Source organism: Nesoenas mayeri (genome assembly GCF_963082525.1).
Source record: "Nesoenas mayeri genome assembly, chromosome: 2".
Classification (NCBI taxonomy): domain Eukaryota; kingdom Metazoa; phylum Chordata; class Aves; order Columbiformes; family Columbidae; genus Nesoenas; species Nesoenas mayeri.
The window spans coordinates 63028222-63100310 of NC_137543.1; the positions used below are offsets into that span (position 1 = coordinate 63028222).

General features: G+C 41.5%; 1 protein-coding gene across 1 annotated transcript; it reads right to left on the reverse strand.

Moving 5' to 3' along the window:
• Nucleotides 1-2072: 2072 nt before the first annotated feature.
• Nucleotides 2073-59800, reverse strand: ZNF516 (zinc finger protein 516; the record flags this gene model as incomplete). Its single annotated transcript, XM_080340554.1, has 5 exons — nt 2073-2132; nt 8788-8855; nt 9763-9867; nt 14347-15825; nt 57898-59800. The coding sequence occupies 5 exons, from the start codon at nt 59798-59800 to the stop codon at nt 2073-2075; spliced, it is 3615 nt and encodes a 1204-aa protein (XP_080196680.1).
• Nucleotides 59801-72089: the final 12289 nt, after the last annotated feature.

Below are 72089 nucleotides of genomic sequence, written 5' to 3' on the forward strand. Positions count from 1 at the left end.
TTTTTTCCTCTTTTTTTTTGGTGTACAATGGAATGTGTCTATGCGACCTCCCTCAAAATAACTTCACAGAACAGTTAATTACAGTCACGTATAAGTATTTGCACAGACATTCCTAACTACACCGAGACTTACAGAGAATTCTGGTATACATCTGGTGTAATAGCATAGAGAAAAACTAGTTTAAAAAAAATACATAAGAAAGTTAATTTGCATTGTTGCAAGTGTTGCGAAGTAGACAAAAACTGTCAAGTAATTTAAAACAAGTAACAAGTAGTATCCAGAACCAATTACTGACTAGATTGTTTTAAAAAAGCAACCCCCACCCACCAAAACTGTTAGAACAGAAAGATCACACTTTAAGGTTTTTTCTGCTTTTTTTTTTTAAACAAATCTTTGTATCAGAAGCCCATTTCTACAAAAACAGCACTATTCCATTATTGTATTAAGTAAACTGTTGCTCTCACCTGTATTAAAGGTTAGCATCATTTCTGTACATGTAAAATTATTGCTTTTTTTTGAAAAATATATTTAGCATGCTAGGTTTTTTTTTAATCCATTTTCTGCCTTTACAAAATGTTACAATTTAAAAAAAAAACTAGTAAAGCTTTTGCAAAAATTTTCACAGAACATTTTCTTTCAAGGCAGCAGTAACTTTTGATAATGCATAAAATTATATGTGCAAAATCTGAAACTCTCAGAAATATTACCATCACACATAGTGTCACAGCAATAAGAAAAGAACATATTTATATCTGTGGAATACATTTTTAATTGCTTACACTGCATGGTTTAACAACCTGTTATGTGCCACAACCCCACCTTGAAAACTTGCAGTTAAAGAGTTACTGTAGAAGAGGTATATAAAGCTTTTTTTTTCTTTTTTTCTTCTTTTTTTTTTCCTAACACCACCAGTGATCACCAAGTACAAGACAGGACACATTTATATGAGCATTAACCTGCCACCACAAAAGAAGTTCCTCGTCTTTCCAAAACATCACCGGGCCCAGGGAGGAGTGGTAGCTGGTCTGCTGAACCCAGTGCTGGAGCAGAGAGGACCTTACGGACCCAGGGCTGCCTCAAGTTGTTCACGGACACCTTTTCTCTTCCAAACATAGAGATCAGCGGTGTTAGACAGCTGAGCATTTTAATTTGCTTATTTCTTTTTTTTTTTTTTTTAAAAAACATGAAGACTTCCTTTGTGATCAGGTCGAAGAAAGTAGCCCTGTTACAAAAAAAAAAAGGTCCTGAGAGTAAAACACAGAAGCCTGTTTTGTCTTTTTTTTCTTTTTCTTAGTGTTCGACTAGCTTTTCTTTTCCAAAGCCAAATAGAAGCTTTTCTCTGGAAGTGTTTCAATTTCCATATTCACATACTATTAATGGTGCGCAGTCAAGAGTGAGAGCACTAGAAATGCAAGTGGTCCCCAAACTGTAATGAAACAAACCATTGCAGAATGACGGTCTTTCTCTTTAGTCCCTTTAATCCTTCATCAAGCATTGCTTTCTCAGCACCGAATGCCACCTTTTCCCTGCACCGCCCCCCCCTTCTTCCTCTCTTTTTTTTTTTTTAATTTGCTTTTCAGCATGACAGGCAGTGGCAGTTTCATTAATTAATACTTCTCCAGCCCTCGAATCCACTGCTGTTTTTCACATGTATCAAATAGTCATTGTGAGCATCAGGGAGGTTTTTGTTACAGTGCTTAACTTCTTCATGCTGTCCAAATCACATAAAGTTTAATTTTTCCAGTGTCTCAAACTTCTCTTGATTAATATAGATGCCTTGTGCTGCCACAGCGCTTGCCAACTCCACTGTTTATTATAAAGGAAATAAGGAACCGTGGGACTGATTAGTACGTCAATTTATATATATCTCGTGTAGCATCTTCATTTATTTTAAAATGATTAACAGCGCGGAGGCACCCCCCTCCTCGCCGAGCACTGGTTTCCGTCTGGTGCAGGGGCTCCGGGTGAGGCGATGGCTGGCGGGGGGCTGCGGGGCGGCTGCGCGGGGGGCTGCCCCCGCTGCCCCTCAGGCTGGGGGCTGCCGGCATGGGGGGGGCTCCTCCGCTGGGGCTCTAGGTGCCCTTCCGGAGAGGCAGCGTGTGGGCAACCTCCGCACCGCCGTGGTCTCTCCCCTGCAACAAGGATGACATAGGGAAAAGAAAGAAAAAATAACCTCATTCTTGCCTCTGCTCCCACACATAACCCTCCAGCAAACCCTGCTGGTGCTCCTTACCCTTTATTAGCATCACGTACGTCCATTTTGGCCCACCACATCACAAGTTTTTTGGCTTTCTTTTTTTTTTTAACCACCTCCAGCAAGACAAAGTGTGTCAGGCCCATACAAAGTCCCTGACGGCTCAGAAGAGCAAGTAATAGCATTTCATGGAGCACTTCAGAAAAGGCTGAGAACAAGGAGGGGAGGAAGAGACCTCCAAAAAGAGGAATTTTGAGCAAGCCAAAAGGGATTCGTAGCTACATGAGCATTTTAAAAAGGCTGAAGTTTGAGGTCACAGAGGCAGCTAAAGGAAGAGAAACTGAATACTGGCGCAGGTCTGTCAAATATTAAGGCAGCCTTCTCTTCCCCCCGCCCCGTCATGTCATCTTTCCTTTATTTTTTTGGCCAGTTTTCATGAATAATTACCATGTTGAAAAAAATAGCAGGGATATTCTGAAATCAAGTGAAATTAAAGATAACATCATGAATAAGTGGGAGCCTGCAGCTCCCAAGAAAAGCTTTAAAATGACATTTAGAACATCACTGTCGGAACAATGCGGTTTACAATCCTGATCCTAAAACAACATGGCAAGATTAATCTTACATAAATGCATTATCCTTAAGCTAAAGTCTTGATGAAGTGAAACAGACCATTTTAAATTAATGCAACATAAAATACGGCACCCATGTAAAATCCAAGCAAGTTTCAAGCTGTGCCTATGGCAGCCCTCAAAATAGCTAACGAAAGCCCAGCTCTGGTTGACATAATGTATTAAGTGCATCTCTTTTGTTAATAGATTTAGAAAATTCCTAATTAAACCTGGCCTGAGATTCATGACATTTACCAGTCAAAGTTTGGTTTAAGTCTGAAAGATTTGCAACAAAATTAAAGAAAAAAAAAGCTGCTGTACAGACTGCAGTATATTTGAAATGTAGGAAACAGTAACTGAGTGAGAGATGTGATAAAACTTCCTTAGTTGGATGCTGAATTTCCTGCAGTAAACCAAGAAAGATGCTTTACATTTTTGCGTGGCTGCATCATGCCTGAGAGACAGAGCCACAATTCCAAGAGGAGGCATTCATCATTAAAACGTCTCGTATCAAACCAGCTCTCCGTACATGGGGGAGCATGGCAGGGTTTTGCTGAGCCGGGGGAGGAGAGAGGGAGGAAGAGAGGGGAAGGGATGGCAGGCGCCTTGCCTCAGTTTCCCTGGGTGAGAACTGAAAAAAGGGGTGTGATTAGGGGTGCTTTTTGGGGATGGATAGCCTGTGGGGTGCCAGGTGGCGGAGGAGTGCCCTGCAGGTCTGGGCACCACACACCGTTCATGGGACCATGAACGGGATCATCCATCCTCCTTCCAGCTTCCAAACCCCACCTAGCTATGAGGTGCAGGGTGGCTGGGAGCAGGCAGCCAGACCTCTCTGATGACGACCAACGGGAAACAGAATCTGAGCTTCCCGTGTGCCAAAACCCACCCAGCAGCTCACCCCCTCATTCCTTGTACCAACCCCAGTGGTCAGTCAGATTTTAACCAACTGACGCAGCTGCACTGTATTCTTCCTAAAGGGTGAAGAAGTTTACTATTTTAAAAAGTAGGTTTTCTGCACTTGCAGCGTTTTAGAGGGGGAAAAATAGCAGGGCTTTTGCATAAAAGAAACCTGCAGTTTCTATGCCAAAAGCTGCTTTCATACCAACTTCTAGGGCTTTCCACCAGTTAACAGGAAAAATCAGTTTGTGTGCATGTCAATATATTGGAGACAGATTATTGTATGACATTGAAATAAATCACAATAATCAGTTCAGAGCACAGATACCTTTCCAGTTTGCTGGCAAGGGGAAAATGTTGGGACAAGAACTACAGCTGCTAATCCTGCCTATAATAGTCATAAACTAACAGCCATACAGTACCTGCATATTACTCAGATGCTGGTACAGCAGCTTCCATGATTCCTTGATTGTTTGCATTATAATCTCCATATGTATGAACGAGACAAATTAGGTTGCCATTTATTTGTTCATTATCTATTATTTTGATTAATGGAATTCTTGTTCTCAGAATAACTATTTAAAAATAACATTTGCAATAATGAGGACTGAACTATTAATCATGATCTTTAGCAGAAACTCTGCAAGGAACTGGGGCAAGACATTTCATATGAACAAATGTCATAAATAGGATTTCTAAACAGACAGTGCTAAAACTTGAAATGCAAAAAAGAAAAAAAAAACACAATAAAACCAATCAAACTCAGAAACAAATGGTTTAATAACTTTTTCATCTGTGGGAGTTTTTTCTTCTCCTCCTCTTCTCTCCAAAGTTGTTCTAGGACAAGAAGTGCTGCTGGACTTTTTAAAAACACTAGAGGTAACAGATGCCCCCAGCCTTTTCCCTAAGCTCCTTTACAATATACATGTATATATATAGTGTTTCCAAACTGCCTACCCCCCAAATTCTGATTACTCACATTTATGGTCTCTCAAGTATTGAACATTGCAAGAAATGTTTTAAAACACTTAGAGTGGAGAAAATTAAGGCTCAATAACTCCTTAATGAAGGTGGTTCATCCCTGCCATGCCAGACCTACTGTGCCCCTCTCTCTTCAGCCAATGAGGCCCAAGAACTGTGGTGTCCAGAGCTCTCTCACAGAAAAGGACCATCACTGACTGCTGGCTTGGGGAGAGCTTCAGACAGAGATATCCATGATACTTACTGTCCAGTTTTGTTTGGGGTTTTTTGGGGGGAGTTTTTTTGTTTGGTTGTTGTTTTTTGTTGGTTTTGTTTTTTTCTGGGTCACAGCTTTCAATTAATTTTCTGCATGTAAAAGTGTGTTTTTCTAGAGAATGCCAAGGTTGGAGGTCTGGGGGTTTTGCTTGTGTCACTCACACAAAAGGCTAAGAACTTGGTGTCTCTGGCTCCAGCACTGCAAGTATGTTCCACATATATATACATATATCTACATATATATATATACTCTCAATTAGACAGAACTCTTCCTCACTGCTAACCAGTAAATCATGCCTTTTGAACAGCCAATTACTTGTTCCTCAAAATTTTTAGAGCATGTTGTTTGACACAGCACTGATAAACTGCATTCCTAAAGCGGGCCAAGTTTTTATATGTTTTTTTTTTAAAAAAAAAGCAACAGAAGAAGATAAACACAAAACATATGTATTAGAAATTGCTACCACTGCTGTCACCATTTTGTGAAAGCAAGCTAGAGACTGGCTCCTGTGCCTGTGAATGCACCTGGGAATTGGGCTTCTGGCTGCAACTCTGCAGCATCAGGCAATGTCTCTGAAATGACCCCAAGCTTTAGGAGAGCTTTGCTTCCAGAGCTGCAGCAGCTTCAAGATTCACATGGTCGCAGAGACCCTTTCAAAGGGGAGCCAGCTTTTGTCTTGCCATATATAAAAGCAACTGGAGTGCGCTCCCCGAATTCATGCCTACCAAATCAGGTCTTTAGATGCTGCTTAGTGTATTCCAAACTAAGATACATATTCATTGTGGATAAGCAAGCTTAATTATGGATATATTGGGATACTTAGCATTTATAAAAATATTCAGAATATTCAGTATGTTTAATATGGCAGCATTTCAAGAGAATATACATGACTTTTCACAGATTGTATTGACTTGGGATAAGTAATGAGCATTTTTTGCCCTTTAGACGAAGAAGAGTATAAAATATTCCAGAGTTGCTGGGAAATTCATTTTATATGAATATGTCCTTATTTATTTTTTTAAAGCATTCAGGTAGCAGAAAGCAGAAATTAATGTTATGAAGGAAATGAACACCTTATTTCCCACCTTTTTTTAATATATTTTATTGGCGCTGATAACAAAGAATGAAGCACAGCCTAACGCTAATATTCTCAAAACTGGGTGTGTATAGTCCTCTTTACACAGCCCTGTAGGCCACCTGCTTTCCAGTAATGCTGAACACCTGCATCTCCTGTAGGTAGTTCACTACACTGAAGTAGGTTTCCTATTTAGACACCTAAATATAGATTTAACTGGCTCATTTTTGAAAAAGCCTTCCTTTAGATCCTATTTTTAACATGCAGAATTAGAATTATTCGACAAGAAAACTGCTATATAATGTAGCACTGTCATAAGCTACTATGCTGGGGGACTTTAAAAGCCCTACCTAACATTCTTTTCTAAAGGAAACCTTTTGAGATGATCTGGTTGACTACTGAAGGGAACGGGGGAACTGTGAAACACTAATGTTAATATTTCTACTCTTTAGCAGACTAGTCAGGGGAAAATATTTTACCTGTGAGGAGAAAACATTATGTAAAGTGAATCATTTCCACTTAACATTAAAAAAAAAAGCCCTTTCATTCTCAAGCTACCATATGTGGTAACTAACATTTCTTGCTCGGAGCATGTGTATGGCACTTCTGTAACTTGAACTGACTTTACACCTTAAACTCTCATGAACAGATCTGTCCCCAATTAAGAAACGAAATGAAGACACGGAGTGACAATGTTTAATGTAGGAAAACGTAATGTTATCAGAATGCTGCAGGCATCGTTCTCAACACAAGCTTGTTTCTGTGCTTCTAAAGGCCTCTACAGCTGCAGGTAGAAATGAGTGCATTTTCCCTCCCTAGCGCCCAGGGACTGCGCAGTTGGAGTCTTCTGGGGGAGCACAAAGCCTGCTCACGATGGGAACGAGTAAAACAGCAGACAAGTGAATAATCCTAAGCGACACAGATGCTGACAAACCGAGACAAAGGCTGATACTGAGGAGGAAACAAGGCAAAAGAAAGGGAACTATCTCCTGGAGAAGTGATCATACCGCAGCTTCTGTGGAAGACAAACTGACTGGCAAGAGATGAAGCGATTCATGAAACTAACCCCAACCCAGCATTCTGCTATATTGAGAGATGCTGTAATTTAATCAAATACTTCGAAGACAGATTGACACAGACTGAGACTGCAAGAGCAAACTACATTTGCTGTGGAAGAAGCTAGTCAATAAATTCTGGCATGGCAGTAGTTTACAAAGACAAGATTATGAGTAAATTTATTGTGCAGTAATACAATCCAAATTACAAAAAGAGTCCAGATGCAGGCTGGGCTGTCAAATCTCTTTTTTGGATAGATACACCCATTTCAGAATTTTTGGGAAATATATTTTCAGCTTTGACCTTATATTGTCTTTTAGAGGAAAAAAGCCCAGATGCCTTATCTCAACTACATGAGACAACATCACGAGCATGAAAAGATGAAAGAGCATTTTAAGGATGCTTATGTTTACTAAATCTATATTACTAAACCTATGAGAACCAAAGACTAGTTGAGCTAGTTTGCAGAGCTGCAGTGTTTCACTCTGCCACATACTTCTACTGAGAGGTATGTCCTTGCACAATTTTATTAGATAAACACCAGAAGTAGAGCACTTTCATCTAATTCTCCAACTAGAGCATAACTTTGCTGCTACTATCCCACAAAAGCCAAGCAAACAATGCTCACAACACCTACCTAAGTGCTAAGCCATCCTGAAAGCTTTATGAGAAGAGTTGTTGGCCACTTCTATGACCTGACAGCAACTCAGATACTCCTGTGGCAGTGGCTGGGCTTCCCACGTAGCCTTTGGGATGGAAAGATGAGCAAAAGAGGAGCTCAGAGTCTCCATGAAGGATGCAGCATATGAACTATGTGATATGGTGCCCAGCGAGGATGTTAACTGAGTGAGCAGAAACCAACTCCTGAACTTCATGAAGGAGGGACTAGCATGGAGATGCGTTCTCTAAGCGTGGCTGAAACCACCTGCAATTGTTTAATGAGAGACAGGAGGACAGGAAAAGTGCTGTAGTCAAAACTACACTAAAAATGCGGATGAAAGGAAAAGTGAGTGATGTTTCACAAGGTGATAAAACTGCCCATGAGAAGGTGTGCCCTGAAATCCACGTGCCAAGCTGGAAGATGGAATGGGAAGATCCAGATCATTACACTGGTCTCCAAAGACATAAGATACACAAAACAAATTCAGTTTAATGGTTTTCTATGTAACAGCTTCGTCATACATAATTCAGAGCGCTGAGAAGCGTTTGTTAAGACAGGAAACTCTGTATACTAGAAACAGGAAAGCAAACCACCACACAGAGTCCACAGAAACTGTAGGATGAGAGCCTTTCAAAGGCCAGATATGAGGACACCAGGCTACAAGTACTCTTGAGAAAAATACAGACTAAATATTAGTTGTAATGTTGCCATAGAAAACATGTTAGTTGCAAAAGTAAATAATTTTTAGGAATTCTTTACATTCTAACTCACTATTACACATCACTGTGCATTACAGAGTTACCTATCCCATCCAGGCCCCAGAAAGCCAGTAACATGTTTTTTTAAACACTAGCTCCCTGCTCTACAATTAACTGACTCTCTATATAACAGACTTTGATAAAACACTTAAAAAATTTAAGAGCTAAAACTCAAGCAACACTGTTATTATTTATACATGTTATAAAACAGTCAGTGTTTTAGCGATGAGTATCACTGCACAACTTTTTCCCAGCTACCACATTAAAAACCAAACATCCAATTAATTGTAAAACATACTTGTTTTGGGGCATCTGCGGAGGTGGTGTGAACTTCAGTACCTCGGAGTCCATTAGACTCAAATACCACTGTGGGAACAAGAGGGCTTGTTAACAGATGAACATTCAAGCTTCGTTAGTGTGTATACATTATTTGAGACCATTACAGATTAACCACGTTCAAAAAAAGACACCAGCTACTAGCCTGTGGCCGGAAAATACCAATTTACCGTAACACTTACTGTAAGAGAGTGTGCTAATGGCAGCCTAGGGCCACTGCCCTTTTTAATTCAGACTTCGGCGCGGAAGAAAGCAATCACTGACAACATTAATTATCAGTGCATGTGTAAAGGGACCCTCTTCTTGCATTACTTACCATTTGGCCTCTGTCATTTTGCATCAGACTGGCTTATGTATGCATCATTCACACTTTTCAGGAGGAACCCGCTAGTCTCACTGTCTCGTGCGATGCTCAGGAGGTCTCTCGACACCGGTGGCTTTAGCCTCCTACAGCCTCAACCACAGACCGTGCCAGGTTAAAAATGGCTGGTGGGGATTTCCCGTTTTAGGGCTGACCGGTCTGCGGAAAAATCTCGTTTCTCGCAAAAATGTTCCTGTCAACAACAACGATGAGGCAAAACAAAGCCTTATGTTGTGCTGAAAGGGGTACTTTGATTTCAATTTGTGCTGGTGGCAACAGAATTCATTAGCATATTCATTTCTGAGTACCCTACTCTCTAATTAAAATAAAACATTTGCAAACAGACTTATCTTAAATGCATTGCAATTTTATGGGGTTTGGGCAGGGATCAGATAAGCAATATCTGGAGAACAGGAGCAATATTCATAAAAATAAAAAACCTGTCCATTAGATTTAGGTACTGGAATTACTTAGGTTAGCGTGGTAAGTGAAACATAATTCTTGGCATTTCGTTAGCTGGATCCAAAAGCAGGCAAGTGGGAAAGGGAGAAAGCAAGAGCAAGTGTGAAAAGGTACCTGCATGGGACCTCTGATGAGTTCTGAGGTGACCGGGTTGGGTAAAGCATTTTCCACATTCTCTGCAGACGCAGTCTCCTTGGCGTGTTTGTGTCCTGAGCATCCCTGTAGTTGGGAGGGAGGGAGAGAGGGAGGAGAGGGTAGCGGGGGGAGAGGAGAGAGGAAAGTTGAGAAGAAAACATTATGCCAGAAGAAAACATCATTAGTATGTCTAATGTGTCATTATGTGAGGCTACCTTCAGGCCCTGGATGACAACTGTCAGCCTTCATGTAGGCACTGGCTGACAGGCCAGGCACACAGAGGACTGCAAGAATGCATAAATTACATTGAATTAAAAAATGCTCCCCGTGATGTGCCCGCACCAGGACTGGCATGTCAGGTGTGCGCTTTTCAGAGCAGCTGGATCCACTTCTCAGCCATCACCCAGCTTTGTCAAGCAGTACATCAGGCAAATCAAAGTGACTCCAGCGTGGCGGAGACAAGTCACATGGATAATAGGAAGTGAGTAGGACCAGAGCCCGACTGTCCCCCCCGGGCAGCAATACCTCAGAGACAAATGCAGAGCGAGCGGAGCCATCACAGACTGATCAAACCTTTCCCCCCTGCCTACCTGCCTGCCGGTGCTGCTTTGACCCCAGACCTCTGAGGCACAGACGAAAGACATCTGTGAATGAAAGTGTCATTCCGGACATTTTGAGCTGGTAGCAGCACAGCAGCCTTCCCCCAGCCCTGGGTAAACATGTTTTCTAGGCCATTAGCATTTGTGGAAAACTGCTCAAACCTCTCCTTTTTCTCCAAAGGTCAGTTTACAGCATCTGACTTAAAGGGCTGGTCTTTGTCTTTTTGCTGCTGATCAAAAAAGACACATTTGACTTTTATTGGGCTTTTTTATTATTAAAAAAAAAATTATGTTTGAACATCATCTTTTCTATTTTGGTAAAACTCCCTCCTTGGAAGGAAAGAGTTGATGTTTCTACTTGCCACTGGAATACTTTGGCTTTTAGAGATATTCTTAGGGGATTGTCAGCACAAGTGAAGTTTCAGTTTTTCTTTCATTCACAGCACCCCAACCCATTACAGCATTTAAAACCAATAAAACTGTGAATAAAGAAGCGGCAACAAAAGCCCCTGCCACAATTGAAAAATCAACTGATATATGCCAAAGGGCTCATCTGAAAATGAATGGAAAAGAAGATGGGCTGCCATTTACTCCGCTGGTTGGTATTGCACCAAGTGTCCTCCAGTGTTTTTTACCACAGCACATATTTAAAAGAAATGTCTGGCTGAAAAAACCAAAACCAAAACCAAACACAACAAGAACAATAAAAACACCACCAAAAAAATCTAACAACAACAACAAACAAACAAAAAAAACCAAACAAATCAAAAAAAAAACCAACCACCAAAAAATACCACCACCTCACTAATAATTTTCTCTCTTTACAACAGCACCTCCTGCAGATGGCAGCACAGTCTGTATAATGTAGCTGAACACACTCCCAGCAATTAAGTTTCTTGCAGTCAAACACAAGATGATGAATTAGAGGCAAATCCAGACCACATATACACCCACACACACACAAAAAAAAAGAATCACTTACACTTCAATAAGAGTTTCACTGTACTATAAGAATACAATTTCCCTTGTAAGGCAGCGATGATTAAAAAAGGTTTCCTTGTCTGTTACTAGCATTTTCCCCTCACTGGCCAGAACAACAGCTGCAGGCTCGACAGCAAAGCTGAGCCAAGTGTGTTGAGGGACCAGACATGGCCTTTGCTGGACCACTGTGCTGTCCACCAGACAGGAAGGGACAGGCAGGTATGGGCAAGGCAGCTGAGCAGCTCCCATGGAGCCTGGGAGGCCCAGGGAAAGAGTGCATCTGCTGCCATAACCCATCCTTTCCTCATGTGGTGATTCATGTAAGTATCGTTAATAAAATAAACGACCATTACTAAATATAATAATAAGATTATCTCTACAAGCATTTGGGAAGACTGGGCAGTGTGAAACAACCCTATCGTACACAGAGCAAGCTTTGTGTTTGCAGCTGCATCACAAAAGTACATACAACATCACTCTTTTCCAAGGACACACTGGACTAAACACAAACGTAAAAGAAAGGATCCTAGAAATAAATCTAGTGACTCCAAGGGAAGTTGAACACTGCCATATCACACACTGAAACATTCTACTACAATCCAAGATGAGGTAGTGTACCAAACACCCAAGCAAAGCCTACTGGGAACATTCAATTGGGAAAAAAAAACTCATGTGACAAATAGCATATCTAAGTGGGATTTTTGGTTGCTTATGTCACGATTGCCATATTAAGACTTAATTGTATGATGCATATTGACTTAGAGGGCTCAGTCTAGGGCTGTGTGTTATTTCAGACAGGGTTCATTTACCCTCCTCTATTCATAGTTGGTAGGATCTTGTTCCTTTTGCCTACGGCAGCTTTTTTAGTGCTATGAGTAACAGTTATCAACCAGCCAATTGGTCTGGAGAACCATCAACAATATGGAAGTTGTATATAAAATAAAGACACACTACATAAGAAACAAAGTTTCAAATTCTGAAAACTTGATTGATATAAAGCACTTGGAATGAAAGAAGAGATTTCAAGGCAGAGATGGGAACTACATAACTTTCAGTTAAAGTGTCTCTGGAAATCACTGCCCAGCAACAACATTTTGGCAGTAAAATCCCTCTTTTAAAAATCAGGTAAATAGAAAGACCTCCTTAGAAAACCTGCCCCTACTTTACTTTGCCCCAGCAGTACTCATGGTTTTCAGATGCCTGCGTTCACCAAGTCACCTTCTAGTTCCTGGCTTTTACTGTTTCTCTCCAGCCTCTTAGCACGGCTGGGAGCTCACTGGACCAGTAAGATTTCTCTGAGCAGGCTGACTATTAAATAACACCAAGGAGGGCACCCACATGAAGGTATCCCAAGTGGATGGTGGAACAATTAACTGGTATTTAGAGCAGGCAGGGAGAAACTTTAGACAACATTTCCAGGCACTGGGATGGCAAAATCAAAGTTGGCTGGACAAAAACAGGAACGCTGACCCTGCACTTTCAGAAACCGAGCATTTCCTCCTCTGCTTCCTTAACAAAAACTAGGAGCTTGATGTTAGTTGCATTCATCACACAGCCTCTAAACACCTGCAAAATGGTCTACTTGATAGTAATAAATAACAGTCGCTTCTTACATAGCATTACTTTTTCAATTACTCAGTAAAACTGACAAGTGGAGTGGCTGAAAGGTGCACCTCATGGACTATTTCAGACAGATTTTGCCTTCCTGTTTTCTCCAAAAGGCCTTCCACCAAGACCTGAGCAAATTCTCTGGCTCCTTCCTCGCCTCACAGCTGACAGAGCAGTCAACTCACACAAACCTTCAAGGCACAAGACCAGAGCTGTCCTTAGACTACCAGCTTCCAAATGTCCTGGGTTTCATCCCACTTGAAAAATGGGGTCACAAGCTCCATTTCACACATACTTTTGACAAAACAGAGAGCATTATGTCAGGAGAGGACACTACAACACTGGTCTGGAACACACACTTTCTCCATGGGGAGCTCGGCTCTTGCACAACTGCTACCAAGAGAAGAAGAGTATATAAAAAAAATGGGCTGGTTTACAAATGGTGAGAACTGGGACTATGGATCCCGTTCTCCCCACTGCCCTAGACCCACACCCACTCCCTCCAGCCCACGAGTAATAAATCGGTATGATTTTCAGTTTCCACTGAGACAAACTAATTCTGGCAGATAATGAGAAAAGTATGGTTTCAAATGAAAATACAAAGGTCTTGGTGTTTTTTGTTTTTTTGGTTTTTTTTCTTTTTTTAGTTCTTCTTTTACATGGCAGTTGACTGGCAGGAGACAGGAGAGCTATGATACCTTTTTAGTCCCTGAACTTTTAAACTGGCTAATTGCACAACTGCTTTTTCTGCTTATGTGAATTAGTAAGCGCATATTCAGCCCTACCTCTTTTTAACTATAAAAATACAAATGGATCAAATGAATAATTTGAAAAAAACAGCAGTCTTTGATATGAACAATGAAGATCTTAAGACTTTTGTCAAGAAAGACAAAGGACGCTAACAAGTAATCATCCTTCTCTGTTGTTGAGACTTGTTTGCAGACAAAATTGAACAAAACCTCCAAAAGAACATCACAGATAAGCCCCAGAGAATGTTTACTTTGCCCGAAGCAAAAGGACTATGATGTGTGCCAGCACACAGGGATCTTCCTGTGATGACTCCTGTGACAGCACAGCTATGTAACTTCAGCCCACATGAAGCGAGGGGACAAAGGAACAGTAATACTCCAGGTGGAACCAGATACATTTAACCTGCGACAGAAATGTCACACAGTGAACGAGAGGGGATGCTGCAATGTTAGAGATCGGTAAACAAACCTATTTAAGCCTATTCAGAAATGATAAAAACAATGAACTTGTAATCCTAACTGTTAAAGGGAGAGAAGGAAGAAACCGTGAAACAGGGTGTTGTGGCTCCAAATGAAGCGGGAGCAAGCCGCACCCTCAGCTATGGAAAGGCTTGTGAAAATCTTACCTGCATGATCCAGGACAGGGCTGTTGGCACCGCAGGTTTGGTACAACGAAGCAAGGTCCTTTGGAATGTATGTTTTAAAGATATTTAAAACGTCCAAATGTTTCTCATGCCCGTCTGATCCCAGATCCTGCTTGCTGGAGTGTAAAGCCGGAGAAGCTCCCATGGCGGTGGGCTGGGGCTGCAACAGTGGGCTCGCTCGCGCTGCCGCTGTGCAGTTTGCCAGTGTCCTCATCTCATTCCCAGCCCTCGTGTGAGACTCCCTCTGAGGCACCAGTGGCTCTTCGTGTTTAGCGTACTGCTCATTTTTACACAGAGGATGATACTGCGGCGGTGGGCTGAATTTGGCCTTCATGGAGTCAGACACGCACTGCTTACCTGGAGAGGCAAAACTAGGGCTTCCTTGGGGAACCCCATACTTTTCCACTTGCTTACTGTTGGTGGGCTGTGTGCTAGGCCTGGATATGACTGTCGGAGTAGGCGTTACGCTTCTTTTATACGCTCCCATTTGCATAAGTTTGGAATTTGCTTCATATTTACTTTTTTGTTGTGCTGCTATGCTGTATTGCTCCTGGGAATGGTTCAGCTTGGGCTGTCTGTACCCATCCAGGCCTGATAAGCATGGACCACAGTGGCCAAACGCATGACTGTCCTTTGACTGATGGGTACTCCCGGATTTTGCGGTCATCCCGATGGAGAGAGAGCTGCTTTTGGACCCCGGCGATGCACTTGGCACTTGAGTGCGCGTAAATCTGGCAAGGGGCAAAGGCTGGCACTCCTTACCGCCCAGAACGGGAGGGGGGCCGGTACGCCCACTCCTTGCCAGAAAGATCAGGTTGTTTTTAATACTCTTGAATCCATTCTGTTGAACCCAAGGGGGGGCCATCGAGTTACAGCTGATTTTGTGCAAAATTGTTTTGTGCATCCACAGGACTTCAGGGTAGTAGGTCTTGTGACTGCAGAAAGGACATGGGTAGACAATTAAAGCAGCCTGCAAGGATGTATTCAGATTTTTATTGCATGAATTATCCCTTGTTGATTTTTCACTCAAATCGAGCGGAGCTACCTCTAGAGCTTCAGCACCTTTTTCTATCAGAGGATGCTCCCTGTGTAAGTCCAGCAAATATTCTCTAGTACGACTAGCCTGCACTTCAAGTGAAGTTTTCAAATCCATGATCATGTTTGAAGATGCCTGGCTCACACCTGAGGCAAAGCTAGCAATGCGACTACAGCAAGGGAGCCCTTGGCTGTGGTGAAATGGTGGCATCTTTACGTCTGTAGAACCTTTTAGATCTTGGTATTTTGAAAAAGGCTCCTTGCTGGTGCTCTCCAGTGCTGACACAAGGGCAGGAATATCTGGCTTAGATGCCCTGGCCTCATCTTCTCTGGCATTGTGGCTTCCCAGCTTCGGGAGTTCATCCAACTGAGATGTTACCATCAGGGCTTCCTCCTCAGAAAAGTTGCAGCGGTATGGCTTTTCATCTGAATGGGACAAACCAAAAAAAAAAGAGGTCATTGTCATTTTATGCAGAAAGGAGCCCAGAAGACTGAGCAAAATTCAAGATTAGAATAAGATAGCAGGAGAAAATGCAAACTTTGGTATTAGTATTGTAATGACATGCTAGAGACTAAATGTACTGTATAAACAAGGAAATATTGAAATAAGACACAACAGTTCAATTTACTTTCAAAGATGACTGCAAAGTCTGGATAACCTCTCTAATGTTGCATGTTCCCGACATTTTGAAGAAAGAACAATTCAGGAATATACCTATATTAAAATTCCAGGATTGCAAGAAAAATAAACAAACATGCAACCATTTAAAGCTTTAACAAAAGCAAAGATAATAGAGCCAGATAAGACTGACCTAGTTAAAGGTTTGTCAGTACTTCCATTACAAGCCCCTATATTCAAAGGGTTTATAACTCAGCAATAAAAATTGGCTCCACAGAAAAAAAAAAAAGCATATAAGCAGGCACAGCACATAGAATAAATTGCTCACTTAAGAGGGACTTTTGCAGTGGCCAAGAGTACCGGATGAGTTATGCATGATGTAAATTTTGAATTTTCCATCCGTTAGTTTAAAGCAGACACATTTTTTTAACATACTTTTACATGTGAGTCAAACTTCAGGAACATTTTATGACCACTCAATCCACTGAGAGATAAGGAGTTCAATATTTTCAGCCATGCAGATTACAGAATTCAAACCATACTTTTGATTCTTCTCATCTTCTTCTTCGCTTCTCAGCCCTCCAGAGTACATTTATCTAGCTTAACACACATCCTGGAGAGGCATACTGGGCAGTAATTAAAGCCATTTAAAAGGGAAAGAGAAGAGTTGGATCTGTTTTGCTGGGAGCTCTGGCTACCTCTGCCAGCTCTTGCGATGCCGATCTCGTCACAGCCACTGATGAAGCCATTGAATCCCTCCAAATCAGATCACAAATCACTTCCACGGAGATTTCCATCACAGCACTGAGGTTTACTCCACTGAAACCACTCAACAAGTAACTGAATGAAATCATCTGACAAACTTTCAGTTTCAATTAACATGCAGTTAATGAGCCACTGCCAGGCAAGTGTAAGGAGACAATGCTCCATCTAAAATGTTACCAGTCCAAAGTGATTGCTGCATCTGTAGGAGGGGTGAGAATGGGAAAGGAGTGAACTCCTCTAGAGCTGCATATCCTCTCACATCAATTCATAAAAGCCAGCACTTCAGAAAATCAAGAGCTGTTTGTTACTGCAGTGCAGCGCGACAGGCATTATTCTGTACGGCACAATGGAAGAAGCATGTCTTCACTGGACTTCCACTGCAAATAAAGTCTATTTAGCCTTGCCTTCAATTCAAGCAAAAAAAAATTCTTAAGCTTTTCTTTAATTTGAAGTAATTAGGCTAAAAATAACCCATAGATTTGCAGCCTTGCAGGGTCGAGTGCTGACTCTGTTAAGATCATTTTCTTTTCAAACTCTCTACGTGTGTAAATTCACGGGGGAAAAAAAACACCACAACCTAGAAACTTTTTTTTCCTGTGTTGCAGGGGGCACAGCTTTGGGAAAGCATGTGCCCAGCACTTCTAGCCAAATTTACAGTTTGAAACAAAGACACTGCATGCAGTGGTGAAATCTGACACTGCACATCTGTGTTATTTTCAAAGCACATCTGCCAAAGTCCAAAGTATTTGCGCTCTTATATAAGATTTTAAGGCTTCTCCTTTGATCACTGTAGTAAATAATAAAGCAACGCGAAACCAAATCACCGGGTTGTAGCAGTACTCGGCAGAGACTGAACCAACCTACAGGTGATGCTGAGCAGGGCGGGCAGAGGAGGGAGGTGGGGGACCACAACCAGCCCCGCTTTGGGGGTCTGCGGAGCCAGGAGGCTCTGGTTGCTCCTTGGTCCACCTGTGCAGAAGTGACAAAGGGGCACATCAGCAAATGCCTGCAAGTCCCAGGTTGCTCTGCATACCTCAGACACTCCTTGATACATTCTGATTTGGTCAAAAACCTACGCGCTGCACTGCTTCTGCAAAGAGGACAAAGTCAAACAGAGTGTGACGTGGCACAGATCTGGGCACTGGGCCTGGTCTTTAGGTCTGGACTGTTCAATTTAGGTCTGTGCTAGGTGAGGGAGGGAGCAGGAGGAAGTGGAGACATAGACCACAGTCCCATGTGCCCCAAGAGCCACAGGTATAAAGTCTGGGACTGCAAACCCAGAGGTGGCTACTACAGTCCTTTCAGCCCTATTACTTTAGTGCAGCCACAAAAGAAAAAGGTATTTTCTAGGTGGAAAATGTAGCACAGAGCAGGAAAACGATGAAGGCATTTCTGAGGTGTATCTAGGGCTGCAGTTGCCCTAATGCTGAAGGTACAGCTTCTAACATCTCTTCATAATGTCTTGCTAGATTCAATTTTTCTGATGTCTCATACGAGCAGTACTGAACATACTAGGAATAATTTTGAAAGCTTAGATCCAAGTTTCAGTAGCAATATTTGTGTTAATTGTTCAAGCTGCACTTCCAGCAAGCAAACAAACAAACAAGCTCTACCCGCTTCCCCAAGATGTGGACAGACACGTTTTCCACCTGTAGGCCAACTCATACTTCTTCCCCAGCCCCATCCTGCTCTCCCCACCAGGGACCTGAAACTCCAGATATTGACAGGCTGAAACACCACTATGTGCCTCACTCCCCATACCAGGTTGTGGTCCCGTTTGGCTATGAGCAGGTAGCAAATGCCAAGGGGAAAGAGGGGATGCAGGCAAGAGCAAGAGAAGTCAGTATGTGACCCAATAATATAGGCAGAGCCTTTTTAGAAAAATAGATTAAATTTATTTCTGCCTGCTCCCAGCCGCTTGCCCCAGCTGAAAATGGGTACTAACAATCCCTTTAAATCACTGGTATAAAATATTGCTCTAACCCGCGCAGTGCAGGCATTACTGTCACCAGAAACTTTTGAGATTTTATTATGGCCATGTCAAAGCAAAAAACCATGAATGGGATTCCTTTTCCATGATCTCTAGGGACTATAATTCACATTTCTCATTGACAGAGTTCTTGGCTAAGCATGCTCTCACTTTTTATCCTCCAATCCCTATCATCTCCTCACACTTGCCTCAATTCCTTTGTTTCTTACACAAAACAGCTGTTTACCTGCTGCACTTAAAAGAACGAGAGAGGTTCTTTTACCACATCCCTGAAGTGTTACACAGGGGTGTCTGCTGAAGTGGATACATTTTACAAGGTTCTCACTCAGGAGGTGGCTGCTGATCCCACCTCATGTCTTCGACCTGTCCATAGCTTCAGATATCAACAGCACCACAGATCACAGGAGTGCAAAGCAGGACAGCATGAAGCACTTAACTGTATGGGAAACCATGGTCCAGAAACACAGGAACACTCAGGGATTCAACCAGTTCTTCAAAAATTTACCTAATTGTCATCATTTAGTTACACATCTTACACAGGCAGATAAAAGTGACTCCCCTTCTCCCCAAACACTCGTATCTCTCTTCTCTATTCCTCCTCCTCACAGGCATAAACTCTACTTGTTTCCTCCCCAGCTCTGTTTCTCCACATAACCAAATTTCAGAATGGGCTACACAGCTGTTTTAATTCATGAGGCTTCCTATAAAGTAAACCAGGCTACAAGCCTGAGGACAATGGAACTGTGATTTCTATTCAGAAGAGCAGAACTGGCTAGAAATTGGCCCCTTTTCTGGCTAGCATTACAGCACTAGGAGTTGAAGGGAAAGGAGCAGATGTAATGTGTTTGATTTTTAGTAAACATTTGATAGTGATTTGCACTTTGAGATGAATGCCGTGTCTCCATTTGAAAACTGCCTGCAAATAAATCATGATAAAAGCAAAGGATCACATTGGAAAAAGGTGCAATATTGCAAGAGCTGTATTAGGTCCTATTTCACTTGGTATTTTCTTTAATGATCCAGAAAGGATTCTAGACAGCACGCTAACTTAAATCTCCAGGAAATATCGCATTTGGAGGAGCTGCAACAATAACGGGGACAAGGAAATAACACACAGGGACTTAAGAGAGAATAGAAATGCAGTCTGAAAATAATCAAATGAGATTCATTCTGGAAAATGGCAGGCTAAGACAAGTGAAGGGAAACATTCCAAAAAAACCCAAGCAGTGGGAGGGCGGAATCTGGAAAGCAGCAATGTTGAAAATAACAGATGTTACAATAGATGGCAAGTTAAATACAAGTGTATTAGGTGAGGTTCTTCAGCTTAACTTTCACAAATAAAAGTGTGCATTACAGAATTTAAAATAAAAATAGAACTACCCCTCTGAAGAAGACATGATGGCCATGCTGGTCACACTCTTTTATACACACATACATATATATATATAACAAAATATATATACTATACTATTGGGCAATATGTAGAAGCAATATGTAAGCACAATACAAGACACAGCAGGGGAAAAAAATGCAAAAAACAGGTTTGCAGCAGAAAATCAAACTCTTTTGTCCTGTGAAAAAAGGTCCAATGAAAATACTCCATGCCTGTTGTGTATCTGTGCAGACCTGCAAACAGGGACAAGTCAGAAGGAGCTAAGAGAACTGCAACAGAAAAGTAACCAAGCAGAAAATAAAGATGAAGACTTAAGTGTCTCTCACATGGTTGAAGGAAGATGGGAGGGTGACAGCCCAATGCCTGCAGCCTCCCCAGGAGCACCAAGCTCCAAAGGAGAGAATTATGTCATTCTGAGCACTGGAGTCTATCACAACAATCAGATATAATTGTGTGCAGGAAAACTCATGATGAGTAGAAAAAAAAAAAATCTCAATTCTGTGTATTTTCAGCTGGCAGAATAAATGTCAAGGGAAGAGGTGGAACACCACTTGTGCTGTAAAATCTCTATGGACAAAACACAGATTATCAACGCATGATAAAAATCCATTCTTTTCACGGGGAGGTAGAAAGCATGACTTACTCCTTCCTTTCACTCTACCAGCACAGCAAACCAAACCCCCTTGTACACTAATACCCACACACTACAACTGCATTGCAGACATACACCAAAACCAGCCTTCCTTTCATGCTAATTCCCTATGTGGTTAGCTAAGGAAAAGACTCCTGGAGTGCTCAATGGTGAGTCCGTGATACTCCTTAGCAGTAGGTTTATCATCTGAGCACAGGCCAGGCTGACCCAGTATCTGTTTTGCAGAGGATGATTTATCTTCCAGCAGCCATGTCCCCTGTTCTAGCTGCCTGCATATCTACTTTTTACACTTCACACAGCATCGGCCAGCTCCCCTGCTTTCTGCTCTGGCTGCTTCACTGGGCACATCCCCAACGTGGTGGCAAAGCAGGCATGAGGTGGGAGACAACTCTTACAAACCCTCTTAGGTTTTCTTACAGCACAAGGCCATGTGCCTCAATGAGATACTGGGAATAAAAACTGATGCTATTTTGATACAAGGTCCAGTTTCTCATCTGAAAAGCTCATCTTGCTTTACATGTTGTTAGATGTTTTCAGATGCAGCTACCACAGCTCCCCAATAATTCAGAAAAAGAGATGATGAAGGATCAGACTGGTCAGTACTACAGGTCGGGACAGGCTGGCAGGTAAGAGGGTGATGCTAAAGGGCAGAAAGCACACGATCAACTAACATCCCTGCTTCCTCTCAGACTAATTTTAGATATAACCATGAGTGGTTTTGGCTGAGGTTTGAGGTTTTTAACAGGGCAGAAACCCAACACAGCTCTTGAGACGGAGATGCTGGCTAATACAGAGGTTGTACCAGCCAGCTCACCCTGTCCCACAGAGGTTTCCCTGTGGCTCTGTGAGGGGAGAAGGGAAGAAGGGAAAAAGATGGGGAGAAGGAAGGGGAGTAATGCTGTCCTGCACCATGGTCCAGCAGCACACAAAGAACAAGTCCCAGGTGCCCCAAGAAGTCCTGCATCTGTCTACTCATGAGCAAGATGCTTCTGGTTTATACTGCACTGCTTTTCTTTATTATTCTTCAACATTATTTATTCCTTTATTTTTTCTTTTTGTGGCTAGATGTTGGGGAGTTACCTTTTCACTTCCACACCATCAGCCGTACGTTTCTAACAATGCTATACTTTCATCCTCAGCAAATAAACCCAGATCGCAGGTTTACCAGTCAGAAATAGCAGCCCTGTGGTATAGTTTGCATTCATGGTCTTCATTCTCCTCTTCTGCATCTAGAGACCTTGTAGTTCCTAAAATGACTTCTCATTGACATTTTAATCTCATGGCTGACAGTTTCAGGCCAAGGATTCATGATGGCAACTGTCAGCTTTCAACCAAGTATTTCTTGGAAAAGGATGCAGACTATGAAAAAGCATGATCTCACAAGTAGAGAGAGAAGAAACGCAGTTTTGTATCCTTGTTTTTTTGGGAGTGGGCCCAGGAAGGGGAAATTACTATCTGACCAAAGTAATTTTAATTCTTCTAGGCACCTTAGAGTAACAAAATTTAGCTTTTTTTCACCCCACTCTTTCCTTCACAAACAATACTACCATTGTTGCCATGATGATCACATGACTAGTGCTAAAAGCCCTAAATTCAACTTTTTTTTTAAAGACCATGCAATTTTTCAGCTGGTTTTCTTGCACATTTGTTTTCAGGCTTCCCTCTATTCCTGGAACAACAACATATGGATTTATTCCAAAGTCCTGTTTGCTTCATTTCACTAACTTTACCCTCTGCAATTTCTAACTCTACCCCCAAGTTACTCCTCACCCTCGTTGCTGAACACTTAAAACATAGTACCACCATGCCCTGAGCATGCAAATAGCTGAAGGGCCTCATTATATTGTTCATCTCCTTTCCTCTGCAGAACTGGGGGACACTGCAGGGGGTGAAAGTGGGGACAGGCCAGCCCAGCCCGCAGCTCCCTGGTCCCCATTTGACTAATCTCTCTGGCATTGTTCGGGAGGACACCTGCTGCTCCTAAAAACAAAACCCACTGAGCTCTTACAATCCAAGCAGCAAAAAACATGAATAGGCAACAATCTAACTAATTCAATAAAGTTTGTTCACAGTTCTCCACAGCACATGTTGAGGTACTTGAATTATTTTAGATTTTTATTGTTATTATCATCAGAGATACTGATTGCAATAGTTTTGCATTTTGGACAAAATCTGAAAGGTCACCAAAGTGATTGGAAATAAAACACCAAAATTTTAGTTGATTGAATTTGAAACTTAACCTTTTAAGATGCGTGAAATCTGAGTCTGAGAACAGTTATGGTATAGCACACAAAAGACCCCTTTCTACAAGGTATTCCCTGGCTCAGTAAAATCATAAATTCCGTTGCACAGCAGAAATGCTTTAGAGTTATGTCACATTTCAAGGATCACTTCTTTTTTACTTATTTTTTAAAAAAAAAAAGAAAAGGGAGGGCTGAACCCATCCCCCATCTCCACAGCCACAGATGCAAAGGCCAGCAAGGTTATTGGAATTTCAAGCACTTTAAATAGAGAATAGGCACCAAAGTAGTAAAGGAGGAACTAAGTGGGAAAGGGTATCGGCTCCAAAATCTGTCAGGCATGTTATTAGGTACCAGAGGCAAGATGAAAAAAAAAGCTGAGAGTTCACCGCAAACTTTTTCTTTCCAGCTACTTGTGTATAACTTTTTCCTTAAAGAGTATTTGGCTTTATTGTTATCTAGGGTACTGATGCTACAAGCCTTCCAAAGGCCAACTGGCTGCAAGATCATGTGCACTCCACTCTCCCCTTGCATAGTATCTTTTCATCACCCTCACCTTCACACAGGTGCACATCGACTGCGACAAGCTTTGTGCCAAAGTCTAAAATCAAATTCTCCTTCTAGTACCAGGTGATTTGGGATCTCTCTCCCAGGTATCAGCCCTTCCAGAGTCAACACAGACTTTATTTGAGGGTGGGGGAAGGAAAGCATCCACAGCAGAGCACATAACGAAGTGAAAGTGCATGTGTGGGTAAAATGGTTGCTGCTGGCAGTGTGCCACAGACATGGCACTTCCAGTGTTCATCATGTCTCTCTGTACCTCCTCAGTGAAATTTGTTTGTAAGTCATTGTGTACATGGTGCATAGGAATTTTGGGCAGTGGCAGAGCTAGCAATGACTTACTAACCCTTTCACTTCTGTATTTCTCACAAAGGTACATGAGGGTAATCTCTGACCAGCAGCAGAGGAAAAGCCCCACAAAACAACATCTACTTATCTGCAGGCAAAGCTGTAGCTCCTGTATCACAGTATTTCCGAGTGCCTTTTCCACCCTTCATCTACACAAGCTTGACCCAAGGGTAGTTAAGACTTCAGCAGGGCTTTTGCCAGTTGAGAATAAAGTTTGTCCTTTAAACAAAGAGTTGCAGGGGAGGTGACACTGGTCTGTCCAGCCTCACACAACAAGGCTGCAACTAACCGATCCGGTCCCCAGCTGGTAGCTGCATCTTGCTCGCAGCCCTAGCACGGCCCCTTCTGGGACTGGATTTCCCAGTCATGTCCCACCGCCATTCTTGACCCTGTGAGCTTCAAGAGCATCTCAGGGTCTTCCCACCTCATGCAGGGCTGCCCCAGCTATAGCCAGGCAAAGCACGGCACCAAGAAAACAAACTCAATTGCCCATGTTACACACAGCTTTTGCACCTCCATCCCCACCTCACAAAACTTCAAACCTGCTTTTCTTCCTTTAGGAAACACAATGTCAAAGTGCACAAGTAGATGCTGAAAAAAAGGTCTAACACCCCCACTCACACACAGAAGGCACTAACATATAGGTACCATCACAGTCCCACATCATTGTCTGAATGCTAGAAGGTGGTGAGGGAATGGTAACTACTTATCTATAAATTATGGATATATTAGAGGTAGAGCTGAATACGTACACAGGACCAACACAAAAACACTTGCAGGGACTGCTTGTCCAAATGAAAACTGTATGATTTGGCATTGCCTTAAATGTTGCTGCTCACAATATATTTAAAGAAAGTTATGGGATATAAAACCTCTGGAATTCTCTGCAAAATTAGGAAGTGATTAGGCCAGATGATACCAATTTGACTCTAACACAGCTTTGTCGTAATGCCAGAGTTAATAGCAGTACTGTATGAACTGGTCCAAAACCTAAGCAGAGTATTTCCCGTACGCTCTGTAGCTGCCAGGCATTTCTGCGTGTGTGGCCCTGCCTGTTAAGTTTGGTGCAGGTAGAAGGAGGAAAAAGAAAGGGCATTGGACCATTAACACAGCAGGATACATAATTAAATTTGAGAGAGTAGGATTTGAGTAGGGGGTGTTGTGTTTTTTGGCTTTTGGGTTGGTGTTGTGCTTTTTCTTTTTTTTTTTTTTTTTTAATTTAAGGCACAGGAAGAGAAGTACAACTGATGCATCAAAACTACTTGCAGAGGAGATGGAAAATTATGACTCAAGTTGGCTTTTTTTTTGTTCTTTTTTTGAAAGTAAGTGGCAGTCTGCCTATACAGCCACTCCAAACATAGACCCAAACAGTTGTAAATCTTCCTGGAGATTTTCCCTTTCGTTCCAACAGTCAGACTTGCCCCAATGTCTGCTCTGAAGCATCTTCTTGACATCCACCTGTTCCTCCTCCTTCAAGTACATTAAGGAGAAAAGCTTTCCAGGCCAGGACTGTGGACTGGCAGCCACCCTGTACAGCTTAACATTCTTCATCCAATACTTCACTTCTCCTGTCATTTATTAAGCATGGATAGCATATTGCCATACATCATAATGCCCTTTACTAGAGCTACTCAGCCTAAAAACAGAGGGTACAGCTGTGCTCTAGGCTAGCATTCTGCAGAAATATCTAAGCTACAACCAGCAAACCCAGTGTGGCAACAGAGGTAGCACAGCTATGAAAACAAGGAGCTCTGCATCGCCTAATTTACCTTGTCTCTCCTACCAAAGGCCGCACTACCATGGCCTGTGGCTCTATTCAGAAACTCCAGGCAGTCATGGATCGCTACTGTGCATGTCAGTCATATAAAATACAGCAGCACATCACAGAAAGGTGAGTTTAGATTATAAGTATTATGGCTATTTAAAGATTCACTAGGTATACAGTATTGAGCAGGAAATATATTTCCTTGTATTAATTTTTTTTCCAAGTTTTCAGAGGAAAGACGTTTGGAAAGCGAATGGAAAAAATAGGGCTGGAAAAGTAAAAGAAGCAAGTCAGATCAAATCCACAACATAGGCTGGACAGACTGAACTACTGCCACTGGAAACTGGATGCCCTTGGTGAGGGGTGAGATTGCTGCATCGTAATTATCACCATTACATGGTGCCACAAAGATGCGGCAGGACAGGTGAGGGACCGAGTCCTGGTGAGTGCGGGATGCGGAGCTCCCTCAAGATACAGGAAGGCTCTAAGCTACTGAGATCACAAGTTGATTTAAACAGCCCTGCTCTGGATGGACCAAAGGCAACCAGAGCTCCCAGGGAGGATGCATTGCAGCTGCAGGCATGAGGGCAGCCTCTGGCCACTTGGCCAAGGTCACCAACTCAGTACCGAGGCTGAACCACACCGAACATGCAGCACATATGGCACAAAACCTGCAGGGCTGGGCCAAAGGCCTCAAGAAAAGAATCTGAAGGCCCTGCCTGCCAGACCCAGTTCCTCATCAGCAGCATTTGCTGCCACTGACCACATAAGGCAGGGGTATTTTCAGTCTGGCTAATTGCTAGATAAGTAGCCTTTCATTTCCCCTTCCTTTTCTTTCCAGTGTCCTCCCTTGCCCCTTTATGTAGGAACAGAGGAAACGGTAACAATAACTACAGGAGGCACTTCCAGCAAAGTAAATGGCCTTTCAGACCTGGCTTGAAACAACCCTGTGACAGCCTTACTCAGATCACTAAAGACATCAGCCATTTACTGGCAACTTCCATAATCCCCTTGAAGAGCTGACAGACAAAGCAGGCTGGAACCTATGGCCACCAGCAAGGCAGCAGAAAGGGCAGCTGCCTGCAGGCAAAATGTGCTCTAAAAGGGATTTGGAGTTTTAGATTTTTTGCTGGCACTTTTCCATTTATACCAAGAGGTAAATTTTGAGAGCTCATGAGAACACCCAAGTTCTGGTCTCGCTTAAATTCTGACTTTTTAAAGTCTTACTAATCTGGAAAATAAGTAAGAGAAAAAAAAAAAAAAAACAAAAAACAAAAAAAACAAAAAACAAAAAAAAAACCACCAAACTTTTAAGATGTAATTTTAAAGAGAAAATAAATAAATTCCAGCATATCTTCATCTCCGGTGCATAAGCTTCTCATTTCAAAAAGACAGGAAGTCGCCTGTTTGGGAAGGAAGTCAGATGAGAATCATCCCACGGTGCACGATGTAGCTCAGAAAGGTCAGGAGACAAGGGGATGTCTCTAAGATGTACTGAAAAAAGAAGAACCAGATGTGTGTTTTAATGAATCTTTCAAATAATAAAAACATTGTTATGCTAAAGGAGGGGGGTCGGGGGAGAAATCAAGTTCATTTGAAAAATGGCAATGGCAACACATTGCTTTTAAAATAAGCTTCACAGACAACAAAATGGTAATTCTGTACCTGTGAGTCATGAATATTTATATCACACACTCATTTTAATAAGAGCTGTGTTAAAACACTAAAATATTTTTAAATACTGAAACTAACTATTGCATATAGTACATAGGAAGCTTCGCAGCTTTTCCAATTAGCACCAAGGCTTAAATGCAGAAGCAAAAGAAATGCTGAAAAACACTGCCACAGGCTGGCTTAATTTGGAATTTCTCCTTTTCAAAAGGACTTGGAAAAAAAAAGGAAAACAACACACAAAACACCACACCAAAAAAAACATCACCACAAACAAAAAAAAACTACCCCAAACAACAACAAAAAGAACCATCAACAACAAAAATCCAACCAACCAAACAAAAAACCCTAACACATTCAGAAGGCTGGAAAGTATTACTGATTTTTTTTTCCTTTCCCAGCCCTCATTCTGTTACGCACTTTACCAGAAGGCAGAAAAGTATGTTTAATGGCAACATATAAACTTGATTCGATAGAAAAGAACTTCTACACATGTACCTGCAGCAGCCTGCAAACTCCACTTTGGGTGAGAGGCTCAGCTAACCTCACTGACACCTCTTGCCTCCATATTGAGAGCGAGCCCCTAAAAAGCAGCATGAAAAATCCCCATGACTGCCATGAGATTAGCAAAGGAAGAGTTTAAAATGCTGATGATAAGCTGTCTATGAGGTGTCCAGAAACAGAAAGATGCCTGCGACTTTAGAACAAAGCTTTTCTCCTCAGACATGCAAACCTGTTGGGATAGAGGAGAATCCCGCTGGGAACAAGGAACGAGCTGCATCCGTTCTTGGGAAAGAGCTGTGGCCTGGTGTATTTTTGCAAGAAGCAGTACTGACACCTCTCCGTCTGAGGAGCTTAAGTGTTAATTATTCCCCAGCGCTCAGGTCCTGAGTTTTTGGAAAAGTAGGAGGGCCATCTGCTTTCCCAGCAGCACACAACGGGTCTGGGCAGAGCAGCTCCAGCAAGTTGAACAATGCACTGAAGGGAAACAAGGGGAACTGAGGTAACTAAACCACCTCCCCATGCCACCACCAGAGATGTGTATCAGTTGCAGGGTCTGTTGTTATGCACATAAAACTCCACAGGGAAAAAAAACAAAATGAAGGATTAAGTTACCAACAAAGACAGAGCTCCTCAGATCACCTATATCATTTACTTGCCATTTATCCACTCCCTCCTGTTACAAAAGGCAGGCTATCCACCCCCTCATCCCAAACACAGTTGACTCCTAAAGACTGCTTCCAGACAGAAATAAAACTTGCCTGAGGAAGAACAGGCTTAAGAAATCAATCTGGTTAATTCACATTCTTAAATAGCAGAAAATCATGCAGAAAAAAACCCAGATGTTTGCCCAGATATTTCCAAAAAGAGAAAGGTAAACAACTGCATAGTGTGTGTGTGTGTGTATGTATGTCCACCCAGTAGCATCACACAAAGAAGTACTTTATAACCACAACTACGCTGGTAAAGATACAGATTAGACCAATGTCAGGGAAATAAAGCATTTTGAAAAACCTCCTTGGAGTCATTCTAAATCTATTCACTAAAATGCATTTAATCCATTATTTAATCCACCTGCACACCTGACTATACATAAGGTCCAGGTGATAACCACTCTTTTCAGCACAAACATTGCATGAACCTGATTTGAGATCTAGTTCTTAAATCAAAAGAAACACATAGCTTCTCAAGTGACTCAAAGCAGTTACAAGAGGTTACACAGAGTTACCTGTCTCTGCTCTTAGCACTACTAAGGTGCACTTCACCTTGGCATTTTCATCTGCATATAATCACAAAATCATAATACAGTCTGGGTTAGGAGGATATTCAAAGCTCATCTAAACCAACACCCTGCAATGAGCAGGGACATCTTCAACTAGACCAGGTTGCTCAAAGCCCCGTCCAGCCTGGCCTGGAATGTTTCCAGCAATGGGGCATCTACCACCTCTCTGGGCAACCTGTTACAGTGTTTCACCACCCTCATTGTAAACAATTTCTTCCTCATGTCTAGCCTGAATCTCCCCTACTTTAGTTTAAAACCATCACCCCTTTTCCTATTGCAACAAAAGTCTGTCCCCACCTTTCTTATAGGCCACTTCTAACTACTGAAAGGCTGCACTAAGGTCTCCCAGGAACGTTCTCCAGGATGAACAACCCCAACTCTCTCAGCCTGTCCTCACAGGAGAGGTGTTTCAGCCCTCTGATCATTTTTGTGTTCCCTATTAAAAGCTCACCCTATGAATTTATCATGATGTGCCACACATTTGACCCTTCCCTCCCATGAACACACTGCCGTAGCTCCCGTGTGCCAAAGAGCGCAGTGAAATCGGATGTCCCCTGCGCACTGCCTACAAGAAAACTCTGGTATTTTCCGTCTGTTATTTTCCCCGCATGCCGGTGTCAGTCGCTGGCTCAGCAGCGAGCAGGCACCGGGCAGCTGCGGATCGCAGAGCTGGCGAGCAGACCGGCAGCAGGAGGGGGAAGAAGGAGGGAAGGAGGGAAGGGGGGGGACACGGCGCCGGCCACTCCTTCCGCCGCCACCAGGTGGCGCCGCCGCCCAGCGTATGAGCCGCCGCCGCTGCAGGGGCTGGACCGACCCGCCCTGCACCGCCGCCCCTCGCTAAAGCGCCTTCTTGTCTGCGCCTTGGGTTAGGCGGGGTGCCGCCTGGGCCTCCTGCTCCAAACCCCTACCCACAGCGCAAAAACACCCGCTCCCCTCCGCCCCGCAAACAAAAAACAAACCAACAAGAACAAGAATAAACCAAAAATCAACAACAAAAGACAGCACAAAACAACAAAACACACCCCACAGGTGAGAGTGTTCCTACAACCACCGCTTTAGGACCACCAGCCCTAAGCATGGCTAACCCAGTGCAGGTGGAAACCTCCCACCCTGTGAATTGCCACCAGCACCTGCAGCCTCGGTTGGGTCCTCTGCACCAGGGAATGCCTCCAAGTTGAGGAAAAGATAGAAATAAAATAGTAATAATAATAATAATACTATTTAAAGGCAAACACGCACACACACAAAGCCACCAGCACCAAAAGATAACTCGCTGCAGGACTGAGAAGGGGTCACCAGCATCCCACAGATCTTCCCATTACACCATTTACCAGCTGTGAATTTGGGAAACCTGGTCCCCACCCTGGGGAAGTCTCTGATCTCCCCTGCCATCCATAACAGAAACTGTATACACTGTTACGTCTCTGTGTGACAGGGACACACAAGTCATACAGTGATCAAGAGCAGACACCTGCCAGCGCTGCGGGGCACAGGGGGGCTCCATCCTCTCGAACGCTTCCCACAGGACTGAGGTGCACCAAGGTGTCTAATGACGATGAGCAATTCACTTTAGGTTAGGCTGAAGTGTCTGCAACCACCAAGAAAATAAAGAGAACAAAATCCTTCCCACAGCTGAAGCTGTGTCTGGTTCAGTGATGTGGGGTGTAAGTAGAGAAATTGCCAGGGACATAAGAAGTACACTATTTTGATGGGCTTTTCTACATAATGTGCTATATTATAAATTTTTTCTTTAAAATCGAAACTCCCTTGAAATAATACACCCCAACAGGCTAATACAGGTTACTTCAAAGGAAGCACCACATTTACAGATGGTAGAAAAGCATCCAGTTTAGGGGAAACAAAACATCCAACATGGAGGTTTTGACTTTTGTTCAGTGCTCCCGCTATGTAGAAAGATCTCGTCAAAACAGGCCAGAGTTTGGGCAGTCAGCAGTAGGATGAGGTCGTGTCAATCTCTGTGTTTCTTTTCAGAGAGTCATTCTTGATGCGGGGTAATCAGTGAGCCCACATGCATCTCTCTACAGGAAACAATCGCTTCAACTTCTTGTGCAGCCACTGGGGGAAACACAGAAACGTGGGAGAACAAAACACAAAGAACTCACAAATGCAAAATCCTTCCCCTGCCGAGTGTTGAGAGAACATTATTGCAGATTTTTAAAAGTGCTGTAGGAGTGGGAGAAGCTTCACTTACATAAAACTAACAGGAAGACAAACCAATGAGCAGGAACGTGCACAAGAAAGCAGGTATCTATGGAGATGGTATCCAACATTTGCAACCAAGTCAGTTTTAAATTACTCCAAACCACTGGTTAACAGTCAGACGAGGACAAGCTGAGATGCTGCAGCAACACACTATTAAATTTAAAATATTTGCAGAGGGCATGTGAATAAAAAACTTCAGATTTTTTTAATTTATTGAGAAAAAAAAAAAAAGTACGTTTTTATGCTGTGAATTCAACTTCAAGCCTAAGACAGACCTTGAGTAGGATAATGAAGACAATTCTTTGTTCTCAGAAAAACAAAACAAAACAAAACACACAAACCACAAGGATTTAGGGGAAGGAGTCTGACAGAAAGGCCTAGGTTTCTTAAGGCAATAAAGGATTTTGGGTAACCCACTTTTTAGCATTAAAACATACTTCATATGCTTTCATTCATACAGCATAGCTTTCAGAAGACAAGTATATTTCATCATATTCTGAAAAAATGTGGAAGTGCTACCCATCACTAGGCAGCCACATGCACTTGATTGGCATCTATTTTCCATTTCAGCCTATCGAGGAATGAGCACAAACCACCGACTCTTCCCTGATGCTACCTACAGCTTTCCATTTGATCCTTTGGGAATTGAGAGCAACAGTAGCAAAGTCAGAACATGCGCTTTAAAGATACTTTATGAAAGTTTAACAAAATGTATCACTTTCAAGCTAAATTCTTAAGTTGCCTGGTTTAAAGATCTAGGTTTAATTCACATAATAGTTCTTCCCATCATTACAGAACAAAAGATCCCTGCACAAAATCAGAGCATAAATGAGCACAGAGCTTACTAGGGACTTTCCAAGGCTCTGTCTTAATTTTGTATATTTGTTGATGAAATACTGGCTTTCCCAAGCTTACTGACAACAACTTCCTTCCCCTCCCTCCTTTTTTATTTTACAAAGAGCCTTTAAAGTTTTCTTTTGTCTATAATTAAGAAATTGGACATGATGAGGTACCTCTTTTCATTTTGTTTGGGGTTTGCGAGCAGACTTCCCATGAGAAGGGAATCCTTAGCATGATTTTGGTATTTCAGTGGTCTGTGATTCAGGTCACAGGTGTGAAAGCCACCCTCCATGGCACCATGCAGAATTCGGCAGCAAACACCTTTAACCAGCTACAAGGGCTGAGTCAACCTTTCAATCTCCGCTGAGTTTCCACAAAAGGACTTCACCCTAATGTTGTTCTCCTTTGCCCTTCCCATTTGAATTTTCCTGTCTATCCTTCTGAATTATCCAGCCCATGGAAAACCTCATTACATCTGGTTTTGCCTTAGTCAAAACAACAAAGGTGTCTTCTGGAGCTCTTTCCCCCACATGCTTCCAAGTATCTCTAGAACACACCCTTCTTGCCACTCACCAGTAGCCTTTCTCTGTCCTTTTGTCTTGCCCCATTCCCTGTTTCACAAGAAAAAAAGTTTAACTCAGAGAGTGGATGGCTTTGCAGTTAAAGGCATCCAAAGACATTCCAAGTTATAGTTATTGGTTGTACCACATATTTTTGTCCCATAAACAACCATGAGAAAGTTATTCAATCCTTCTGAGATTCAAGTTGCCTGTCCTCTAGAAGAGGAGCACTATTAATCAGAAATTAGTGTCTCAGCTCCAACTTAACTGAGCTTTGTCGCCTACGTGACTCAGCTCTCCACATAAAGTCTCTGGCTTAAGTTCAGTTGCGGTTCCTTGACCACCTGCCCTGGCCAGGACAGGGAATTTAATAAAGCTGGTGTGCTGCCTGTTTTTGAAGATGTAGCATGGTTACAACAGCCATACTGATGATCATATCCAGTCTTCATCATTTACTACAACTGTGTATTTAGATCGGAGTTTGTAACCTGGTTATATTCCTCCTTTTCACTCAAGTTAACTAGCTGAAGCAAAGCTCTAAGTAATCATGTAGGACAAAACCAGTCCCAGCCATTAAAAAAAAAAAAAAAAAGTAAATTTAAAATGAATGAACAGCACTTTACATGCTCTTTGCCTTTCTCCTTACTCCACACCTCTGAACACCACTCTTCAGTTTTTCCTCAACTTTTTTTATACTTTCAATGAATTATATTTGCGCTTCTGGAAAGTCAGAAAACCTCCTTTAGGCAGTAACTCTTACCCACAAAATTCATGCTCCCTCATCCCAAATGTAAAATTCAGACTTCAATTAAGCCACCAGGAACTTCATACTGCTGAATACTTCTGGTACGTGCATTATACTACATGTTTCCTTGCTGGTTGGACTTCAAAGTGAAATAGAGTTTTACCCTGGAAACCTTCTCAACAGAAAAACTTTAAACATTTAAGACTATGTAGTAATTTTAATATTGTGGTGAAATACAATCTTTGTTTTCAAACAAGTAAAAATGCAAGTACCATAGCAGCTCTTCTAAAAACACTTCATTCTCTTTACCTAAAACATTCATTGTTACTGCAGTATTGTACTCCTGTACTTACAATGAGAAGTGCCTTTAAAATGGAGCTGAATTTTTTATTAATACCCTATTTTGGTTCAAAACTGATCCATTACTACTGGTAGCAAACTTAAGTTGTAACATTAAGAACATAAAACTAAATTTTTAATAGAAATTGTTTCTATGTAACTTAATTATCCAGGTTACTATCTGAGTCATCTTGTTACTAGGCTGAAAAAATTCACAAAAAACAACACAATATTTTGTCTAATAACATTAGTGAATCACAAGAAATGATTTTATTTTTCCTGTGGAAAGCAGTGATCGAAACATTGTAATGTCACCCTGCTAAAAACAGTACTTTCAATATATGCATATTTGGATCTTAGACTCATTTTAAGTTGCTTTCATGAAATTCGTCTAGCCTTCCTTTTAAAATTAAGTATGAGAAATTTAATGTATCAGCATACATGAAAGTTGCTTCCAAATTCTAGGCTGACAAGTTTTATAATCCAAGTTGAAAGGCACCAGGCGGGGTTGTGAAGAGTGTCTCTCTCTCTCTCTCTGCCAGTCTCCTCAAGCCCAAATTCTTGCCAATTTAGTTTTCTCCATCCTGTAGGTCCTCTCTGCAAGAGATGGCTGCACCCTCAAAATGGAGATCCATCACTGAACAAGTCTCACCTCTCTTTGAAACACCATCTGAGGATATTTTCCATTCCCCCAAAGCCAGAAACATGCTACCAAGAGCCCTTTCACTGAGATTGTCTTGCTGAGGATGAGTGCCAACCTACCTTTTCTACCAAGCTCCTTCCTGCATCTAAGAGGATCTAATAAATCCCTTATTTGGTGTGGCCTGTCCTCTATGACATGAAGACTCAGGGTGATAATGAGTCAATACAGTCTAAAGATAGATCACCCTGCTCTAACAGCTTAATAGCTTGTTACAGGGAGCTGTAGCGCTTAATAAGGCAAAGAAAAACAACTCAGTTACTGTGAGGTGCTGCTCCCAGCTGCTGGGAGTGGCACTTCCCAGCTTGGCCAATAAATAGATAGATAGATAGATTAGATAAAACTGACATAAACTTGAGAGAGAAACACACAACTTGTGTTCATCAAAAGTTTTAGTGCTAGAGCTAGGTTATGTTTGGATTTGATGATCCTAAGGGTCTCTTCCAACCAAAATGATTCTATGATCATCATTTTACTACTCATCACTAAGTCAGTCTCAGAGCTGATGACAATATCTGCATACTCGAGATGCAAAGCCCATGTTTACCAGGCGATGCTGGCCAGAGATGGAAAGGATAAACCACCTCTGCCTACTCACTCCCTGAACTGGTACCCAGGACAGGCTCTCCAGCAAATTGCTGGAAATGGATGACATCTCTACCACATCTCCTGATCATCAGTTTAAAGAGAAAACAGAGAAAGCTGTAAGCCTGGCAGCTCTTCCCTTTTCCCTTGCTGAACTCCAGCACCAACCAACAGCCTGGCAGATGGTTACAGGTATTCACCCAGTCTTAACCTATATGTCTATCAAGCACTGCCAAGGCAGAGCCCTGACACCACACCAAAGCCTCGGGATACATGGTTTGGAAGAACACAGAAGCTCGGCCTTCTTAATTAGTTAATTCCCCAGAAGGAGTTCATTCCACGAACATCTGTGCTTCCAGAGAATGTTAAGTTTTGTTGGAAGAAGCAAGAACGGCAACAAATCCACAGTATCCACAGGACTGACATTTTTAAATAAAACTTGCAGGACAGTTACAATAAGGGCTGTTTTCTTTAAGTGACCTTGTCACAGCCCATCAGCTTAAGACCCCAGAGGAGGCCCACCACTCCTATCCACGGTTGCTAAAAAGCCACTCTTGATACATGCCACCTTCAGATTTGAAAAATCTGCAGGTTTATATTTTGCATGGAAAACTGATGAAGGACAGGCTATTGCAGGCATATCTTAAAAGAAAATTAAAAAATTGAAAAGAAAAATGCTAGTATTGCGAGATCACTACAGAGGTTGGGTTCCAACTTCTTTCCATATTAAAAATATGATGATATTTTGGACCTGACAGGAAATAACCAAAATTGCTACAGTGCTGCTTCCCCTGTGAGCAAAACAAGTCAGGAGTAGAAATGTATGAGTCACTACCCCAAGTGCTCCAACGGTACTTTGAGGCACATCAGCCTGTGCCGAGCAGTGAAGCACCCCTGAAGGGCTGTAACTTTGGTTAGAACTTGTAATTCAGAAATCTCCCAGTGACCCCATTATCAGCATAGCATGAAGAAAACAGACCTGGTCTCAGTATATGGAGGCAATGACTATTCAGGGAGCTCTAATCAGAAGGAATTCAACTGAACAAACAGCCGTGGCTCCCAGAGAAGGGCTGAGCACTTTTAAAAATTGAAAGTAGCTGACCGTATGCTTTAGAACAATAAGATAAAATTATTACACTAAACCCCTTTAATTAATGCATGTGACAGAAGCTGTGATTTTTAAACCCTAATCTCCCTGTCATTTCAGTTTTTAAGAAATAGTAAGAAGCACCCATCTGCTCAAGCTGCCACATGAGGCCCAAAGTTCTGTTCTCACACCAGTTTTGCGCCGGATGTCTCAATAAATTCACTGCTTATTTACATCAGCCAAAAGGGAGAAGAAAGCTGCTGATCTCCTAAGTTTGCCCCCCTGCAAAATGGTCAAAATACGTTTTGCTGTTACACACACCAGTTTTCTCCCTAAAAGCAGGGGCTTCTTGTATCCTCCCCCCAGAAGAAAACCCATAGGTCATTTTGAAAACCATGACAGATGTTTAATTACAGAGGCACTAGAAGGCATTGTATTTTGAGAAGGTCAAACACAGAACAACTGTAGCTGACGACCAAATGGCTAAAGTGTCTGCTGTACCACTAACAAAGCAAAACCTCTGCTAATCCACATTTTGCTAATTCAAACACCTAATAATTCAAATGCAAGCAAAAAGCTGCTGGTAGCACAACATGTCTGAATAACCATTTAATAGCAGGAATCTGTGGTGCGATCTCATGTTACTAGGGGCGTATTACAAATACAGCACATAGCAGTCAGAGCTACATTATGAAATATCAAACTAAACTCTTACTCTCCACAACTAAGAACAAAGCACCTTTTGTAATGCAGGTTTCCTCCCCCTCTGCACTTATTAATCCACGAAGTTCATTCATTTAAATGGGTCCTTTAGTCAGTGATGTAAATTAACAGGGATCTACAGTACATCTGTGGGCTGTGTGGCAGGAAGAGAATAGAGATGGCACTGCCTTCTCCGCTGGTATTTCCAGCAGTTTCTTACAAATTTCTCACCGATTCCCTGGAAGTTCTTACACTAGGTTCCAATTCAAAAAATTTCTTTTAGTCAGAAAGTGAGAAAATCCTGTTTTGACCTATTAAAAAAAACAAACAAACAAACAAACAAAAAAACCCAATAAACAAAAATACACAAAAAAACAACCAAACAAAGAAACAAACAGCTGGACCTGTGACTAAAATTTCTTGGATGTGCTTCTGAGTGGAGCAGGACCTGCCCCTTCTTTGCTGAGTCAAATTCAGTAGTGATTATTCTTCATCCCTTACCCACCCTCACAGCTGAGAGTGAGGTGTACACACTTTGCCGTGTTGTTAAATTGTGTACTAAGCACGCACTAAGATGAAACATTGTCCTAACAGATTTAAGCATGCCTCAAAGCACATCGTTCTGACAGCGCCTGGGTCTCCATCATCACTCTCATAACTATCAATGATTCTGGTTAATTTTACAATCACAAGAGGTACAAGCCTCCATCTGGTTAGTCTACATACTATTACAGAGTTGGAACCACACTGATCAACAAAATATGTTGGCCAGTAAGGCTCTGTTAAGGTGGACTGGTGAGTGGAGAACAGCTCTGCTTTCAGATACGCGAATGCAAGTGCAGGAGAACCGGGGCTCCCTGGGGAGCGGTGCCTGGAGCTCCAGGGCTGCCAGGGGAGGCACAGCAGCTGGATCAGGGTTCAGGTGTGCTGGCAGGACTGCTTGGTAACCCCACACGTTGGGCTCAGTCTCCTGAATGCTTGCAGCGCATATGGCAAAAGCCTGCCACAGCTCCCTCCCTAGAAGGGATCTGAAGAGATTTCCTGGTTTAATGCCTGTGATTGAAGCAACTTTGTGAGCACAGGTGGTGGGGGACACAAATGTTTTTGTTCCCTGCTTGCACAAACACCAAATATGACAGCACCCTCATCTGTAATGGAGTAGTGGCATAGCTATGACACTAGCCAACACCATGCCACCCCCTCAGCAAGAAGCCCTGCCTCACAGCTCTGATGGGGAGAGCAGCTGTGGTGTCCCTGCGAGGATCCTCATGCCAAGAGTCCCAAGGCTACATCCAAGCCAGAAGCCAAAACCGGACACCCACCGGACTGTCATTATGGATACAGATAACCCACTGAGACTGCTGTTTGTGTAGTTACAGCCAAAATCCTCTCCCCCTGCACAAGACCCCGGAGAAAGACCCATGTGGCTGACATCATTGCATTTGCATTAAGGGTCCCTTCCACCAGACCCATACTGGTCAGGGAGCAGCATCACTATAAAGTCTAACACAGACAATGCTGCCAGCAGAGCCTGCAACACAGAGTTCATCTAGGTCTCCTGTGCAAGAGACGTTTCTTGCTCATTTTCCAATTGTGAGTTACTTTTGGCTGTTTTCATGGACTAACACCCCCACCCCACAACCTCTTCTGTCTTCCAGTACAGGGGCCAGTGTTGACTTCTCTGAAGTCTGGCTAAATTTTATTCTTCTTTTCTAAATATGCCCTTCATGTGAACTCTTGGTAAGCAGAATGTTCAAGTGCGGAACTAACTCTCTGTAGATGCGTACCTACAGCACATTCTCAAACAAATTAGCAAAAACTCAAATTACTATGCTTACAAGCAAATGTACTCTAGAAGTAAAACACATGCAAAATTAAAGCGCATTTTCTCATTTCGGACTTTAGAAAACACTTCTCCAGCAGGACACTGAGTAAACTGATTTAAATGCTCTTAAAACTTCAGTTTATTCTGTAATACTATATTTGCATATGAGGCTCTTCACAGCACAGTATACATAATGTATGATTATACAATGAAACTCTCTTATGCATCCAGGTGGGAAACAAAACACCAAAACACCTCAACCCTCGTATTGTTTCAATCAGTTTTTTGTATTAACCTACCAGGCAAGCAGAAACAGGCCATGAGCAAAAGGCAAGCATCCACTCCTTCTCCTGCTTTTGTTGAGGAGAACTCTCCGAAGCCCTACTTGCAATCAGCCACAGTACAGAATCCCCCAACCACATTTTATTTCATTCACCTAATATTATTCTAGATACATACAAGAGGCCTGTTATGATCCCGCTGAATTCACTGACGACACAAGTATTAACCTAAAAGGAAGGAGAAATGGTCCAAAGAATATAAATAGACAACAAGCAGTAAATTCAGAGCTTCTCCCAGCTCTGGACAGCTGGTGTTTTTAAAAATGCAGTGGTTCCATAGCATAAGAAATGAAAAACAGGTTACAGAACTCAGCAACAGGAATTAATAAAAATGACCAAAGGTCACCTGTAGTCTATCAATCACTGTATCATTTACAGTTCATATTACAGTAGAAAGGTATGAATGTTGTCAGTGCTGTACAGTGGCTACTCTGAGATCTATCATGAATAATGGATAGAGGTTATCCATTTGAGGCTCAGTCTATTATTCAAAACTCTAAACCTGCCGTTCACCAACAGCAAAAAGCACTGTAGATGAAGGATGGAGGGGCACTATAGGGAACTATTTTCAATGATGAAAGCAGTGATGAGGGAATACAGATTATCTGAAAACAAAAGCTGAATTTTTCTGAGACCCAAGACACTACCCTTCGTGAAGCAGCAAAACAGCATTTCATGTCTACCTATTTAGCACAATTTACTGCCAAGAATAAAATACACCAGCCAAATATGAACTTGAGGTTTCAGTCTTAAATCTCTTAAAAGCTTGGTTGTTTGAGTTGAAGGCTGGGAAGCGCATTTGCCTCCCACTCTTTTATATATTTTGCATTAAACACCTAGTATACATCTTCCTAATAAAGTGACTTTGACCTACCATCAAAGGAGTCTTACTGTTACAGACCAAGGTTTTGATGTCATTTTTAAAACAAGTGAATAACAAACCACAAATAGCTATATTAACAAACTACATTGGATGCCTGACAAACTAAGATTTGCAATACAACCTACACTGTATCAATCCTGACATAGCCGTTACCCAAGTAACTTGCTCCATGATGGCATTAATTCCAATGGTAGCAAATGGCAGCATACCTTTGAAATTTGGAGTAAAGTTAATACAGCAAATACAAATCTATTAACTACTAATGGTCCTACTACTACTGCCTTGTAAGACAGGGCAACTTATTTACAGTTCACCATAACTAAAGAATCAACATCTCAGACTCTCCGAATCCATACTCAGGGTACAAAACAGATCGTCATTTTGTCTTAGACTTCAGAAGGTCAAGTTCACTGGGCTGCCTTTGTATGATTTATAATGTCAGAACAATCCTTTACTACAATGACAGCCTGAGACATTGGATGGGATTGTGTACGAACAGCAGCCTCACTGTTTATTCCTTACAGCAGCATCTCATCATTGGCATTTGGCCAAGCCACAATATAGTTACGTCCTTTGACAAACAACACCTGAAACACCTTATCTTCACACATCCCAGGACACAACAGAAATGTAACATTTCTTACATTAAATATGAGAGGCAAGTAGTCAAAAAGAAAGATTTGTCTGCAAATATAGGGACATCAGAGCCTGCTTTTAATTCCCTTTGCCGAAACACAAGGCCCTGTCTAGACACCAGCCTTAAGGCACTCTCTTTGTATATAAGGCAGGCTCAAGTATACTATAAGCATAAAGGTTGTCAAAAAACCTGTTTGGGCTTTTGCAAATTAGTACTATGCATTGAGTAGACAGCATAGTTCTTAGGCTCATGTCTGACAGAAGCATAAGAACACTACAGCCTTTTTTGGTAAACTCAACCTTTCCTTGCAAAAAGCCATCCGCCCTCCAACTCGGCCTGTTAGGAAACCACCCTGAAGAAGGCTTTGTTCAAATCTTCACGTTTTCCTACCAGGAGATCGATTTTGTTCATTTTAACTTGGTTTTGGAGCCCAACTCCTTTGATCTTGTGCACTCCAAGTTCCGTAATACTGGTTTCATACTTGGCTTCTTACAGCCTCTCACTCATCATTGCTACCAACTCTGTGGTGCCACTTTTTGACCAGAAACTAATTAACATCCTGCTGAACACAACAGCAGCGCCCCTTCTGTCATGCTTCGTGTAAATAGCAAAACCCAATCCCATTCCTATCTTCACTTTAGAATATTTTTCTCACACCAAGCTCTCATACAATAGTTTGCATGTAGCAATCAGGCTGTGGACACGTTACACACGTACCATTGGTGGCGGCTTTTGATAGCCTGGATTCTCAGCTATTCACTCCTGAGGTTACAGCCACAGACGTCCAGGCAAGTGGATGAACCCGCTTTGAAACACTATTTTGGTGACAGGATAGTTGCAGAGACTGAACAGTTTTAATTAAGAAATTTACAGCTGAGTTCGCTGAGCCCTTGGTATGGTGGCAGGGTGGGGAAAAGGAAAGACAGAGAAGGGAAAAAGACTTGATTGTACATAAATAATGTATCACTAACTTAACTCTCTTGCTTCCACATAATTCCTCAGCTAGTTACAAAGTCAAAAGGCCCATAAAATATTTTATGTGGATAGGCAAATACAAACAGTAGTATTTAGTAAATCAATTATGAAGATTAGCTTTGCCTTAGAACATCTGAGCAAAATACAAGACAAAAGCACAAATGAACTTCATAATTTAGAAAACATTTAACTGCACTTTAAAGAAATCCTAGGAAAATCACCGCACAATCAGAAGGCATTTATTAATATGTGATGATCGTATATTTCTGTTCTTTCTAGTTAGACTTAGATCTGAAATATGAGCCTTATAAGGAAAGAGGCTTTGACGACAGTCATTCATTTGGGAAAGCTTTTCCAGCCTTTTTCGTTTCACACAAACGATTTGAATGTTTAAAGCATTTCAAGAATTTCTGCCTAGGTATTAATAAAAAAATGTTGCCTTTTCCATCTTTTATATCTTTATTAAGCTTTTAGTGAAAATGGAGCTGCTGACTTACAAGTGATTAAAAAATAATATATATACAAGCAGGCAGCCATTTTCACAATCTGGCAAGTAACACATTTCCATAAATAACAAAGAATATAGGGTCATGATATCAGCTGTTCAGAAGCTTTAAAAAGTCACAATGCCTCTAATTTTGCAGCAATTATTTGCTGAATTGTTTTTATTTATGGCTTCACACTGAATTTAGAAACGCATTCCCTGAACTTTAAGCATGATGCTCCCAACTGACTGGCTGTCTCTGCTGTTTTCTCACTCAACTTCCACGTATCTTTCCCCACACTAGCCCACAAGCTGGGCTTGCAAAGGTTTGTGACCATCTGAAATTTGCTTCTCATGCATTTGCACGCACACATTGCACACACAATCATGTCATTTGTTTGGATCTGTGGTCATCTGCCCTGGTACCTGGCTCTTCAAGCACAGAACATTAATTGCATTGTACAGCAGCTTCAGATAATTAGACACAGCTGTAGGGTTGAAAATAGTAACACACAGTGGGAAATCCTGCCAGACGATTTTGGTCATAAACGCTTTCCTAGTTCTCAGATATACTGTTATCTACTCCTTAACTCTCTGTTTTGATCCCTGATTAAAGTTTTCTTTTACTTTTCCCTTCGGGACTTTGCCAAGCATTCCACTTGAAAATGGTTCCATGACACTGTCACTCAGCTTCTTTCTACTAGAAAAAAAATCATACAGATAATTGTGTGAAATACAAGCTATTTCCTTAAAAGAATGATGGAAAATTGAGAAAGAAAAAAGTATTTTTAACTAACAGAGCTGATGGACATGAAGGCATTGTTAGTTTTTTTTCTTTTAAACAGCATGTGTAATAATGCATTTCACATATTTCTTCCCTCTCAAAAAGCTGATAGTTTTTTCCAGAGAGAGAGAGAAGCAGCTCTACTTCAGGGGCTGGGGACAGGGGTGGGGGGAAGAAACACAAACACGAAACACCACACACCAAAATTGTCTCAGATCTGCTCAATTAATCTTCTTCCACAAACAAAAGTTACAAGCCATGTTAGCTTAGAAGCTGATTTTTGCAACTTCATTACCTCATTATTCAGGTGACTAAAAAAGAAAAATTCAGTGTTACATTTCTTCATAAAAATTATAAGACTATTCTTGTTATTTGTCATACAAAAATATAAACAAGTCATATCTCAGACATCTTTAAAGAATGGCTTGTTAGTACTGGAGGGAATGTTTAAAAATAAAGGGGGAAAATCTTATACTGGCAATTGTGAAAGCAGGAAAAGCCAATCGGCACAAAAGCATACATAGAAATAAAGTGAAATAAAAATGTGTTTATCCAACCTGACTGCATATCTGGCATCCCAGAACCAGAGTACAGTATTAGTTTTAAGAGTGTAATCAAGCTCTTTCTTCATCGGTTTCGAGTCTAGATACAGAAGACTCTTAGAAGAGCTGTGATAATACACCTTAACCCCAGAAATCAGAGCAGAGAATATCCCTTTAATTTTGATTCAAGAGTTAAGATTTTTTTCTTCCGTATTTTCTAACTGCCACTAACTGTATTTCTGGTCTTCTGCTTCGAGTAAGCACCCAGCTACTAGGGGATTTCCTAAGTGGGATTACCCATGTTTCTTCAGTTCCTGCTGGCTGCTTACACTTGCACCTGTGACAATTTAACTGAGCTGGCTGTCAACGACCTGCAAACACACGTGAGGAAATAGCAAAGAGGTTTAAGCTCTCTCAGAAGCAAAGTGCGTGGATGAAATGTAACCTCTAGGGTGGGATTTCTTCTTTTGGCTGAAATTGGTGAGGACTTCTAATTCCTAAAAAAGAACAGAAAATTAAAGCTAGCCTAAAAACTTCCGCCTTTTTGTCCTCGGAGTCTTTTTTTTTCCATTCAGCTTTTGCTGAAGTACAGTCACATTGCAGAATATAATTAACCCCTGAGTAAAGGAAGAATGGGAAAATGTTTTTCCTTCTCTTCTCAGGAAAAGCCTTTTGGGGTGGGGAGTGGGGGTCAAAACAAAACAGTACCACAGCTTAAAGAGAGGCATAACTAAGCTTTCATACAACATCTGTATGACATTTGCACATGCACTCACTTCCAGGGAAGAGACAGACATCAAAACTAATGGAGAACATCCCAACTCTCTGAACACAGGAAGAATGCTGTAGCCTTCCCAAGCTGCACATTTAATACTGTAAAACAAGAGATCAGCAAAGGAGCCTAATATCTCCCGTGTTGCCTTTACTGTTGTTTTTGTCTAGGTAGCGATACAAAGTTCTTAAACAGATTTATCCTACTGTTCAATGTACTACAAGATATGTACACCGAGACTACTGGAAAACAACGGCTACAGAATGCGCCTCATCATCTTCTGGTTGTTATGCAGAGTAATTGATTCCAGGGTCAACACTATGATGCTGCAACAAAGGGCTATAGCTTAAGGGTAAAGAATAAGCAGCAGGAGTTAATGGAAGTTCTGTTACTGCATAAATGTCCCCAAAATGAATGAAATAAAATAGAATATTCCATATAAGCAAAACTGATTATAAATCCAATGCGCAACCTTGGCTTTCAACACGCTGTTAATTTCATTAAAGAAACGTACCAAGTCCTTTCAAGTATCTGTAACAAGAAAACAACACTTTAGGATTATGAAGTTGAGTTTACAAACAGAGCTTGCCATCGGTGCCACTTTATTTGTGTGAAAATACAGGCAAAGGAAGGTGTCTGGAATTACAGTATTACTGATAAAACACCCATTACTGGGTATAGGCAACTTTGTTCAAAACACCATGTGTGATTGCTCCACCGAATCTAAACATCTGGGGCAAGTTATACATCTGGCTTTAGTGCCTTTGAAATGACATGCTACGTTTAAGCTAAGAGGTCCAGCCACACCAGTTTTAGCAGTCATGTTTTCAAAGTCTGGCACTTTATCATTTTCAATCTTCTTATTCAATGACATTATTGATAAAAATGTATTTATTCCTTCTCTCTGCACACCAGGAAAGTGAAACAGATGTAAAAGAACTGCAAATGTCTCTTTTCAAAGTATTTATTCAAATATTAATGATTATCTCGCAATACTCAAGCACTCTGATGAAAAGGTACAAAGCAATATAATAATTCCTGTGATTTACCAGCTGAAACACTAAGACACACAACATGTCAAAATTGAATCCCTCCTTCGTATGCTTCGCTGTTCCTTCACTTCTTCCTTTTTTAGTTTCCACTGTTCTCAGGACCTGAAAACAACTTTTACCTGTTTTTGTTTCACCTGCTCTGCCGTTGTGCACAGCTTCGAGCTCTGGGGCTGCTCACACAGGTTGGTGGCAGGGGCGCTGTGTCACCTCCTGCCCCAATGCACTCCACACTCTAACGCCATGATGCTCAGCTATGATGCTTCCTTCCTTGGAGCTCCACTTTCTCTCCACGTGCATGCCGCAGTCGTTCATTTCCTTCCTTTCAACAACACTGTTTTTTTGAGCACCAGCTGTGCCTGCACAGGCTGACTCAGGGTGCCAACTTCCCTGGCACCTGTTGCTCTGGGGCCTCCACCATCCTCACGGCCCCTTTGACGTGCGCCAACACCACAACACCGCTTACGCAAACACCACCCTTACCTCCAGCTTATTTCCTTAGGCCTTTGATGCAGCTTTTTTCCGAGGTTGCTCCTAAGGCTCCCATTTGCTACCACTCCTACAGAAACCACACAGGGGTTTGCAGCTCACAGAAGCCTGAATCCACACAAATCTCTCCAAGGCAAACGCTTCTATCACTTCCTTCAGTTCACAACCGCATGATTGTCACAACCAGCTGGATCAAAGGGAAATGCCCCCAGCCAGGCCCCATCCACGCTCCCACGGCACCCAGCTCTCAGAAGCACCAGCCCGAGTGCCCAGTTCGTCCACAGCACCACCAAGAGATGTTGGGAAATGGCACTTTGTCTCACTCTAAATTCAGAACCTCAGCAAAAGAGATGTCCATTGGTTATCTTACAATGTATGTGCTGCATGATGCTTTCCATACTGTGCATCAGCCCAAACATATTCACATTAGAAAGTAAATTCCTAGAAAGGGCAGATATTACAGAAGACAGCGTTTCTGGCTTGTGCTTTTGCACACCCTCCGTTCTCCGCTACGACAGGGATCCCGGGAGGGCTGTCAGCGTCAGAGCTCTGCTTGGAAGTGTCAATGAGCTTCCAGAAGTTGTTCTTTACAACACTGGGATGCATCCCTCATACTAACACATCAGCCTTTTCCCATTTACATATATTGATCCATATTTGTTATACACACATACACTTTTTGAATTTTTGTCTTGCCCTTCTCAAATATTCTTCAGCTTGATGCGGTTTTTAGTTACATTACATTTTTGGCCCATTCCAGACTTCACCTCCCTAGGTATCATGTTTCTTTCCTTTTGGCTTCTAAAGGCCACAAAGAAAGTTGCAAAACTGGAATTTGAGTAAACACTGTATGAAGACTACTTTCCACGATGCCTTGGTTGAATGAACTCAGTATTTCAACTTACTGAGTAATCCTAAGAGATTTTCTTTGTGGTTTTTAGTTTGCTTTTTTTTTTTCAATTTTGCTCTATTATGACTGACGAAAAAAGGTCATTCTAGAAGAAAATTTTAACAGCACAAAAAAGTTTCATTATGCATTAATAACACCTCATCCATTACAAGCCTTAATATTAGGCACTTGCACCCTGATAACAGAGATAAAATATCCTAACAATTTCACTTGCAAAATGAAGTGATTATGTTTTAATTATAACTACGATGTCATGTCTGTGTGTATAAACTAATGAAAAAGCAACACCCCACATTTCCACACAAATAACAGCATTGCAACTTCCTTGTCAAACATATTTAGCGCTACAGTAGCAAGTAAGTGATCTTCACTTACACGCACCCATTTTGTTGTCCCAGAACAATCCAAACAAAGACTGATTTTTTCCTGTTACAATTTTACTTGCCGTTCTGTGTTTGACTATTTTTTTTAAGGCTTCTCCAGGCTTCAACAGTACTTAAGGTTAAGACGTTTCCGGGAAATTGCTGTGCGTGTGGATACAGGCATGTGTAAGGACAAGAAACTTCTGCAAAGTATTAAAAGGGGTTTAGGATTAATGTGTTCCATGTGCAGTGTAATCTGTACTTCTTGAATTCTCTTTTAAGGGAAGAGAAGGATCTATTTGTTTCATTATCTAGTAAAAAAGGCTTTACTGCCTACTGAATAAAGGCTAAATCACAGAAAACTGAACACACCTTTGGTTCACTGGTGCTACACTCTGAGCAAAACATGCAAAAGGCAAAGCCCATATGCAGCATCTGCTCCATCACTTTTGGGGTATAGCAGGGATGGGAAGAAATGAAGTCTTTTATATCCTGTTGTCATCCCAACTCATTGCATTCAGTCTTTCACTATCGTAACACTGCCATATATAGCCTCTATTGTTAAAACACACTGAAAATGTTTCACAAAGTGAGGGGGGGAAAAAAAGCCATTTAGACTTGAGGTTCACATTTCGAAAAGAACCCATATATTTCCCCTCTGGTTGTGCTTTTTCTCCCCCCAAAAAATTTAGTTTTTGCTGACAGCAGCTTGCCTCAAATACTATTTAAGCAGTAAGACATCACAAGACATATGCTATCCTGAGATAACACACACCTCTGAAGTGCCGTTAGGTGTAGCTGATGCCTTCAACTGCCTGATGAATTTGTTATCTCAAAGAAACATAAGGTTTGGGAGTGTCTTGTATTACAAACTAAAACCAAATTTAGTCTTAAAAAATAAATAAAATAAATCACGGATTTTGTATCCTTTCGGGAAAAAAAGATAAAAGAAAAAAAGAGAGAGAGAGATCTGACTTGGAGTAGCCACCCCTAACTTATGGCTCCCAAACAAGACTAAAATTACAGCTGTGATATGACAAAAAAATCTTTTTAATGGATATTTATTTTTCTGTTATTTAAAGTAACAGAGATAAGTAAGTAATATCTGAAGTTTGAGATTACCAACCTGGAAAACAAAGTTCTAAAAAGCAGGAGAGCAAATCTTCCCCCATGGGTCCTGTACAAGGAGTAGCACCTCATTCTCTAAATCCACGTTAAGTAAGAACCTATATCCAAGCTGCAATAAGCATGGATTGAGAAAGTGCTTTTGTCTTTCATATGGACATTTTCTCAATAGAGATTCTGTACTTTAAAAGGATGAAGTGTTGGCTTTCTGCCCTTCGCATCACTAAACTGTAACCGAATACATTAACAGAATATCCAAAAAAGACAATTCTGAGATTTGCTCCTCCCCTACTCTTATCCCCATAAAGTTTGTGCACTACAGTACGTTTCAGGATATGCAATTTGCATCAGCATCGATTACAGAAGAGGAAGATTACTCAGTTCTTCTATAACTTCAAGCCACCAGTTGCCAAATGGTTCAACAAAGTAGTTAAGAATGATTTCAACCTGACTGCTCATATGCTTAAAATCAAGCCAGCAGTTATGAGTTTTGCTGGATCAGGGCCAAAGCATTCAGCAACTTGCCAGTTCAAACCCATGCTGTCTATAAACAAGAAAAACAAATTCACCATGAAAATAAGTTCCCTACACATTTACAAATCCATTCCAGGCAGTCACACATAGGATCCAAAAGTCTCAATCAAGGACTGAGTAATTGAAAATTATACCGAAAAACTCTAAGTTTTCCTCCACAATTTCCATAAAATTAACTGTATTTTATATATAAATTCACTATATAATAATTTCAGCTCCCTTAATATCCAGGCTTGCTGGATCCATGATTGCTTGTAGGCAATCACGAGAAAACTGAGAATTAAAAAAAAAAGTTATTGATGCTCCCAATATAAAGGGTTCTCTTGACTGCAGCTAAGTTGCTCTTGACTTTACTGGTATAGCTGGTAGCACAATCAGGCCCATTCAAGTCAAAGCAACCCAGTGGTTGAATGAGACTACTGGGTTAAAAAAGTAATAAAATGAAGTGACACAGTAAAACGTGTATATGTAAAATGCATCTGCAGGAAACAAATTATCTACCAACACTAGGCCAAATCATGAATTACTTTTATTCCCTGTGCAGCCCTGCAGACTCCACCAGGTTTTAGCTCACACAGAATTTAGCCCACCATATCCACCGAAAGCATCTACTGCCAAACCTAATATGTCAACAAAGAAAACCTGACTCTTGGTTTAAGATAGACGAAGGGTGAACTGTGAAACATTATGTTAAGAGCAGCAAAAAGATTTAACATCAAAGACTTCTACATAAGTCCCTTGTTAGCAGTCATTTACAGATCAGCAGAATCACACTAAACACAGTCACAGCGCTACTGAAATATTTGGAAATCAGACTAAAAACACTACCATTGTAATTTTCATTGCCTGAATCTTGTTTTACTAGCTGGGGGAGATGGAGTCCTCGCTCACTAATCAGGAACTCTAGAAAACAAAAGCAATACACAATGTGATCTTATGACTATAAATATCACACAGCAGTACTTCATACGCTATAACTTAATGTAATAGAAACATTCAGCACTAAGAAATAACAGAATAGTTGAACTGGCTTTTACAATGCAGCAAGGCCAGGGTAGGTGTCAAGAATTTGGGGTTTTGAGAAAGCCAAGTTACTGTGCAGCTGGATTCCCAAGTACACGGTCCTATTTGCTGATGTTTGTAACACTTGCTGAAGAAGAGCTAAAAGGCAAGTATGAAAACTGGAACCCTTGTGCCACTGACTTCAGCATAAAGAGGTATTTTTGAATGCGCAAACTGAAACCAAGATGGCTAAGAGATACACACACCCTTTGAGATGTTTTTTTAAATGCTAGTATTTGGTAAGTGTAGAATGAAGATTTGCAATTTAGGGAAGACTAAACATAGATACAAGCAATCATTAGAAGCAGCTCTTGTGCCAACACTACCAAAGGCTTCAGAAGAAGTATGAAGAATCAGTCTTACTTTCAACATGTTACATGAACTGCAGGGCAAAGTTTATCCTACTATGATCTACCTTTAAGAAACCACACTCAATTCCTTGCTTGCTAATAGATAAAATAAAGGCTGGGTAAACCTATCTCTCACTTAGCATCTTGGTACAAATTTCCTTCCAAGCTGACCTATGCCTTGGTCACTCATACAGCTATAATAAACTGTCTAAACAACACTCCTGTCTAATTGTGTCACTTGCTATTGTATATGGTAACCTGCAGAAAAGGAATACTAATAATTAAATCTAATACAGTAGAAGTGTTTTGACACACTGTGTCAAAATACCCTGCACAAAATTCTGCAGTACTTAAACAAGACCCCCAGTGAAACATTTGCAATGAATAAAAGCAATGCAACAGTTGGATTAACAACTGCAAAATGCTGCAAAAGAAATCCTCTCTGAGAATAACAAATAACAATAACAAAGGCAATTTCTAGTATAAGTCATTAAGCTACTGAAGTATTGAATATCTCAAGCTCATCCAGCAAGTTTTAGTTCTGACTTGAGCTGTGTGTTATCTGTTCCCCATCACCGTGCCCCACTGCAAGAGGAACTTGAACTACTGTTTAACACTCTTGCTGGCCACCCACATGAAATGAGACGAATAAACAGGACCTACTAATGCAGAGCACAGTAATCAGGAACACAGTGGAAATTACCCAAGATGCCTACAGGGCAATCGTTAAACATTCTTAGTTGGTATGTTGTCAGGGTAACGTATAGCATTAAAGAGTACAGATTGCATTATCCCAAAGCATTACTGCCCTGCTCCAGTCAAACACTTTTTGCACAAGTTTCCTGAAGCACAGCTCCCACCATCACCCTAAAATCAAGAAGGGCCAAGCAACTCCATGTGTGTGAGGTACACATGCTAAGAGATGTTTTAACCACACCTCTACATGTTCTATGTCTCTTGTCTCTTCATTTCCCCTCAATGCACATTTCAGTGACTTTGGCTGTTAGAATTTTTCTTGTTATCCATTTCTCTGGGCTGATCAGCATAATTTCTATTTTGTTCTGTTCCCTCAGTTCTTCTTCCCATTACATCAATCCACAGTTAAAGATAAATTAAAACAAAAAGCTATTGCTGATGGCAGCACCACAGAAATCTGCTCACACACAGGCAATATCCTCTGTAATCCTGAGGGGTGTAGAAGAGTCCAAATAGAGGGAAGAGGTAAAGTGCTGCTGTGGAGATACACACAGGCTGGTCCAAAGAAGACACACACACTGGTCAAAAATCATGCTCCAACCTGCAGTGTTTTGCAGAAAAACTTCAGACCATAAGAGAATACCACACCACATGTGGCTTTGCTACGCACACCAAGACTGGACTATTGTGCATCACAAGGTAGATGTAAAAGAGAAATTTCTGGTATTATTAGGCACGTTCAAACTAGGTAACTGATCTAGTCCTGATCCACCGAATTTGCTTTAAGGAACAGTTTGAACTTTGCAAGGTCCCAAACAACACCTAATGCATCTTACTTCTGCAAGCACAGGGTCCTTGCCTCTGCCTGACTGCCACTGTGACTTGAATCATCGACTTGCTGCCTTTGAAAGTCCTGGCATTAGTCCCCACAGTGTTAACAACCAAAACAATTAGTTGTAGTTGAAAAGTTGAAGGGGTTTTATATTCCAACAACCACTCTATGGCAATGCCAAAATTAACTGGTAAAGTGCGTAACCACAGTGTAACATTTTTATCTTTGTGGTAGGGATCTAATAGAAGTCACTGAGACACTGTTCATCCTTGAAACTACCTCCTTTGTTGTAATTCTGGGGCAGTAGTTACCAACTGTCCAGCACCGAGACATTCTCCAATTTGTTGTGTGCTTATTCTGCAAAATAAATATGTTAAGTAACTTCAACATACTTAAAACTGTGCATACAGACCAAGATTTTCACTTGGTGTAAAATGTCCCAACAGCACTGCCTTCAGCAGCATTGTACTGTAGGGTTTACAGTAAGGGAGACCCTGGCATGAGAAGTACCTAAAGTGTAATTATTTGATTAAGATATATAATAAAAATGTTTAATTTTTAAATATTGGAGAGGACTTCCCTTGCACACAGAAGAACATTTTTTCATATAAGCAGAACAATGAAGTCCTGGTACTGGATACTGGCAGCTATGTGTCATGCACTCAGGAAACAGAAAACATTTACTAGCATTATCTTTCTCTCTTCTTTGGAGTTACTATTCACTTAAATTTTTCTGTTTTCACTTGCTTAGCTGTTTTATTCTTACTGTTCCTCTACACCCCCAAATTACAGCCTCACCATTTTACTGGAAAATTAAAGCAACTCTGGACAATTTTTTCCATTTGATTTATTTTAAATCAAAAGCCTTATGAAATTAGCCACTTTTTGTTCAAATTCTAGCTCTTGGATTTGTTATAATTTATATCTGAGCAACACGAAGTCCAAATTTATGCTTCATCTATCTCTCCTCCTATTCTGCTTTTGCAAAACTTAATAATGTCATTACGTTTCTATTCAAGCATTCCAACTTACACATCGGACTTTCTCATGTCTGGGAAAAGTGGTATGTGGTACATCCCCCAGTTTTTATAACTTGTAAGCAATTCACAGGCAGCTGTCTCTTCTCCTTCAATTTACTAATAAAGATGCTGTATCAGTGTATGGCTGGCCATGAATTTCTAAAAGTTTTTAAAATGTAACAAAGAAAGTACTCCGAAACTAGGCCCTGCTTCTCTCTTTTTTTTTTTAAATTTGCTTAAGCTATAACCAAGGAGTGGAGAGTTCAGGATTTTAGCAGATCGATAACAAGCAACCAGTGGGTCCACCGGCAGGTGTGGACAAGGCGAGCTCCTGATGCTGTCTCCCACTTATGACTGCTCCAGACACTCTGGTTTTCACATGGAAATCCTTTTGTGGGTTACCCACCTCCCAGTACAGGGTGTCAAGAGCCCTCACGGCTTCAGGGCAAGACACCCAGCATGCTGGCTCTGCCTTGGAGGGTTTGAACTCCAAACGCCATCCTACACCTCTTGTCAGCCTCCCCTCCTCTTTGAAACCTCATCACACGGCACAGCTCCATTCATCGAGGTCTCTTCACCCGGCAGGGATCCTTCATCTCCTCTCTGCCTTCCTCCATGGCCCCTTCTCTCCTCCTTGCACCTTACTCCCATCTCTGATCTTGCCCCTTTGTGGAATTCATCTTCTCCTGAGCAAGTCCCACCATACCACCATAATTCCCAAGCCAAATGGAACCACACAATTGTTTTGTATTCACTGGGGTTTTTTTGATACTCTGCTGTCCAGGAACTTGTGCCCACCTCATCTATTCAAGCCTATGGGCTCCTTGGGCCTAAAGCTGTGGTTGTACAGGGCCTAGCGCAACAGCTTTCACTCACCATCAGCCCCTTCCTGCATCAGCCAGCGTAATAAAAACAGCATGTGTTCACTAAGAGTGAATCCGTCTCTCCTTAAAACATTTCAAAAATCTAGAGGAGTCTGACAGAAAGAAAAAAAAAAAAAAAAAGAAAAATAAAAGGGAGAGAAGTGGCAGGACAGAAGGGAAACAAAATGGAGGAGATAGTTTTCACCAAAAGCAGCATTCCCTCTGAGGTGCAACACACTCCCCTGTCACTGCCAGCCTTCTCTGACAAGGTCAGGCTACAAGCAGCACTCCCCTCCTGTATTCCTATATAACACTCCTTTTCTTTTTATCTTTTTTTGATTACTCTTAACGTTTACTTCCTGCGCAGTCTGGTGCTTACATGAAAAAAGAAGTACCTTACTGACTGGGGTACCACAGGCCTGTGCTCTTACTATGTGTTTGCCAAGCACCAAGTGGTATTTAAAGAGTTTTCACTTCTTTTCTTCATCTTCCTGCCTGTCAGCAGCAGTCACAGCCTCAAAAATTATACTTCCTTCTTCATTTCAGGACTGAAAGAGTTCATAGTGCCTAACGTCACAAATATCTTCACTGCTAAGTACACCATAACAATGAGGAGGCCTGTGTTGAGCCTTAAAAATACTAGCCACCGAATTCAGCATACAAACTTCAGTTATTTCTTTGGCATACCTAAAACTACGTTTTAGTTAAGAAGCTGAAAGATTTGAAAAATAAGAGTATTTTCCCCTCCACTTTTATCAACACATGCATAATCCCTCTCTACTCTCTCAGTCGAAGCTCTGGAGGGTTTTTTAGTTAAAAATTAAAATCATAAAAAAAAAAAAAGCCTCAAGTTGGGGAAGAGCTGAGCAAGAACTCACAGCTTTGGATGCAACTCTGGAAATTCAGGTAGTTTGCTAGTTGCTTGAATGCCATATAAAAACAAAGACTCATCTGGGGCAGGAAGACCTTGAAAATATTCAAAGTCTGCTCTTAACAGAGTGAATGTGCTCTGGGACACCTCTTCCCACACAGCTGTCACACAAAGCACGTATACTTCATGCATATATCTTTGTATGACAGGTTATCACAACACTGTACACCATGTGTAACTCTAGAAAACTGATTTTCACCCTCCTTCCAACAAGATGGAAAGCACTTTGTAACCAGCTAGCTTACCCCCGGCAGCTGATAAACTGGGTTTGCAAACACTAACCCCATGCCTCAGAAATCATTAGGGTACTCTATGTAGACAGAAGAGACAAATTACCCATGCGTTAAGAGCAAAGTAGTGCCTACCCTGAAGGCTCTCAATCCCATTTTACATGCAAGGTGCAATTGTTGCTTTTCTACCAGTAAACCATACCGATACTTCCCAGCCGCAGTCACCTTGAGCCCCAACATTTGCTGGCTCTAAGTGACCACAGAGGTTCATTGCCAGCTTCCCTGCCGCAAGACACGGTGCGTCAATGGGACTACTCAAATTATTAAGAATTAAACACAGAAAGAAGTACTTTCAGCTGAGTCAAGGCCAAAACGTTCAACACTTGACAGCATCAAGGCCCTTTTCTGACCCAGGATACATGTCAAAGTGGGGAAAACCAGTAAAGATCTACAAATAAATATACAGATATTATATAACCTTATGCGTAGCACAAGATCTTCCTGACCGCAGCCTGCACAAAAACAATGCTGTAGAAGGCCTGTCAGGAACAGGAACCGAGAGTGCTTGCTTGCCCGTCTCCACCAGGGAGGGATGCTGTCTGTGGGGCTGGAGCACGGCTCTCGACTGAAAAGCTTCACCAACAAGAATAACTACAAAAAGCTGCGGCAAAGGATAGCAAACCACAGCACTTCTAGGACAAAATGTGCTTCAAGGCCACACTAGAACATCTGATTTTAGGGGGAGCATATATGAGGGTGGAATTCAGCCTATATTCTGTACATCTTATGTTTTTGTTCGTAGGGGATGGAAAGCAAACCTCTCGAGTCAAAGCACCAATCTGCAGAAGAGTAAAATTAGTCCTACAGGCTGTGGGATCAAAAGACCTCAGTCCCTTAGAAAATAGTATAAGGGCAGTGTCAGTAAACTGGCATACCAAAAATGAAAATTGAGAAACTTAAGTCTTGATCATGGATCTGTGAAAATTCCTTAAAAACAAACAAAAAAACCGCCACAATATCTTGAATCCAAAAATCTTCGTCACTTGTAAAAAAAGTTCACTGACAGAGTGATTTTATATTTAAATAAACTCTATTAAGAAGCAAGGGTAACAAAAAATTATCTTGGTCATATGATTAAAACATTTCTTATTAGCCAATTAAATACTTGACTAGCTCTTCAGTTGTGATGTTAGCCAATACAAAATGAAGCAGCCACCCTCCTAACTCATCAGTGTGCACCCATCCCTTTTCCAAGGTGTGCCTTTACTTAGACCCATCAGTCTGCTGCTGCTTTACAGTTAAAGAAGGACCAATTTGTCACCTGAAGAAACAAGCTTCCAGGTGTTGGCTAGTGACATGTGTTAAGCCAGTCACTTTAATTCCTTCAAGAGAACCTGCTGTGTGACTTTAACTCTCACCTTTCAATCCTGCAACAAGGGCTCAGAGCTTGAGTTGAAGCACGAAGCGGGACACGCAAAGAGATGAGACAGCTCCTCTTGTTAGAAATAAAGTGCTGAATACAGAGAGAGCATGAGAAGAGCTTTCCTATTTGAACATCATGTGAAAAAGTGTTTTGGTGTTTTCAGCCCGTCTCCAGAGAGATTGTTTTCCATCACAGCAGTTTCCATAAGGGCACTGTACATTACACTGGTAAAACATGGCAGCCTCATTTAACTTCAGATAAAGATGCAGTTTTATCACAGCATCTTGTGTCAACTGTACTGAGGTGTTTTAGGCAGCAGCTGATAGATTTTCACACAAAGTATGTATGGTCCCATACGGAACTTTAAGTGCCCAATATCTGACAGCAGATGGGAAAGCCAAATTTTTAGTCTTTTAAATGGGCAAGTAATCATAGTGAAAATATTTAATCCAGCTTGTTGCTAGGACGTTTTAGAGTTGTGGTTTATGGAAAGGGCAAGAAAGCATAAAAAAAAAAAAAAAGTGGAGTTCTTGGTTGAATTTACATTTCTGTTCCAGTGTGCACCCAATTTGTCCACTGGGGATTTGATCCAAATTGTAGCAAAATCAAGTTTAGGACCATTCTAGTAAGTTTTAAGGACAAACAGATGGGTTTAATATTTTACAATTTCAGTCCTTTGGAGCTCTCTTCCCTCTACGCCTTACATTTTGAAAGTTATATTGCCAAGCAACCCTGGTCCCAACTTGAGTTGTCCTAAAACCATGGGACTTTCATGAAAGAAGCTTAATGACAAAAAATAAAATCAATATATATATCCAACATTGCTTCAAAACTTCATGAAAAACATATAACTATTAATAAAGAATTCTGGAAAATGTTGCTTGGCTGCTGCAGGGTCTGTAGCCAGTGGAGAAAGCACAACATTATATAAGAATCCTGAAAGAACGCAGCTAATTTAATAATCCCACCCTCTCCCACAATGGTGCAGATTACTTCATCTGCTATGGTCTTGAAAACGAGTTTAACTCTATAGATAACTATGTCCCTCACAACAAAATGAATTAAACTGAGAGGAAAACATTACTGTTCAAACAGAAATTAAACAAACAGTACAAGGCTAGTAAGGAAAGAATGGTTCATCTCAGATTTCTAAAAGGGTATTATAAACAATGGCGAACAACAAAAGTGAAATATAAAAAAAAAATCCTACAGAAGTGCTTAACGCTGTTCTTTTAAATATTTACTTCGCTGCTATTCAGAGAATAATTTGTTCCATTTAGTAGTGTTGGGCTCAAAGGACCGCTTTAATCCAGAGAGATTAATTATAGCCTTTGGAGTTATAAACACAATTTGGGAAGCCAAGTAGAGATGAGGAGAGAGATGCCTCTCATGCTGGTGATTAACAAGTTTACATGCTTTGGGGCTACACCACGCAGGCTGCGCCCCTGCTACACCTGCACTCTACAGGCAGAAGAGTGCACAGGCTGCCCAGAAATCAGGGAAAAACAGTCCCTGAGATGTCCAGAGAAGACACTACCCTACAGTGTTGCTACAGGCAACTAAAATACTTTTCAGGTGTCCTTCACCAAAATGCAAGTTCACCTGCACCTTATGAAGATGTCCTCTGATCTCGCTTTTATTACCCATGCCAGAAACAAGCAGCAGCGCTCAGGGCCTCAGGACCCCATCCACGCTGCCTTTAAACCTCTCGCATGTTTCCACACATCTCTCCCTCTGCTCATCTCTGTGTCCCGTGCTGGAAGACCCAAGGACCAGCGACAACAAATGGGACAAGGCTGGGAGCCATCCTACCTAGTGAAGGTTCAGCTGCTCCCTCCTCTGAGCTCTCCTCCGCCCCCTCCTCCCCCAGGCCGGAGGTGGCTGAGTCCTCCGGGGCAGATGCAGAGCCAGGGGTGCTGGGCCCGCTGACAGACCCCGAGTCCCCTTCCTCGCTGCTGGAGCCGTAGCGGTCGGGCTGGGCGGCCGTCCCTCCCTCGCTGCCGCTCCTCCGGCCCTTGCGGTGCACCCGGGAGTGCAGCACCATTTGGTGGTAGGTGCGGAAGATCTTCCCGCACTCAAAGCACTCGGTGGATTTGTTCTGGACAGCCCGCCGGCTCTGGCGTGAGGCAGGGCGGTAGTCCAGGTCCCCGGGGGCCAACGGGCAGCTCTCCCCCGCTGGAGGGGCGCCAGTTTTCTCTGGGCGCCCGCTGGTGCAGCTCTTCTTTTTGGGGTTGCTGGAAGAGCTGGGTGAGTCCTGGTCTCGCTTGCGCTTCTCCTGGTTGACGAGGATATACTCTCTCTTATCCTTGTCGTAAGTCACATCTGCATCTGTCAGGGCCTCGTCCCATCCCACATACTTCACATATTCGGAGGGCTCTACTACTTTTCCTTTGGTGGCCAGCTGCCAAGCTTGGTAGCTACTGACCGGATCCAGCTCGGCTACTCTTTTCCCAGTTTGTCCTCTTGTAACTCTGTCCAGCCCTATAGATGGCTTTAGATTGAGACACTGCAAGAAAAACTGCTTCGTTACAGAGGAGCTTAGGCTCCCATCAATTAAATCGTCAGCTTTATCCCTGGTGCTGCCCTGCTGCGCGCGGTAGTGAACAGCGTTATGCACTTTCAGGCTTTCCATATTTGTAAACAGATTTCCACACTTGGTGCACACTTCATACAGAGACAGGCCTGTCACAATCGTCTCCTCCTGTATCACGTCATTGATAGTGGCTATGAGATCCAAATCATTTTTTGGTCTGTTTTTGCTCCCGGTCTTGGGGCCATGTGACTTCATGTGGTTTTTGAGAAACCAGGGCTCTTTGAATCTCCTGCCACAAATGTGGCACCCGTGATCAAATGACCCCCTGTGCTTTTTCATGTGAGCTTTCAGGAACCAGGTTTGACTAAAGGCCTGACCACAGACTTCACACGGAAACTCACCCGCGCTCAGCTCGCTCTTGCAGTTCTCAGCGTAGGCCTCCCCATTTGGGACCTGAGCTGTTATATGGTCCTTCTCTATGTGGTTTAACAGTGTCTCCTCCCTCAGGGTCATGTAGCTACACAACCTGCACTTGAATGGTTTGTGGACCTGGTGGAGGTGCTGCTCCAGTTCCTTCTTCCTTTCAAATTTGTTTTTGCAGAAGGTGCACTGGTAAGAGGTCAGCTTGCCATCCTCCTCAGCCGGCACCACCTCCATGACCTCCTTCTTGCTGCTTCTCAACAAGATTTTGCTGCTGTCTACCCGAGTGGCACCGTTCAAGATCTTGTTGCAGGCGGATGTACTTTTAGTGGGGCTGGTGCACCCACCCAGGCCCTCTGAAACGCCCATCTCCCCCAGCTGCGCCTCTCCCATCTCTGCCTCGTGCCCCTGGCTTAAAGTGCCTGTTCTGTGACTACGGATGTGGATCTTCAGGTTGCCCTTTTGGGAAGCTCTGTGATCACAGTAAGGACATTTGTAGGGCTTCTCCCCTGTGTGCTTCCTCATGTGCTGCGACAAGGAGCTCTGAAAAGGGAAACTTTTACCGCAGATGCAGCAGCTGTGGCACATGGTCTTGTCAGCATCCATGTCATTCTTGCTCAGCTTGCCTGGGCTAGCGGATCTCCGTAACTCCATTTCTGCCTCTCTATTACGATCCATCTGTATTACTCGAACATCGGGTGAGCAAGGCAAGAGGAAAAAAGCATGTCCGGCAGCAGAGGGCTGGACCGTGTTCTCAATCATACGGTTCTGCAGAGAGATGTTTTACTGCTTCATTCTCAAGGTAACGTTTCTCCTTTCAGCTGCAAGAGTGTGTCCAGCACACTGATTTATTTCTGTAAGCAGATGGCATAGATCACCTGAAACAAGAACAGAAGTCACACAAATGTACAGGAATTGTGTAAGCAGATTCTTAAATATATTTAAATGTATTTATATTTTTACTTCAACAGTTTCCGTCACTCACGCCACATTCAAAAGCATACTATGCTACAATTTATTGCACCAAAAAGCAGCAGCTTGTCCTTTTGCTGATATTCTAGACATCAATGGCAAGCATTCAAAGCATCATTAATAAACAAGTAAAATCCAAAAAAGAGCAACCATTCATTTCCATACACTGACACCACAGTGTTTCTAAATAAATGCAAACTTCAAAAATAATTTTTGTTTTAAAACCAGGCAGAAGTAGCTAAAAATACACCTTAAATGAGGAAAACATTTCTTGAGGGGGTTATTACACTTTAAATCTGTGGCTTTACCATAATGTGTAATTCCATGTAAAATACTTACTTGCCAAAGATAAAAGGTTTTCCTAGAGACTTTAGCAAGTATCATATTCCTGCTGGCAACTGCATTACTTTGCATCTCAGACAGCTCTGCTGTGCTTGATGTGGCATGCACAGAGCAGGCGCAGACGCTGAGGACGCTCAGTACTTTGATTAGAGAGAAAACAAGAATCCAGAGCCTGACGAAGCAGTCAGGAAAACCAAAAGTTATTTCCTGATAGACAACGAAGGAAAAAAAAAACCTCAAAGTGTAACATTTGGTCTCAATCTAACAATGTAAACAGATAATGTGTGTAGGTATCAAATAACCTAAAAAGTGAGTGATTTATGTCAACAAGACACACAGGAAACCACAGCACCGCCCACCTTAATGAAGCAGAATCTTAACCATAAACAAACAAACAAAACAAGAAACTACTTGGATTAACAAAACGGATGAATAAAAGATTTAAAGCTTTTGTATCTTGTTCTGATTAAAAGTAAGGGTCACTATCTGCCTCAGCAATGTAAGATGCCTGCAATTCTCCACCTTGTATATGGCAAAAAATCAACGGTTGAGATTTCCACAGATGGATTCTTTTCCAATTATCACAACTGTAAAACAAAAATCTCCCCCCCTTCCTCTTCTCATTAAGTAATAAAAACACCACATGACTAAGATCAAAGAATACTGTATTCTCTCATAGAGAGAACCAATCTATTACTACATTAAGAAAACATCAGCTTCTTAAAACATAGCTAAAAATATGCAGAACAATAACAAGACTGCATATTGACACACCCATCACTTGAAATCTATGACTCAATAAGAGCTACAGCTCTATAGTTCCAAATTTTAAGATTTCTCATTGTATTCCCCTCTGAGTCTCTTCAATATGCAAATAAATAGTCTAACCACATCACCAGCATAAGCCTAACAAAAAGCAAGGCAAAACCAATGCAATGCTCATCTCAGTTACACACTACAGAATAAGTTTGTTAACTTTGAGCTAATCTTGGCCCCTCACTTGCTACAAAGATCATTCATTTCTGGGTTTGATTTTCTGCATATCTAGTATCTGTTCAGCATGTTAAGAGTTACCAACACCATCTACCCAAAATACCTTTTCCTCAGAGAGCTGACAGTAATAACTAAGGGACATGTTATGAATGCAATTTCATTTCTTGAATGAAGCTTTTTTTATATTGTGAATTATTTATTCTGGAAAAAAAAAACCCAAACACATTAGATCACAAATTCAGAATTCCCTATGAGGAGAAAGCTTACAAACAAGAGCATCTAAATTAATCTCTGAAATCAGCCATTTACACTGCATATTGATGGATGAAACAATTAAAAGTAACATCATTTATTTGACCTGTCATTACCAACCCACAGTGTCTTATAATCAAAAATTTAACCTAAAATTCATTAGACAGCAAAAGGAAACTACAGAGTAATATCTTGCATTTACCACAATGATATACTTGAACAAGCAACAGCTTCTGAAATGTTCTGCACCATTGCATATAAAAAGATTGTAAGCTTTAGGGACTGATTTTTTCAGGTATTTTAGATAACGTTTTCTACATTCTGCCTTTTCTATAGTTTACATCAGTGAGAACACTGCTTCTTGGCACACTGACTTTTAGACTAGGGACTCTTTTTTGTAGGTCCCATTTTAACTCAACTCTCTACAGTGTTTCCTGTCTGAAAGTTCAAAAGAGCCTTAAGAGCCAAACTTAGACAAGAATGCTGTACGCAGCAGTTCAGGCATATATAAATCCAAAGCTTCAAATTCCCTTTGTTTACTTGGGCAGAGCTTCCCTGGGCTTAGCCTTGACATATTTTACTTTAATTATTTATAGCATTTTCATTAATGAAACTTAGTTATGAAAATGAGGATATGAAGAAAGCATTACTTATAAGAGGGATATTAGCCACTTGGAGGAGATCTCCCTAACCCTGTATTAAATTAGGCCCAAGGGGAGGAAAAACTCAGAGTTAAAAAATTACCAAATTATTTTATTAGTCTAAAATACTTAATGGTAGTGATATCATCTCCACCAAAACATTCTGAGAAAATAGTTTCATCTTTAGCTTGGTCAATGCACTGCAATTTATAACTTTAAAAGCTGAAATAAAGTATTGCCAGATTTCAATTATTTGAATTCACACATCTAAGATTCCCAAAATATCAAGTCTAACCTTCCACAGACATTCCAGGGGGAGAAAGGGTGTCCACTCAGTCCGAGTTCACTTTACACAGTGTGTGGAAGTCTGCTTTAGGCTTTGGTAAATTGACTGACACAAATATCTACCAACAGCTCACAATGCTCTCCTCACATCATTTGAGTGCCACTTAGAAGTAATTATTTTAGAGGAGCTCTTTGCAGAACAGCAAGACCAGCATTCATTGGAAAGGAAGAGGCAGCAAATATAAAATAAAAATGACAACTTTGAAAAATACTTCAGAAGACTAAACGTACAAAATTAGGAAAACAGCACTTGTAAAGAACCTTTCCAATAGAAAATAACATTTTGGCTTCATAATTTCCACCTTAGTATTAATTATTAAACAATCATTTCAACATCAAAGAGGGCACAAGGGATGGAAGACGTCAAAGAGTAAATCAAACCACACTGATTAGTCTTCCACTGTGAGTAAAATTTTACTATAGCTATTTTTGTTTCTTTCTGGCTGACTGCAACGATAAAAATATTTATATTTTGAAATAATCACAAATTTGAAAGTATTTGGAAATAATTCTCTTTCAGCACACATGGAACACAGTCACCTCCCTGCTACCCTAAGGCTACTAAAAAATGTTTCAACTCTCAGTAATTTCAGGTGATAACTAATAACCTTTCACAGCTTTGGTCTCAGTTCAGCCTGAAGTTCCTTAGCTCTGGCTTGTCACACAGAATCCATAGCAGAGTCACATCCAGGCTGCAGGTTTCTCCCAGACTGTCACAGCACAGAGGCAAACCATAAGGAAATGCAACTGAATGTAAACTGTAAATTAGCATGTAGTCTTTAAAAATATTTCCTGTGTTTAAAGGGCATTGCAGCCTATGTCAAATGCCACACAACTCCTTGAGGAGGGTTTGATATTCTGTTGTAAGGGGTGTATGAACTACCTTCCTTTTGCAGGACTAGGGATCAGGAATTCACATACAAAGCTTCTGGCTAGGGTCCTGGAGGCATTTTCAGCTCCTTCAAAATACACTGAGACACTTAACATCATCACCATTCACATGCAGGTTTGGTATATAAAGCAAGGCAGAAGAGACATGAACAAAGACCCAAAACCAGGAGGGGGTCGTACACCAAGAAATGCCTTTGCTCAGTCAAATATTTTTGTTATAAGGCTTGTTCCTGCACCCAGTGCCTCACAGAGTCTTTGACGTGATCCACATGGGAACAAATACAAATAAACTTACTTTATGGTCTCCTATAAGAGAAAATAAGCTTTCCTACAAGTTTGAACCCATTATTTGTCAGATTCTACTCTATTTCAAACATTTAGGCATCAAAACTTCTCCAGTTTTTCAAACTAACAGAAAGAGTTCTTGGCTTGGAAGAAAACACTTTTGACCAAAATTACCTGCTCTCACCATGGAGACCCTGAGCCTTGGCCTCACCAATGAGGCCCTGGTAGCCCATCCCAGCCAGCACCACGGCAGGTACAGCCAGTGCACGGCTGCATCACTCTCGCAACTTCTGCAAGACCCTCAAGTAGTCTTGAAGTGAAGCATGTGTAGAAATACAAGGGAGCAGCATTTTTAAGTAAAACAGGAACACTGAAATATCTATTACTCCTTCATGCCACCTGCATGTGGTGGAAGAGGATCAGGGAAGCTGGGAGGACTCCCCACAGGGCAACACAGACCCCCTTGAAGACATTTTGTGCTGCTTGGAAAACAATTCAAAAATAAAAGATAAAAGATAAAATTAAATTAAAAAGAAAAACACACACACACACAAAACCACACACACCCCAAGAAAACTGAAAAATAGAATGCAAGAGATATCATATTGAAAAAGCAACTGCAAATTCATTTCATACATACAAATATCCTGTGCAGTGCAGACTGAAGGAAAAACACAACAAAATCATTTCTGTTCCGACATACATAAGACTACACACTTTTAAAATTTCTCTTCAATTAAACCTGACTTTAAATATCGTATTGCATAGACTGCTGTGGTAAAAAGGGAAAACTCTTCAGTAAGTAATAAATAAGAACATACAATCTGGGAAGCTACATAGACCTTTTCAAATACCACAGTGCAAAATTTAAAACAAACTGCTTTCAGTTTGAGTATATTTCAAATCCCATCTGAAAGATGAATGCACTGGAGAAATATCACACTTCTAATGTACAGAAGGTTTGAATATACACTGTAATCACTCCACTGCGTTCCTATGCCAAAAGCAACAATAACTTAAAAAAAACACCAAACACACAACACTGCAAGGTGTGATCTTGTGGAAACAGTATCTTACTGAAATTCCTTCTAGATGATGAAATGATAGGACATAGCATGTAAACTTCAAGGTGAATTTGAGAAATTTGTATCTTTCAAATAACAGTGATCTGGAGAGCTGACCTCTCCTGACTGGAAAAGGCTCATGTTGCCCCAGAGCCAGCCAGACTTCGCTGTTCAGAGTGAAGAGGCCAGAAGAGAGTAAAGTACAGAAAAAACATGGTCGAAAAGCAGAGAACATTTTACACCTGCCTTACCAGCCTTCATACTGACCGAACCAGAGACCTGTCTCCCAAACTGTGTCTTCTCCCTTGGCCACAGAGCCACACCATCCTCCGCACACTTCAGTCTGGCTCTACTTGTAGGCCCTCCTCCTCCTCCCTGTGCAAGGGGACATGGGACATCTGACCACCCGGGTCCCACTGGAGGTCATGGGTGCACCTCCTTGATTAGAGGCTCAACCCTGCTGTCCTCATTTAGGCACCAGCCCTATCAAAATTTCTCTTATGGACCACATCACTCGCCTGTAGATTCTTCACTGCTTTGAGCTGACAGCATCCTTCAGACTACACCAGAGGGTAGAAGAACGTGTGTATCTTTAAATAGTAAGCCCATATCTGAATTTGTAGGAAATCCTGGCATTCTGCAACCTATAATCTAAACATGCCATTAGGTAAAGGCAGAATAGCCCTGAATTGGTTTTCTGAAAGTAATCCAAACTAATCCAGTAAAAAGCTATCCCAAAACCACAAGCCAGTTGTAGAAGACTGTCAAATTTTCAAAAGCATTCAGTTATTAAAAACTGCGATCTTGACAACAGACCTCCTGAAGTTTGTTTAAGCCTGCCAAAACTGACACAGGACTGGAAAGGAAAAATAAAAAGCCTCTGAATAAAGATAAATAAATAATCTCAAATAAATCTATTAGTCTATTTCTACTTAGGCTTTATAAAATCCTAAGCAGCACTTTGCAACACTTCTTTTTTGTTTAATTATTTTAAACTAGGCTTCCCCTGCAGCTGAGGAAGCTCTTCCCATTTGAAAACTTCGCTGTCCGAACATTGACATATTATTTTGAGCTCCTCCAACTACATCATATGTTTTTGTGTCTTTCTGCCTCCATGATCTAATGACATTTTGCAGCAGGCTTTGCAGCGGCAGCCAGGGCTGAGAAAGCACAGTCAGGCCTTTCTCAAGCGATGTCACACCCTTAGCAGGGGAAAGAATACACTGAAATAACGATTAAAATGCTAATGCTGAAAAAGCTGTAGGCAGGCATTTACAACACGGTGATCTCCCTCCAAACGAAGTCAGAAAAACCCCTGTATCCCAGATTTTTTGTGGCTCCTCAAGAAGCAGTTCAGGAGCAAGAGGAGGGAGTTTGCTTTTGTGCTGCTATGGGGTATATTGAAGAACAGTGTGCTGTAACCCACTCAGTACATATTTTGTGTTTTAGTATACTGTGCGTGTTTGTCTTCTGGGAGACAAAGAAATGTACTTTATTAGTTACACTGTAGTATTCTAAGCAATGAATTGAAATATATCATTAACATCCAGGACAAGCTTTATCTTGCTCCCAAAACAAAGGGACTATTCTTTGAACAAACTGAGGGGGAAAATCCCATAATGACAATGAAGAGTTCCTCTCCCTAAAAACCACGCTGCACAAGAGTAACAATTACGGGCTTATATTCTACAGACTGGGGTTGCGAATAGCCGCATGAAGCGATGCATTCACTATAGGGAGAGTAAGTACCATTGATGACAAGGCCTTGGGGCTTCTGCTGTTCGCAGACCAATCAATAATCCATTATGAACAAAATACATTTCCCCTCTAATATGAAGAAATGAATAAAAGGGAACCAGTATCACTAGTACTTTCATGGAGGAAAAAAAAAATATACAAAAAACTCCACAACAATGCAGAAATCACAAAATGCCACCATCACAAGTCTGAAAACTAGTGGTGATATCTAACACTGACAGAACTATCCACAATAACCCTTTATTTTACAGCAGTTGCTGGAGACCACTACATTATAGTCCAAAATAATAAAAAAGGCAAGATTCTTTCAAGGCTACTTGTTCTGGATGCAGGATAAAACAAAAAAGCAATATGAATCTTTCAAGACAAGGAAGAGCAAATGAACTAACTTCATCTAGGTATCTACTAGTTTGCTTCCAACTATTTTCTAACGCGACATAAAGAACTTCTGATTAGAAATAACTGTCCAAATGTGACTGGTGAACCATAACAAGACTTTATTGCAGCAGCTGTGTTACTATTGAGACACGAGCCCCTGAATTTGTTGTTTTCCCATTGTCAATGTCACATGCTGCAATACAATCAAGAGAAGAGCCATTTAAAGAGTAAAGTCATAGCAAACCTCAGCATCCTCAGTCCAGCTCCTACCTAGACATCTCAACACAGCACCATAAGATAGAAGAGGACAAAAGCTCTCCTGAAAAATTACAGATATTCAACTTTTTTTTTTTTCTTTAAGTTACTGATTCTTTGATGGGTAACAGTAAAATAGATGCAAAGGCAACACTGAGACCAATATTATTAATGCATAAAACAGTCTATACCCTTTTTCTGAGATATAAAGACTAGTAGTTAAAGTTGACCTCGCAGGGTGGGAGGCTGGGGGAATGAATACACAATGTGATTATTGATCAGCCCTAGAAAAGCCAAGAACTGTATTAGTGCAGATGTGATTTCCACACCACCACCACCCTAGGGTCATTAATGATATATGCTGGAAAGTCAAAAGCTCTTATTTTGACATGCTGTAACAGTATCACTAATTATGAATATCAGCATCATTTGGGTTTAAAAAAATCTTTAAAAAAAACCAACCAAACAAACAAAAAAAGCCCTCCATTTTACTTCAATTTAACAATAATGTTTTCCTAATTTGGCCACACACACTGAGTTACATTAGTGTCTTAGTATTCTCAAGTATTAAAAATGAAAAGTTAAAGAAACATCCACAATTCTGAGAGTATCAAACCAAAAACAAGTCAGTTACAAACACAAGCAAAGTCACCTCAATACTGTATATCACCTTATTCAAATCAATGGCATTGATGCTGTCTATTCATGCATGTCTATGGAGATGCACATACACATGAGCAGCACAGTATTCTCCCAGCATCCAACAGTGCTTTTATATTTAATGATCTTGTTAGGGTTTCCACTGCAAACCAATTTACACAGAGTTGTAACATGGCCATTTAAAATCTGCAGCGCGGGGGCTAATTTCAAACTGTACGGGCAGGGTATTTTCCTGCTAATATGCTCTGTTATGTTCTGCTCAGTTTGAATCTTAAAATAGGGGAAAAAATGTATATATTTTTATTCGCAGTGTCATGACACGGAAATACTTAGTTTTATTATTTTCACATTATACGCAGAAGGATAAGGACTGGATTGTCAGCCAGTATAAAATACTGGAGTGCAGTACATTGCTCATACACATACCCACCCCTTCTTGCTGACTCCTTCATCTGCCCCATCAATGCGAGCTACACAGAAACCACATCATGGGCTGCTGTAAATGCACACAGTGCCATAAGATCAATTTGTATCAAATAAGAAGCTATACTCCTTGCTAAGACTGGAATGCCTTTGCGCTGTGTAAGTCAAGACCTGAATGCAAGACAAACATAAACATAATTAAAAGCAAATATTTTGAATTGTTTATTTCCTTACCCCAGCAAAAGTTACATGAAGCAACATTGTCCTAAGTGCCAAAATTCCTCTCATCACAAATAACAACTACACCAGTGAGAAATGAACTTCAGTTATTCAGTAAATACATACAGCACTGTAATGACTTGCCCATAGCAGACCTCAAATGCAAAACATTCTATGTTTAATACCAAGAAAATTTACTAGCTACAGCTATGTGTTCAGCAGGTCAAAGGAAGGTAAAGATTATTTCTACAGTACATTGCTATAAAATAAGTTATGTGGAGAATTAAGAAATTCAACGTAATAAATTAATTTCTCTTATACCTAATATATCCTATTGCTTAAATTGCTACAGTAAAATCATTACCTTATAAATACAAGTGTTGCCAAGCATTAACTTGTTAACAGATTTAGAATTACAGCACTGTTGTTTGACTAACTATAAAAGCCGCACCGTAATAAAAAATTATTTCTGAAGGAACCCCAGCAATTTGTTTGCTTACTTTTTCTCCCTCACAGTGTTACAAAGGAACTATAAAGCACTGAAACAAGCTTTTGGACTATACTTCCTTATTTATTTTCAAAATCTCATTTTAAAAGAGTAAAAAGATTGCATTAAAGGGGGGGGGGGGGGGAGGGATGGAGAAGGAAAGGGAGACAGAGAGAGAGAGAAAAGTCAGAGGAGCTGTGCCCTGAAATACAAGGAGCGATAATCATATGCAATAAACTATAAAAGCATTCTGTTAAACATTACCTTCTGAGGTAGCACTGCTTAGCACTGAGAAGCAACACAAAACTCAAAAAACACACACCACCAAAACCTCATTTTCAGTTGTTGGGTTACTTTATATATACATATGTATATATATATATACACACACACTATTTCACTGGAAGCTCTTGCAAAGCACAAAACAACACGGACCAGCTCTATTTTAGGAAGCTTTCTTAAACGTTTAAGAACTTAAGCAGGTAATTAAGACTTTCAATCACAGTTTTTTCCATTCTCTGCAACACTACTGAATGTCAAGCATGCAGACTATGCCCAGCCGTGAGCACAGACACTGCACTTCAGAGATCCCAAACCAGCCACGCTGAAGCTCACCCTGCACCAGTTGAGACTCAGGACCTGCCACGCTGCTTAAACTGGGCAGAGCTTGGGCTTAGTGCCACCAGTCCCAAACCAGCAGAGGACAGTGCTGAAGGCCAATCTGTGGATTGTCAGTGTCTCAGAAATACCTTTGTTTCACTTTCTTTTGCTAAGGTACACAGTACCACTGAAGATCACTTCATCCACAAGCATAATTTATGATTATGAGCTTATCTTACACTTGCTAATAAGACAAGTGATTGCTTGTTCACAAGTTTCTAAGTGCACCAGCAGTTTTAAAGACAAGATGTCCTGCTCTGGAGTCCTCAGTACAGGACAGACATGGACCTGTTATAGAGGGTCCAGAGGAGGCCACAAAAATGATCAGAGGGCTGGAACAGCTCTGCTGTGAGGACAGGCTGAGAGAGTTGGGGTTGTTCAGCCTAGAGAAGAGAAGGCTCCAGGCAGACCTTATTGAGGCTTTTCAGTACTTAAATGGGGCCTGCAAGAAAGATGGGGACAGACTTTTTAGCAGGGCCTGTTGCAATAGGACAAGTGGTAATGGTTTTAAATGGAAAGAGGGGAGATGTAGGCTAGACAGGAGAAAGACTCCCAGAGAGGTGGTCGATGCCCCATCCCTGGAGACATTCAAGGCCAGGCTGGATGGGGCTCTGAGCAACCTGATCTAGTTGAAGATGTCCCTGCTCATGGCAGGGGGTTGGACTCGATGACCTCTGAAGGCCCCTTCCAACCCAAACTATTCTATGATTCTGTGACTGCTGTTCCTTCATTATTTTATTAATTCATATTAATTCAACATGCAGAGTTTTCTGTAGTTCTCATCACTAAAAGCTACTTCCACTGTGTATGTGATAAATCCAGCTGTGAAATATACTCAGTCTTGCACTGGCCCATCACTGTCAGCATAGAAAAACAAACAAGTATAGCCAGTACAACAAGAGTGACATTACCATACAGCATGAGTTGACTTATACAGTAGGGTAACTACTTTTCTCCTCCTTTCATTTTTTTTTACTTTTTTAAACACAACGGAAAGAAAGCAACAGCCCTGTATATTGAATAAATACAAAGCACAAGATTACTTTTTCTGGATTTCAAAGTTCCCAGCCAAGAGAAAAAAATAAAAACACAAACACCCACCACCACTCAAACCCAAATATTTCAGCTGTCATTTGGTTCAGCTTATTTTGGTATGAAGCGCTGAACTATCTCTGTGGAACATCACTGCAATGTATCATCCACAGAGACAAACAGATTTCATCCTCTGCTTATAAATGCAATTTCAAGGCACATTTTACCAACACTGTTAACGTTGCTCTCCTTACTGCACAACACATGCTTCAGATTTTGGCAGGTCAGGTCACTGTGGATATCCCAAGATGAATACTGACAACTCTGTTCAGAACTACTCCACTTTCCTTACATGAACAGGTACAGGCACATCCCCTCCCCCTGGCATTTAATCAAAGACTTTGAACCTTTGGGTCAGTCCCACACCTACAGCATATAAATTGTTTCCTCAGAAATCCAAAGACAGACAGATATTTATCAAAGTGCAAAAAATTGTTGCGTCACATCCTCCATGAAAGAGAAGGGCCTGGACAGACATCCATCCCCAGAACCACTCCTGAGCTCCCTCACTGCCGGCCTTGGGAACAGCAAGGTAGAGCTAAGAGCAGTAAAAAACAAAGGAACAAAACCCAGACCCTAACTAAACTCTTCTACAGCCTCAGCACACAAATGCTGAGCAACGACTTAAACACAAAACAAAACAAATCTGAAACTATCACTCACAGGACAGCAAGCAAACAAGCCTGCAAGGAAGAAAACTATGCTGCACAGGCTATTGCCAGTTTGTTTATTTTTCCATACAACTACAACTTGCAAGACAGATCTATCAAGTGGCAAGACAAACTTGAATTACAGACACCAAGAACATAAATCTGTTTGCATCACCAAATACTATGGTGAGGCTTTATTTCTCCTTTCCAAGAAACACGGTTGTGTACCATTAACACACCAACACCCTCCCATCACATGCATGGCTCCTCGCCACACAGAACTCAACATGCCACCATTACCACAGACACATCACCTTCCACCACAGCGCATGTTCCTGTCCACCCCACTGACAGCCATCCTGCTCCTGTGGCACCAACCTCCATCCTTCCTTCCACCCTCCCACCTGGCTCCATCCCACCTCCCTCACTGCCGTGCCCCCCGGCCCCAGCTGTCCTCGCACACCATAGGCCTGTCACATCCCTTCTGGATCACCTGCAGGCAGCTGCCAGGCGCTGGGCCCCTCTCCCTGGCCATCGCCATCCTGATGACACAGCTTAAAGGCCACTTCTCTTCCCCGCTCCTCACTTTCTGTCTGCCCACTCTTTGGCCTCTGCTTTCCCCCTAACACTTCTGCTTCTTCCAGAAGCACGCTGGCCTCCCTTCTCTCTCTCAAACCTGTTTGG